At 34.5% G+C, this 72,089-nt stretch overlaps 2 protein-coding genes across 3 annotated transcripts; one reads left to right on the top strand and one right to left on the bottom strand.

The window, feature by feature from the left end:
* Window positions 1–374: 374 nt before the first annotated feature.
* Window positions 375–26,525, bottom strand: LOC120090879 (serine carboxypeptidase-like 45). 2 transcript variants are annotated; one of them, XM_090307335.1, is made up of 9 exons: window positions 26,271–26,525; window positions 25,227–25,328; window positions 25,022–25,117; window positions 5,714–5,880; window positions 4,521–4,874; window positions 3,641–3,768; window positions 3,012–3,104; window positions 2,512–2,629; window positions 375–589 (listed from the first exon to the last, which is right to left on the bottom strand). In XM_090307335.1, the coding sequence occupies exons 1-9, from the start codon at window positions 26,494–26,496 to the stop codon at window positions 446–448; spliced, it is 1,428 nt and encodes a 475-aa protein (XP_090163461.1). In that variant the 5' UTR covers window positions 26,497–26,525; the 3' UTR covers window positions 375–445. The 2 variants fall into 2 exon arrangements, with proteins under 2 accessions (XP_090163461.1, XP_090163462.1); XM_090307336.1 differs by lacking the exon at window positions 3,012–3,104.
* A 29,833-nt stretch (window positions 26,526–56,358) lies between these two features.
* LOC120090878 (uncharacterized) lies at window positions 56,359–60,994 on the top strand. The gene is made up of 9 exons (XM_039048577.2): window positions 56,359–56,665; window positions 56,867–56,953; window positions 57,145–57,621; window positions 58,480–58,615; window positions 58,721–58,886; window positions 59,003–59,131; window positions 59,873–60,067; window positions 60,639–60,761; window positions 60,875–60,994. The coding sequence occupies exons 1-9, from the start codon at window positions 56,359–56,361 to the stop codon at window positions 60,992–60,994; spliced, it is 1,740 nt and encodes a 579-aa protein (XP_038904505.2).
* The last annotated feature ends 11,095 nt before the right edge of the window (window positions 60,995–72,089 follow it).

A 72,089-nucleotide genomic window follows, 5' to 3' on the forward strand; every position in this document is an offset into this window, starting at 1 on the left:
ATTTCTATAAATAGTTTGACATGTTTTATATTGCAAAAATTTCATAATTTTATAACTAATTATTTGTTATACCAGAAGATTTAAGCAATTTTAAGTTCAAATAACCATTAAAATGAAAAAAAATTAGTGAAAATTTAACTAAGTTGTAGAAAAAAGTCATGCAATCTTGTTATATAAAAAAGCTATGTATTCTCAATATAAATACCACAACGAATAGAGAGAATATCACAATTCAAACGAGATAAAACTAAAGATCCAAACATAACCTTTATAAAAAAAAAGGTCTTGAAAGTCTTATTTAATTGAAAAATTTTACGATCGATATTTAATTATGCTCAGATTGACATATATAGAGTCGTAAATTAAAGCATAAGTGTGATTTAATTCTTAAGTTATTGAAACACACACCAAATGTGTAGTTTAGTAGGTAATTTTGGGATGAAGCTCATGGGTTGTTTCCTTGTAGAAAAGCAGTAATGAGAGCCAAAGATCTTCCTGGGGCTGTATAGGGAGCTTGATGAGCACCTTCTCTAACTGTTGCAAATGATAGAATGTTCTTTTTTCCATATGTTTCTACCCATCCTCCAACCTATAACACACCATCACAAATCCTTTTTATTTTATTTTTTTAAGAATTTAGAAAAATATCCATTTATATGACGACCCTAAACTTTAAGAGTCATATCAATTAAAACTTTGAACTTAAATATATCAACTTATATATATCCCATCCGTTATGTTTCGTTCAGATTATAAACATCTATAAGCCTTATGCCTCGTTTGATTTGACTTGATTTTTTTTTTTTTTCTTTTTTTCTTTTTTCTTTTTGAAAAAATCCATTTATATTTAAACACTTTTAATACAAACGGATTAAAATACATTTAAAAAGTTATTTTAAATGGTTATCAAAACTCAAGTTTCTTCCAAATGACTTATTTTTTAAATTCAACACACCCTTATAATTGTATCAATAAATCTCCGTTCATATTAGCAATCAAATCGAACTTTTAGTTAGGATTTAATTTGAAAATCATCCATTATCAATTATTTATAGTTCATTTTGTTAATATGATATTTGAAAAAAGACTACACACGTGTAAAATTTGATCGATGCTTTGATATGATTTTCGGAAATAATCTTGTCTAAATTGGTTCACTAAAGATAATTTAAGAATTTAATTAAAACAATTATAAGTCTCGCATTATATTTTTAATCTCAAAGAAGGTATAAATTGATACACTTAAGGATGTTGAGAATGTTTAAATTGATCTGACTATTAATTCAAAATTTAGAGGGTGTAAATTGATAATTTGGCACTTACACTTTTATATAAACAACAATTTAGTTTGTAATGATTTTCTCCTTGTAATTAAGTTTTTTAACTTGGCATGTAAGAATTTAGTCCCAACTATGATATATTTTATCAAAGTTAGTGCCAATTTTTATTAATCGATTTATTCTTTATAGTCTATAAATAAATTTATTTTTTTAATTAATTTACGATCAATCTACATATAGTGTAAGATTTTTTTTAATCTTAATAATACTTTTCACAATAAAGATTAAATCGTTGTAAATTATGTAAAATATAAAGATTAGATTGTTATTGATTAAAGTATAGACTATAAATTGTAATTGATTTCAAACTATAGGAACACTTATTAAATTGATATAAACTAAAGTTCATGGATTAACCTATTTTTTAAATTAAAAAATTATTTACTTTTTAATAGTGAATTTATCATTTGACCATAAAATTCTATTAGTAGACAATAAAACTTGTTGCAAGTATGCAGCTTCAAAACAGTTATTCATGGAAATGATGAATAAAATATATCTGTTGTTGATTTTAAGAATTGGTTAAATGTGTCTTGTATTTTTCTTAGAAAAGTATTGGTTAAATAATTAAATAAGAAAAAGAGAAAAGTTTTTGGATCAGTTTTGGGTTTAGTTTATCCATTTGTCCTTAATTTTAAAATTTTATACTTTTAGTCAAAATCAATCCCTCTCCGTTAAAATGTTACATTTTTTAAATTTGGTTTCAATTTAGTTCTTACGTTTTGGATTTTACACATTTAGCCTCTTTTTTTTCCTAAAAACTTACTTGAGTGTCTTTGGCTTTAATGTCTATTAATTAATTTAAAATAAATATGAAATAAAATTTTAAAATTAATTTTAATAGTGATGAAAAATAATGAAACTTAATTAATTATAATTTTTTTAAAATAATTAATCGGCATTAACACTAAAGATTGAAAGTGAGTGATTAGTAAAAAAAATGGAAGTTATTAAAAGTATAAATCTTGAAACTTAAGGACTAAATTAAAATAAAACTCACATCTAAGAGTAAAATTACAATATTTTGTAACTTAGAAACTAAAGTGGAATAAAATTTAAAATTAGAGGACTAAAAGTGTAATATTTTGAAAGCTATGTAGATTCGAGATCTAGGGACAAAAAAGTAATTTTATTCGTAAATAAATGAAGAAAAACAGTTATATAAATTTACCTGATGGTTGTAAAACCAAGGTGAGTAAGGTAGGGTTGTGTTCAAGCTTAAAGTGGTTGCTAATTTATTGACCAGACTTCGACTCCCAAATAATGGGATAACTGCATCTTCATCTCCACTGCCAATTCATCACCATATAAGACTTATAGTATGCTTGGAATAATTTTATAAAAAAAATAATATTTTTCAAACAAGATGATCATTAAATTTATATATATGTACCTCTTTATTTATAACACATGATTATATTTTCATTTTCTCCTTCTAAAAATACTACGTCAACAAAACTCAAAAACTAAAAACGAATCGAAGAATTTTGAAGAAGGTTCGAGAGAATGACCATAAAAATGTTAATAGTCAAAGGACCAAAAAAACAAGATTATCTCAAAACTCAGGAGAAAAAATGTCGAATTTGAAACTCAGAAACTTAAAAATGCAATCCAAATTAAATAATTTCGGTGTAATTTTACCAAAAATTAAAATAAAGATATTCAAAATACCTATACACGAGAACCCTAATTCCTGACTGCACAAGAGAACCCAAGGTGTAAATGGTAGGTATCATTAAGTTCTTCTTATCATACTTTAAAACACTGCAACAAATAATAACACAAAATCATTTGTATCTTAAATGGCAATATTATTAAAACTTTACAAAACTCATTGCCATGTTAAATGAAATTACCATACAATCTAATAATTAATATATTATGAACAAAATTAATGAAATTATTACAACACAAATAGAAGTTTGAATATTGTATGGTTGAAATGTCTTCCTATCTACACTTCAAACGATTAAGTATGGGAGTTCGTTGGTTTATTTAGAAACTTAAGTTGAATTTTTATTTGACATATTTAACTATTTATGGTTTATTTACAATTATGACTCTAGAGTTTAGAGAAGTACACTATATAAACTCTCTAATCTTAGAGGTGTCATTCATTCTGTATTCTATAAAAACTGTTTTCTCTTTATTCCTTGGACGTAGTTAGCACGTGGTTAATGAACTTCGTAAATCTATATGTCGATTTTATTTTGTTTTACATTTTATATAGTCTTTATTTATCGATTTCGTAACCTATAATGTTAAAACAAGTGGGACTTAAGGAGGAAATTAATACTTACAAGCTGCAAAAGCTCCAATTGGAAGCCCCTCCAAGTAGTTGAGCATGAAGAGCCTTTTGGACATCCAATCTGTTTAAGTAACTATCCACTTCATCTGCTATACATACATCTATCTTCCCACTATCTCCCTATTTTAGTCAAGTATTAATCCAACTTCATGTACTTCCATAAAAAAAAATTAAAAGGTTAAAAACACTTTTCACCCCTAACATTTCATAAAATTATAATTTAGTCCTTCAAATACAAACAAATTTGTAACAATTTATTTTAATAACAATTTAATCTCTATATTTTGAAATTTATAAAATTTTAATCCCTATCATAAAAAATCTCGTCAAATTAAATGTCGAACTTTTATTACGAAAATGACTAATTCTTTATAGTTTATAAAAGACTTAGGTTCCCGAATAGTTTATCAACAAGCACGTGTAATACATTTCATTAAATCTTAATAATAATTTTTACAATAAAGATGAAATCGTTACGTATAGAGAAAAATTGATAAAATTTGAAATTTTGGCCGAATGATTTTGAAAATTCAAGTAATTATTTAAGAAATATGAACATCATAGTTAAATAATTAGAAGGAAAAACAAGCATAAATATCATAGACTAAAAACTTAAAAAAAAATTTATTATCAAATAGAATCGTTGTAAAATATTATACTATATATATATATATATATATATTTTTTTTTTTTTTCATAATTTATAAATTTATTTTGAATTTTAGATTTAAAATTTCAACAATACCCTTGACGTTATTGAGTATAGTTTTTCAAACTAAAATGTAAATAGACATATCGAGAGGTTTAAATCCTCATATCCCACATCTATTACTTACGTTAAACTCGAAAAGAAAAGAAAAAGAAAATCATACCGAGTATTGCGGAAGGGTTATTTTGTGAGGAGTTGGTTTCGAGGAAAGAGAAGAGGAAGAAGAATGGAGTATTCCATAGTTATTTGGAGCTGCTTGTGAAAGGGTTGAGGATGTACAAACGTGTAGGTTGACAGAATATAAGTTGATGAACTCTGAAAGTTCTTTGGATACCAAATTATTGACCATTGAACAAGAAGTAGAAACGTTATGGAGAATGGATTGTCTTGTGATTTCAGAAATATTACAAACTTTGTTCAGAAGTTGATATGTAGAGTCTGAAATCAATCCATGAGACCACAAATATTCTCCTCTTGCATTGAAATCTGTGTCGAATTCCAACAATGGATTCCCTACCTACAATGATACATTTCTCCATAAATGATAGGGTCAACGTTGAACTCATGTAAATGTAAAAGTATCAATAGAAATCTTGGAATGCGTCCTGAATTTGTTATTTTAGTTTTTACTGTTTATAGAAGTATACTATATAAATTCTCTAATCTTCAAAGGCGTCTCTTGATTTGTAATATGATGTTTTCTCTGTAATAATAAACTACTCTCTTCCTGTACTTGTAGACTTAGTTAATAGAGTTTAGTGAACCACGTAAATCTCTATGCCGATCCTCTGTTGTTTAGATTTTCTATTTATTGTTTATTATTGATTTCTTAATAAGAAATATCGACACGTTGATGAAAATTTGATACATGTTTTAGTTAATAATATTTGAGTTCTTTTTTCAATTTGTTTTTAAGTTTTCAATGTAATCCTTCACTATGAGTTAATGTTTCGCTTGCTATAAATTTACATGACATGATACTTAGTGAATTTGCAAAAATTTAGAAAAGGTTAAAAGAGTCATTTAAGGGAGTAAAGTTGCTATGTTACCTAATTTCTCCCTATTTCTTGAAATTTTGATAAAATCACTTTTATCAAATTCAAAGTCACTTCGAAACACGTCTTTAATCACTCAAAATTAATTTAAGATCTGTTTTTACACTTTTAAATGTAGTTTTCATAAATCAAAAAATTGATTTTGAATGATTAAAACTATATTTCGAAGAGATTTTGAAAATGTCTAAAGTGATTTTACTCTTTTTAGAATTACTTTCAAACATGTCTTAAAAATATGTTTTAGTATGTTTTTTAAAATGAGAAAAATATTATTTTAACCACTTAAAAATTAGAAACTTACAGCTATAGCCTTGAGGTTAAAAATGTTGAGTTCGGATTGGAGAATGAGTGTTGCAAGCTGTGGAACATAATGACCAGCGTAGCTCTCACCGCTGATGAAGAAATCTCGATTTTTGTATTTAGGAAACTTCTCGAACCATCGTTCGAGGAAAACCAAGTTGTCTTGTGCTGAAATTTATAACCATAAAAATACCAAAAACCTTAGCTTGTTATATTTCTTAGGAAGTACAGATATTTTTTATTGTGCAAAATATTAGATATGGATACGATATGAATACATCTAGATATGTGTTTGATATGTTATTTTGAATTATCTTATTAAATTTTTTTTTTCAAATATGCAAAGTAGATATATGAAGGGAACACGTGGGTCAATTTTTTTTTTTTTTTCAAATTTAAATCCAACCACTTAAAATACCCAACCCATAACCCATTTTATTTTAGTGCATGTTTAAGAGTGATTTTAAAATCATCAAAAATCATTTTTTTTTTCATTTTTAAAATAACTCAAAAACACACTTTTAATTACTCAAAATTAATTTAGTTTTCAATTTTACACTTTTAAATACAATTTTCATATTATCAAAATTAGTTTTGAAGAAGTAAACATATTTCATGGTGATTTTGAAAATGAAAAAAGTGATTTTAACCATTTTAAAATCATTTCCAAACATAAAAGTCCACTTAAATTGAGCAATCCAAAACAAAAGAAATTAAAAATGATAAAAATATAATTTTTTTAAAAAAAAACTCGAAACGTAATTAAATCTTTATTCTTACATTCTCTCTCACTATTTGAATCGTGATTCACACCTCCTTCATCCTTAACTTCATTCTTCAATCTTCATCTTCTACTTCTTTCCTACCGTCTACTCTAGTCGTTCAACAATCACTCGACGTTACTAGATTTTTTTTCAAGTTTTCACTTTCTTCTTGAATCTATTTTAATCTAACTTAAAATAAGTGTTATAGCAATTAATTGGACATTATATATATAATGTATCTTCGACGTATCCATATCTTAGTTTTTAAAAATTAACGTATCGTTGTATCATATCGTATCCATAACTATGTCTTTGCTTCTTAATCTATCACTATATGCTTTCAAGGAAGTTCAAATTTTATTTTGTTTTTATAGTGTGGTTTTTAGTATGTCATTTAAATTATGTTTTACGTTTCGTTTTCAGATTTGTCTAGTCAATGATCCATTTGAGTAAAAACTATTAAAAACATTTTTTTTTAGTGTATCTAGATTTTGAAATAGAAAATTTAAAAGGTAGAACTACGTTAAACCAGATAAATACTATGTTCATTATTTTTTTTTTCAGGTAATAAATTCATTTAATTTTTGTTAAATTAAATTAAGTATAATGTAATACAAAATAAATTGTATAATACTATAATTAAATTTAAAATTTTTATTATACAAAATTTATAAAAGAAATCATGTTCATAATTAGTTGACAATAAATGAAATTTACTTGGAATTAGTAGCTAGCCACCACTACTTTTTATGGTTAATATATTATCAAATCTTTTTTGATCCACTTTATAGATTCTTCTTCTTAATTCTAGGTTGTCACTATATTTTATTGTGTTTATTTAGTGTTTTTGTAGGTTTCGAGCACCTAAGAGATAGAATCAACCGTTACGGACTGTTCAGGATTAATTTGGAGCAATTAGAAGCCAAAAAGAGCATCGGGGCTTCACAGGAGGCAAAATGACGAAAATGTCCCTAGAGGCGCAACCCTCAGTGCTAGGGCACCAATGTGCAGTGCTTTATCCGAAAGCACCAGATTTTGGTGCAATGCTGCGATGCTACGTACTTTGACGGACACACGCACACTTTAGCGCCACGACACTAGCCATCGCGACTTCTATATAAACAGTTCTTCGTTTTTAGGGCAGAGGATTAACCCCCCAATCGATCTCCAGCACATTTCTTCATCTTCTCACCTACGTCGCTTGCAATTTTCACTAATTTCTTCCTTCCTCTCATGTAATTAGTGGAGATGGAGCCTAGATTTGTCTTTTTCATCCCATAGGAAGGTAAGTTCTAGGGTTTTCTCTAGTTTAGAGGATTTTGGATTGATCTCTATATAATCTTTGAAGTTTTATTTAAATGTAATCTTTATATCTTGATTATTAGTTTCCTTTCTGATTGAGTCGCTTTGTAATCATATTTTTTCTTGATTGTCTAAAAAAACCATTTGGGATTTTATGATTCAGTACTTAAGAGATTGGCTTGTAATATGTGACATAAAACTATAAATTGGTTTCTAAGAAGCAAAAGGTTAGATAGGCTTGCAATTTGTTGTCTATAACAAATAGTATTGTTCCTATTGACTTAAGAGAAACTATATTAAATGTTTGGTCAGACGATGGAAACTAAATATTCACCCTAGCGTAAGCCGTAGAGCGTAATGTGGTTATGTAAATGTGTTTAGTATGATTCATCTAGCATGTTTAACTAATTAGGTAATTAGGACGAATTGGGCTTGGCATAATCAAGAACCACAAGATTGCATTCAAATAATTCAATGAATAAGATTACATTGAGTCATTCCAATATTCGTCCTCTAAGTTAGAACGTCTCTCCTTAATTGCATTTCTATTCTTTACTTTACTTGCACTTTATTTTCTATGCATTTCGACTTATCCAATCCACACTAAACCCCTCGTTTAACACTATAACCAAAAATGAGCTTCAAGGAACTAATCTTTTGCGCTTCCCTATGGTTCGACCCCGGACTTGTCACTTGTACTACTAGTTAGTATAAGTAGTTTGTTAAGTGATTTATAAATCTTATTTGATTTGCGAAGAGAGATTTGCGACACCCACTCTTCAGACATGATCAAATTGGTGTTATTGTTGAGGAAGCCAATTAGTTCTTCTTAGTTAGTTTTTAGTTAAAGTTTCGTTTGCTTTGATTTTTTTTTCTTTCTTGTATCAGTTAAGCATGACAGGATTTTCAAATCAATCTTGATGTCCAAAAGCCGAGTTGCAGATCTTGATGTTGAGGTAGGTAGCCTTGACTGCCACATTGTCGAGTTGATCGCCCTGTTTGGCCACGTGATGGAGTGGAACTAGCAGCAAGCTCAGGCAGCAGGCCCAAGGTTACAGTGGAGTCTAGTACCACATGGTCATTTAGAGGAGGGGTATTATGGTCATTTGGACAATGAGCCTCATCATTCTTAGTGGGAGGAGTCTTTTGACAATGGATACTTAGAATGGGGAGCTTGGATAGCTGAGATTTCACAATACCCCACAAGTTGACTCATGCTCAGTCTTCAGGGTAAGGTAAGTCTTTAGAAGTTTTGGTTTTGGAGTTCGAGTGCTTTCAACAAGAGAGTCTTTGCCCCAAGGCAGAGGCTGAAACTAATTTGCAAAGCCTGAGTGACCTTGTTGCTCAACTTGCAACATTAGTTGTGTTGGGATTGATGTCTTAATTCTCCCGGAGTCTCGTTGTTTTATAAAGATACATATTGTTCAATGAATAAAATAAGTGTTATTTAATTCTGGCATTTACTCATATCCAATAAACAAAGCTCCTTGGTTATCTTATGTGAACTTAAACATATATATGTGATATACAAGTGGATCATGCCTTAAGTGATAACCTAAATCGGTCTGTAGTATAAGGATTAAGGTGGGATACCTAATCCTGGTGACACTACGGATATGGCCCGCTTTGTAGAGATTTGCAAGTGTTGTAAACTACTATAGATGGTATATCCTGACCATTCATGTGGAGACGTATAATGGGGATGTCCTATATAAAGAGTTTGTATAAGACCTGGACCACGAGATGACTAGACTCTGTATAACGCTAGAGGGAAGATTTCGGGAGATTCTGCTTGGAAAACGGGTCGATTATTCAGGACATTCTGTGATTGTTGTAGGTCCCTCACTTTCATTACATCGATTCTACGAGCCTACAAGCTTAGCTTTGGTTTAGCTTCCAATTAAGGCTCAGGGAGTTCTTTGCCCGGGATTGAGTGAACGAAGCCCTCCACCCGTAGCCCCACACTTCCTTTTTTTTTAGTAATTTTAAAATATTATGATGGTTCCGTTGCTTTATTATTTCGTTTGTAACAAAGCCCTCGGATTTCTGCAACGGATTACAACAAGGGCAGCTCTTACCCTACCAATAGTTCTTTAGTTTTTCGATCGGGAACAAAGCCCCTGGATTTCAAAGTGAAGCCTAGTTAGAAGGAAATCCGTTGACTTCGTTTATGCCCTTATACAGTAAAGAAAGAAAATGAGGCGGGCTAAGCTTCCATTCGAAGTAAGAGAAAGGTTTCCCATTCCTTAGCCAGAAAAATATGTGGCCATGAAATAGGGATTAAGTGGAACTGAATTTACTGGGTGATAGAGTCGTGAAAACACCAGTTTCTTCCAACACATGCAAGTCGAGCTGTGATTCACTAATAGACACGCGTCAAAACCAAATGACTCAGGGCATCCAATCGGCCAGGAACCGAAATGGAAGGGGGTGTAAAAAAACTTGCAGGGCTTACTAAAATAGAGGGCAAAGCAACTCAAACTGAAACTTCAGTTCTTCGTGACTTGGTATTGAGGATATCAGCGATATTAGAAAAGAGAAAGAGATTCTCACAATTTACTTCCACAACTTCTCGCGATTCGATGGAATTTTATTGCTTAAGCACCTAGCATGTCATCACAAATGAAAATCGAGTGAAAACATGAGTTGGCTTTTTTACACAGTATCTATAGAATGAGCACTGTGAACTATCTGGCCGGATCCAGGCAGAATTAGGATGTAAACTTCAGGGTGCTTCTCTCTTCTACTAATATTAGCGGATGAATAGAAGAAAGGTGGACTATATCATCAACTTATTCCATTTGTCTAGGAAAGCTAGCCATGCTTTATGGTGAAGACTGTCAGGTGTCAACCTCTTTCAGATATGAATCTATCTGATTCAGAGGGGAAGAACTTGCATCAGTATCTCAATTTCAATTCAAACATGGGATAATGAAATTCCGGGAGAAGTCGGTAGTTAGGCACTGGATGCCTTCGGACCTGAAGAACGTGGGACGCTGGGTCGGGGTTTGGTGAACCAACTGGTCGCTCTTTTAAAAGCAAGCATCTCTTATCAATCGGATAGGAGCCTCCCTAAATTCAAAAAAGAGATCTGCCTCGACCAGGGAAAATGGGATAGAAAATCTCATAAGTAAGGTAATAGAGTAAGTCGGGTTCTATTTTTGAAAGTCCCACGGAGGATTCCACTGAATCCTGGTAATCTGACCTGGTATGCCTAGATTGACTAAACGAATAGGAGTAGGAGCTAGTTGTTGACCAATCATTCCCGAATAAGCTCTCGGCTAGGCATTCGGGAAGCGACTAGTCGCTTCTGGCCAAGCTTCTATCAGGCCGACCACTACATAAATAAAGAGATCTGAAAGTGAGAGTTCCAGTATAAGAACTAGCACGAATGGAAGTGATTTAACTAGAACAGAAAGTTCTAATGATCGCTGTCAAATCTGACTTTTCTGTTTTCCTTCCGAATTGAATGAGATTTTTTCATACTTCTATAGACGTAAAAGCTTACTTTGCTCCACTGGCACCGAAGCAAGAGAATGGACCTGAATTGTCCCTCATTGAACTAATAAAAGGAATGAATAAAACAACCATAGAGAGTTTGCTTAGCTTGTAATAAAGAAAACCTAGTTCCGTTGATGAAAACAAGAGGAAAAGTTCTGGGTAATTTTTCTAAGCCAGGCTACAATCCATATTCCATTATTTAATTAGCGAGTTCTTTTTGTAGGAAAATCCTTCTATCTGCTATTCCGTTAGGAACCGCAGATTTTTTGGTACATCATATTCATGCATTTACAATTCATGTAACGGTATTGATACTCCTGAAAGGTGTTCTAGACTCATTATTAGAGATCAATCCTGAACCTGACGGATCATTCCTTTTTCTGATATACGAACCAACAGTTATCCTTAAACTTTCGTGCTTGGTGGAGAAGAAGCGAACAAAGGTACGCTCGCTTCCTGTCTTGTTCTCTGCTGCGAACTAGGATCGCTCGCCAGCTAGGTCAGATTGGAGCTCATATTTAGGATTCCTGGCTTCTCGGACTCGTAACAGACGGCTAGGAACAAGAAGAGAGTCAGTAGTCTCTGCTGTTGCAGGTCCTTCTCCTTCCGCTGAGATGGCCATTTTTTTTTTTACCGCGGCACGAAATCATGAAGAAGCTGGAATAACTCAGAAAGAGAGTGGTGCCTAACCGTTGAAAGCGTCTGTTGTCTTTGTAGAGCAACAGTACGTGTTCCTTTTCCATTTGCTTCCAATAGTTCAACCTATCCAAAAAAATTGTCGGCCTATGAATGTGGTTTCGATCCTTCCGGTGATGCCAGTTTAGGAATTTTCAATTTGGGTGACAGTATTCTGCCTAAAGAGTGGTATAGCCCGTTGCAGAAGCCCCCCCTTTTTTGATCCATTTCTTTAGTCTTTAGTTTTTCGATCCTTAAAGACTAGTTAAAAGACTAAAGGGTCTCTGGCAACAGTACGTGTCACCTAACGATCTCAGATGCGGGATTACCTGTAAAAAGATCCCAACTAAACAGATATGGAAGCTATAATTGTAAACCGAAATCAAATCTATGGAAGCATTGGTTTATACATTCCTCTTAGTCTCGACTCTAGGAATAATTTTTTTCACTATCTTTTTTCGCGAACCGCCTAAAGTTCCAACTAAAAAGGCGAAATGATTCGTCACTATCATCAATAAGAAAACCCGTAGGCTTGTTATCCAGGAACTTGTTCAGAAATACTATAATGAAAGAAAGATAGGAGTTTGTCGCTAGGTATTTGACTAAATAGGATCGTCCAGTTCCTATAGAACCTATCACTAAAATACCCCTAGAGGAGGATAGGGCTAAGCGGAGCGAAAAGGGTTTTCCATGGACCCACCATACATATTCCTATAGGCCGATGGATCTGATAGCAGCTCACCATCGCCCACTTTTCTGTAGGTTATATATTTACTTATACGGCTTTCTTAATTGCCTCTACATCAGGCAAATTTGGTTAATATTGTATGTGTTGTATCCGTGAAAATAGGAATGGCTCAGCCCACATGCATCATTTGATGAAAGCACTTCAGTCCAGTCGCCTCCTCGAAGTGGCTTGTCAACCCCATCTTCCTTGTCGCCGTCCTTTGGCTTGGCTTATAAACTTTCAACGTTGGATGCTTCGGTGGGTTCAGATGAAACTGAAAAATTGACGAGCTTGCTCTTCCGTGGAATTCCTATAGTAGGAAAAGCACCTCCAACAGGCTAGGGCTTCCCATTCACTGATTTGTGGTTGACGACGCCCTCTCTTCGAGTGGAACGCTTCCGCCGCCTGAATCTTGATCTCTTCTTTCTTTTGAGAGGGAGAAAAAGTCCAACATTTACCTTCCTGCCGAGTTGCTGCTTTGCTCCTTTTCAGTAGGGGAGCGAAAGGTTAGACCTTAGAAAGTCAACGAACAGCGAAAAACTAAAGTGCACACTTGAAAGTGCTTCGAAAGGTGTCAGCAGATGCGCGGAGCCGGAGCCCACCATGTTCGCCCGCTGGGCCGAGTGTTCGCCCACTCTATATTGTTTCTGCAGATCAAATCCCGAATCTATTTATAGTACCCAATCGGATTGGAATATCAGCTGTGGCGGGGCGACTTTTTTGTTTCACAATAAGAGACCTGGACGATTATCCCTACCCTCCGTAGCTTACGAGTTTACGTCCATCCCTAGTCGGGTACAGGCAAAGGCAAATAGAGCTTTTGCACATTTTCGTTAATCCATGAACAGGATATAGACACATAGGCCTATGGATCCATACATCTCGATCCATCTTTTTCGCGATCGTATCGGTCGATACTTTCAAACAAAGCGAAAAAAAAAAAGAAAGAGAGAATCACTTGATTCCCTCTTTCTAGATGGCATTCAATGTGTATTCCTGAATAATCTCATTTTTCAATTATTCAACCATTTCATTTTACCAAGTTCAATGTTAGTCAGATTAGTCAACATTTCTATGTTTCGATGCAACAACATTGGAAATTGGTAAAGCATGACTGACGTCCTCAATCCGTCAATCCAATCAATACCGCTTCCCCTCTTTTATTCCTTTATCTGCCTGAAGTCATGTAAACCAGAAATGAATTAACAAATATGAAGCAAGACCTACTCCCTCCCATCCCAGGAATAAGTGAAGAAAGTTATCTCCAGTCACCAACATTGGCATAAAAAAAGATTAGTAATGAGGATTCGGAATATCACACATTGATCAATCAAAGAGAGATTCAACAACTAAAAGAAAGATCATACCTATGGGCCGAAGCATTTCATAAAGCAGTGCATATTAATTACTGATTGCCATTGTCGACTATTGCTGGTGACTCCCCTCATCAAAAGCTTTTTCAAAAGAATCCAGACTATTCCTATTTCAAAGTCGAGCCTGAGCCCACGCTCATGCAAGATCCTGTGGGCTCAGCGTACCATGGTCGCCTCCTCATTCTCGCAGAATTGAACTGCCAAATCGGAAAAATGGAGTGCTATCGGCTGGATTCGTTTAGTTGTTGACTAAGACAGATATTCCCTAAACAAGGAAAGCTATGAATGCTGGAAAGCTTGTCCCGGGTCACTTCTGGTGATAGCCATTGGGCTAAGTCTCCAAAAAGAGCCACTCACATATATAGATAGGCATTATGAAGGAGCTTCGCTTTTTGCTTTAGTTGGCGCGTTGCAGTAATGACGAAAAGTCAAAATGGAAGCGGATCAGTTTCGAGTTAATGGATACTCTAAGATAGAACGAGAAAAATTGAATTTGATTAATTCAACTTCTAAAAGTTTGGAACACGACTTGGAGGGAGATATTTCATATCTTTCGAGATCCACCCTACAATATGGGCTTCCAGGTGGTATGAAAGAAAGATTCACACAAGAAAAGTGATCACAACAATCTCCCTTGCAGTTGGTATCAGACATGGTTGAAGCTTGGCCACTAGGATTATGAGAATCTACTGTGTGTAAAAGGACCAACGATGATTTATAGGGTATCTTTCCCTATTCGGATGAGAAGCAGAAGAAGTTCTTTGGGAAGTTTGATCAATAGGCCCGCGCGAAAGATGCCTCTTTCTTCTTTTAAGCGGAATAAGATGAGAAGCTATGCTATATTAAGCGGAATTGTTTAAGATTCCGGATTTGGAACTACAGCCTTAGCCCGGGAGGAGACTTAAGACTTTGGATTTGAACAAAAAAACTACGTCCCCATTGGCTTTAGGAAGGGCCTTAGCCTTAGCTTCAAGATCTGAGCTTGAACACGCCTTCTTACTAGCCCATAGAGAGTGATTCCAGGAAAGGGCGGAGCTGCTCTAACCTTAGCATCAGCAGAAGATAGAGAAGTGCCTCATTGGTAAGTGCTACAAGATCTCGTACATTGGAACCCATGGTTATGGAACCGAATCCATTAGTATGGAACATTTTCTTTTCCAAGTGAAATCCCCTAATCCGGTTACCTTTTTCCTGACTCCCTCGCAGCACTATTTCACTTATTCGATTTTTGAATAAAAGAGATGCTGGTTTTCCGGTGTTAGCCCCTGCCAATATCGGAAGTGATAATAAAAGTGGGAATGCTGTCACTAGAACGAACCACACAAAGAGGGGTGATCTATGCATAGTCATTCTAGGTGCTGGGACAGTCTTGAGACTGACTTCTCACATAATCACATAGTAGAGAAGAATGCTGCGATTTGGAGAATCTTGCAAGCGTACTTCAATCTCTCGCTGGTGGCGGTGAATTCGTTCCCGGGCCTTGTACACACTGCCCATCACACTATGGGAGCTGGCCAGGCCCGAAGTCGTTACCTTAACCACAAGGAGAGGGATGCCGAAGGCAGGGCTAGTGACTGGAGTGGAATGCTGGATCTTTGCACAAATAAGCTATGGGGAGAGTTCTTTGAACTCGATTCGCCCTCTGAAAGAAATAGAACTTAAAACAAATTATTTTGATTCGACTGTCTTTTTTTCGACTTGTCTTGAGTTGTCTAGTTTTTGAAAAAGTCTTAACAATACTTCAATTTATTTAAACCCATATTTTATTGTAAAACGCAAGAAGCCGAGCGACAAGAAAAATTCCCGCTGCTACCATCGTAGCAGCATGTATAAGAGCCAAAATGGTCAACTCCATTCTTTTTGAAAGCATAACTTGGGCTGTTGTCGAGCTATCCCTCACCCATAAATTTTTCATTGTAAATGGGAAATACTTATACAAATAAAAATAAAAAAATGGGGGGGGGGGGGGGGGGGGGGAGGGGAGATAAAAAAGATGCAGGGTCATTTGTCTTCCAACAGTTCTGAGCCCGAGGTAAATGCTTTGTTTGTGAGCCGGCAATTCGAAGATTAGTGAGCAGGAGTCTTTGACTGTGAGTGCGGGTGTGGACCAGGAAATAAGGATGATTTTTCAATCCAGCAGAACGAAAAGCGCCAGCCTAGAACGGAGCACATGCTACTTCTTCGAAATGGCGAACAACTTACCTTTCTTCTTAGTCTGATCCGTTTTAGGTTCTTGGCTTTGATCCAATTCCGAAGCTCGTTTGCTCACTAGGCCCAGTTGGAGTCTGCATCGTGTTCGTCTGTGTTTATTGAGCTTTCTTCACTGAAGCACCATGCGGCTTTGCTTCGCGCAGCAGGAAGAGGGCTGTTGTCATTTGAAAGGAAAAGCCCCTTGTATAGGGTTCCAAACCAGCGCACCCCTAAACAAAAAGCTTTGAAGCCCCAAATTTATCACTGCTTATATACCTGGTATTGGCCATAATTTACAAGAACATTCTGTAGTCTTAGGAAGAAGAGGAAGGGTTAAGGATTTACCCGGTGTGAGATATCACATTGTTCGAGGAACCCTATCTTCCTTCTTATATTTCTACATCTAGGATCCGACTTGTATCATTGATACTACTAGGAATTGAATCATTATGGCAAGGAAAATTTTAATTTAGATCCTGGTTCTCCTGTAGCTGGATTCTCCAGAACCACAAGAATCCTTAGTTAGAATGGAATTCCAACCCCATGATACAATCTTCTTATATGTCGATTTAGCAAACCAATGCCTTTAGCCACTCAGCCATACCTTTAACTTGTTGATAGGAATTTGAGCCGGCTCACTTTTTTTTGCTAATGTGCAGCGGCGAGGAGCCCACATGTTGTTGGACTAACCTATGGTGTGTTCCGGCGAAGCGCCGGGTTGTTGGTAAGGAGCGTGAGCGGGCGGGGGGCGCGGGACATTCGCAGAGTCCGTGCCTTACGTACCACCACGGGACTGGTCGTTCTTGGGCAGATCCCACTCCTAAACATAAGAGACTTTCAACATTTTGATAATAGACGAGATTGAGAAATCCTAATCGTAGACGAGTAAGCGCTTTCATCGATTTAGGGAACTACTCCCGGGTGGTAAGAAGATGCCTTGGGTCCTATAGTTTTTTTCTGCCCCCTAGGATCGAGAACCCTTTTGGATCTTATTAACCAAAGAAATAAGGCTTTGCACTATAGTTAGTTCAGCACCAATAAAAAATCCATCCATGAAGTTTTGAAAAATCCAAACATTTCAGAGATAGATAGAGAGGTAGGAATTTATCGAACGAACTGCACTCCTTCGTATACGTCATGAGTCCATTGATGAGAAAGGGCTAGGGAAAGCTTGAACCCAATTCCTACAGTGATAAATATAAGCGCACATCAACATCCTCCTCCCACTCTCCTTATAGGGCGTCTTCAAACCTTTTATAAAAGAAATTATCTGCCTTACTATTGGTGGTAAATCAGTGTGGTTTGCCTGTGAATCTAGCTTCTGAGAAATATTTACCATCTGAAAAAAGGAAAAAACGGAGTCTTTGTCTAAAGAAATGCCTTGAGAAAGGGCAGATGTATAAAACCTTTCAACGAGATAGTACCCGGTTCTACATGACTAAGCCCCGTGCTCGTCCAAGGAGGGAGTTTGCTTTACCAGGTACTAGAGACTTACATCTCACCTAAACGACCATAAGTGACACGACCTCAATCCTGAGTGTTTTGGGAACTTCTGCCTTTGAGGGCAGTCATTTGATTAGTCTGGGTGAAAGTGGCCAGATTGCCAACTCAACATGCCTACCTTTTTGGGGACTTGTCTGATTTGAGAGCTGGGAACTCAATCCACAAGATGGAATTCACTTCTTTTCCGAAACAGGGATAAGTAGAGAGATTGCTCCCTTAAGGGATGATTCCGGGACTAGAACATAGTGGCCACAACTTCTCTTTGGAAGAAAAGACTTAGTCATAGTAGGACTATGACTTATGTTCATTAGAGGGATCGGTGGTACTTAGGGAGACAAATGTAACTTCAGGGGCATAACGGTTATTGGCCCAGCTGTACTTACGAACGATCTGTGAAGGGTTGTCGCACTGCCGATTGGTTAAGATGGACACATAATATATCTGTTGTAAAGCGAGTTCAACTGTCAGTCTTTAGTGGAGTGCCTAGTAGTTAACGAATGGTGGATCCCGTGACTAAAGAGTTTAGTCAATTATTCACGTATCGTTGGAGCTTCAAGCTACAGGTCCATGAGGTCCCCTTGGTAGCTTAATGGATTCAGTTGATTTGAAATGTTCAAATTGACAATAGGCATTTTGATTATATATGATATAATCGATTTGATGTATGAGATACATCTAGTGGAGGATTGATGTAAATGAGATTTACATTAAGTACCATAGAATAGAAAAAGAAATATGGTTTATATGTTTCATGAGATGAAATATTAAAACAATAGGTTATAAATATAGTATAATAAGTTGGTTATCATTTATATTTATAATTATATTAAATATTGGATGATTAATTCTTTTTCTTTTAAATAACCAAAGTAGTGGGTGGTTATTGAATCATGGTAACCGTGAGTTTAAAAGAAAAATGGTTTTCCTATTTTTTAAAAAGAAGTTTTACAAAAGATTGAAAAAGTTTTGAGTTTTCTCTCCGCACAAAAGAAACTCACGAAGTCGTCAAATAAATTCGGATTTACTAAACGACGGTTGGGCGAGCTAAACGATCGTGCAGGTGCGAGCTAAACGATCGTGCAGGTGTATTTATTAAATGATCGCATAGTTTTACTAGACGATCGCTGGCCCAAAGTAAACGATCGTGTAGTGTCTGTAGGTGATAGACTGAGCTAAACGATAGACTAAACGACCATATAGCTTTTGCTATACGATCGCATAGCTTTATCAAGACGATTGGGCATCGACCTTTACGATAGGTCTCCGCCATCTCCCACTTGCCCAGTCGTGTAGGTGATCGTTATTTCCTCCGTTCGTCTGCCTCATACCAAGTCCGAACAGAGCTCACCCTCTGAATTCTCACACCGAGAATACCAAGGTCGCCTTGTTGGTGGTGTCAGTCTCAACTCGACATCGTCGAGGTTTTTTGGAGGCCATTTGTGGTGCTGTGGAGGTCGTTCGTGTGACTGAGGAGTTTGTGGCCGAGGCGATCATTAAGGACGAGTGCGAAGAGTTCGTGCCGAGGAGATTGTTGAGGACGAGAGTGAAGTGTTCATGCTGTGTTCGTGCAGTGTTGCAGTCGTGTAGATTAAGCGTTCGAGATTGCTGTTGTTCAAGCGTTCGTGTGCAACGGAGCGTGGAGACATTTCTACCATTGTGCGTAGAGTTTGATCTTTTTATGCATTTGTATTGTTCATTCTGTAATTTCTGCATTTCAATTGTATAACTGTTTGTATTGAAGTTGACTATAAATATATGTTCATTCATGATTGTAATTTGGAATAGTCTTGTTCCGCTGCTCATGGAAACCTTAGTTTTGATTTCCTTCAAGTTGGGAAGCTGGATGGTTCGTTGTCAGACCATTTCCTTGACTTCCTAGATGCTCACAGGCATGAGGTAGTCCACGTCGACGTGGTGGAGGAGGAGGAACCACTTCCTCGAGATTCGCCCCAAGATATGACTTTGGAGTTCTTAATTTCTGAACTTGCTAACATCTCCATTCAGTTTTAGCAGAACACTCAAGCTCATTTGTAAAACATGGCTGACCATGTTGCCCAGCTGACTGATGCCCTGCAGAGATTGGATAGCCAACCAGAGCAACCCATCGCCTGTACCTCGGAGGCAAAGTTTCTTAGGGAATGCTACTTCTCCAGTGATAATGAGGACATCATTCTATGCTCGCCAATTTATGAGGCTAAGGAGGATCCAGAGCCTAAACTCGATGACATCCAGGTGATAGAGTTAGAGGTCGAAAGACCTCGCCTTATTCTAACTCCTAGTATTTTGTATATTTTTTTAAAATTTTTCTCCCCTAGTCTTCAAGAGTCTGTTGAGTCTTTTCTTTATATCGACTCTTTTGAGTCATTTGATTCTTTCGATTCTTTTTTGTCATATTCCAAAAATCATAAATTCGATTTGTCTGGTTCTCTTCAAAAGATGAAGAGCCTTATAGCCTTATCGGGCTATATTGACTCATTTAAGAAGGGATTAGAGAAATATGAAAATTTCTTTATACTATGAGAGGTGACAAGTTATGTCGACCAACCAACGTTAAAAATTTGTCCATCCTAGAGGGAGTCAGGTGGAAAATTTTACTACTTTCCTTTACTGTTTTCCTAGCTTAGCTTCTTCTTTTTCTTTTGTAGGTTCTCTTTCTTTGCCCTAAAAAAAGAAGAAGATCAATTTAAGCGCAAGTCCTCATACCACCATCCCGTGCATGTAAACGTCATCAGATGAGGTTTTCTGATCCCTTAACTCTTTTTATTTTTTAGTTTAGATTAGAGATACATTGGGGACAATGTATCATTTTAAGTTGGGGGTGGGGTATGTTTATTGGGGTTGATGCCCTAAATCTCGTGGGTCCTATAGTTTGTAATTGTAAAGTACAAAAAATTTATTTATTTAATAAAATATGAGGTAGTTTATTCGACATTTAGTAGCATTGACCCACAAAACCAGTAAACTAATATCCAAGGTTATCATATGGATCATGTTTAAGTGATAACCTAAATGATCTATAGTAGATGGATAAGGTTGGGTACCTTATCCTGGTAACACTACGAATACGACCCACTTTGTAGAAGTTACAATTGTTGTAAAGTTCTACAAATGATCTGATCCTGATCATTCATATACGGACATGTGAGTGAGGGTGTTCTATACAAAAGAGTTTGTATAAGACTGGACCACAAAATATATAGTATCATTATATAATGTCATTAATATTAGAGACTTACATTTCACCCGGATGACCATAGGTGACATGACCTGAATCTTGAGTGAGTTATGAACTCCTGCCTATGAAGGCGGTCCTTTGATTTGCATAGGTGAGAGTGGCCAGATCGCTGACTCAATATGTCTACCATTTTGGGGATTCGTCTGATTGGGGAGCTGGAACACAACTATACAAGACGACATTCACTCATTCCTTGATGTCGGGGTAAGTAGATAAATTGCTCCTTTAAGGGCTGATTTCAGGGCTTGAACAATGTGGCGTCACACTCTTTCTTGGTTGAATAGGGGTTTGGTCATAGTTGGACTATGATTTATTGTTCATTAGAGGGATTAGTGGTACTTAAAAGTTAGATGTACTTATAGGGTTTTTAGAGGGCTCTGTGTGATTCGGTTATTGTCCATCTTCTTCACAGAAGTTTTCACAGACGGTCTCTGTGTGAGATTCTCCCAATGTAATTCTCCCAGAAAATTCTCATCTCAGAAAATTTTTTCCTCTCTCATCCAAAATTCACAGAACCCATAACTCTTGTAATTATCAACCCCTACTCACTGGTGGTGGTATCCAACCAAATAGTGATTTGATTTTGCCGTGGTTTTTTATTTTGTTCGTTTTTTAAGAGTTCATGATCAGATCAAGGAGAATTATCGTGAAAAATTGGTTTTTCAAAGGTAAGAAGTAAATCTAAACCCTAATCTCGCTTCTATTTAATTCAAAAGCATACTATAAAATTTCTGTGATATACAATAATTAGTTATCTATAATTTTAATTCTCTGTAAAATTGAAATTGGGACACGATCCATGCTTCTGCATCGGACCTCATAGTCCTTCAATGTTGTGATAGCTTGAGGTCCTTGAGCGTTGTGCTCAGACAATGTTAATGTGCTTGAATTGCTTGTTTGCTCTTTTACGTTGTTTATTATGATGAGTAGTTAATGACGCACCCTCTTTGTGATTAGGTCGACATGAAATTATGTTGGAAGAGCATGATTATGATCTTTATCCAATTTTAAAATTTTTTCTTATCTCTCATGCACACCTAAGTCCTTTGTCTAACGAAATTAGGTCTTGCATGATTAGAGTTATATTATTGGACTTATATTTTTGTTGTCACCCCGAAAAACCTAGGTGATAGGTGTTAAGTGACTGAAAGCTCAATTTAATAATGCATGTTTAAGTTTTTGCCAAACACTTATTTTGTATTGTAGAAGCCAAGCATGTTGTAAAGTAAAAGAAAATTTGTAAAAGGCAAAACATGTTGTAAAGTAAAAGCAAGTTTGTATGTTATTTTTTAAAGGGATTAATCCTGTTTCTTAGGGTTATAATTAACCTAGGGCGGTTATGACACTCGTAGTTTCCCTCTGAGTTAAAGTATCCCCGAGGAATGAGTAAGCTTTGGCACCTGGTTAGGAGAAGTTGCTCATAGTTGGATGTCTTTCACATAACCCATGTGGGCAGGGCAAAATGAAGTTGATGTGTCTAGATAAGGTTTCCTCTTCTATGTAAAATTAAGAAAATGAAAAAAAGACAAAAATAGAATAAAAGTTTGGTTCCCTTAAATGTGTCATTGCATCGTTGAGCCTAAGAAACTTAACTCTTAAGCCTTCGAGCCAAAGTAGGGGAAAAATGAACTGAGAGCCTTATAAAATCATTCTGGATTGTATAGACTTAACTAGTAGGGCTTTGGAGACATCCATGCATGAACAAGTTTAGAATTATTTTTAAACGTGCTTTATTGATTAATCGTAATCAAATTTCATCTTTGATTGCAAATATTATTTTAAGAGACTGTTGAGACTAGAATAACGACCCTTGTGATTGAGCAAGCATATTTTTGTGTGAATATGTGATTCTACCATGCTTGAGGACGATCAAGAATTAAGTTGGGGGGTGTTTGATAACATCGAAAATGTATTATCTTCCTCTTCTTAATTCTAGATTGTTACTATGTTTTAATGTGTTTATTTAGTGTTTTTGTAGGTTTCGGGCACCTAGAGGTAGAATGAACAATTACAGATTGTTCGGGATTAATTCAGAGTAATTAGGAGCTAAAAAGAGTATCTAGGCTTCAAAGGAGGCAAAATGACGAAAACACCCTTAGAAGCACAACCCTCAACGTCACGGTAACAATGCACAACGCTTTTTCCAGAACACCAGATTTTGGTGCAAAGCTGCGGTGCTACATACTTTGACGGACACATGCGCGCCTTAGCACTGCGACACCACCATGACTGCTATATGAGCAGTTCTTTGTTTTTAGGGTAGAGGATTGACCCCCAATCAGCCTCCAGTTGATTTCTTCATCTTCTCATCTTTCTCACTTGCAATTTTATCTAATTTCTTCCTTCCTCTCACGTAATTAGTGGAGATAGAGCCCGAATTTGTCTTCTTCATCCCATGGGAGGTAAGTTCTAGTGTTTTCTTTAGTTTAGAGACTTTTGGATTGAACTCTATGTAACCTTTGGAGTTTTATTTAAATATAATCTTTATGTCTTGATTATGAGTTTCCTTTCTAATTGAATCACTTTGTAATCATATTTTCTCTTGATTGTCTGACAAACTACTTGGGATTTTATGATTCAATGCTTAAGAGATTGGCTTGTAACATGTGACATAAAATTATAAGTTGATTTCTAAAAAACAAAAGGTTAGATAGGCTTGCGATTTGTTGTTTATAACGAATAGTATTGTTCCTATTGACCTAGGGAAAACTATATTAAGTGTTTGGTTAGACGATGGAAACTAAATATTCATCATAGCGTAAGCCCTAGAGCGTAATGTGGTTATGTAAATGTGTTTAGTATTGATTCATCTAGCATGTTTAATTAATTAGGTAATTAGGACCATTGATTGGATGTCCAATCAATTGGGCTAGGCATAATGAAGAACCACAATATTGCAATTCGAATAATTTGATGAACAACATACACGGAGTCATTCTAATATTCGTCCCTCTAAGCTAGAACGTCTCCTTTAATTGCATTTCTATTCTTTACTTTACTTGCACTTTATTTTCAATGCATTTCGACTTATCCAATCCACACCAACCTCCCATTTTACCACTTTAACTAAAAATGAGTTTTGAGGAACTAATCTTCCTCACTTCCCTGTGGTTTGATCCCGAACTTGCCGCTTGTACTACTAGTTAGTATAAGTAGTTTGTTTGGTGATTTATAAATATTATTTGATTGGTGGAAAGAGATTTGTGACACCCACTCTTCGGGCATGATCACACATATTTAAGACCATATAATAATTTTTTTTTGAATTTCTTGTTTTAAAATTTTTATTTTCATTTCATTAATCAAGTAGCGTACCCTTAATTTTTGTACTCACTCATCTCTCTCAATACACAAAAGGAGTAGGTCCCCTATTAGTTATGTGTTAAACACTTTATTAAAACATTACTTTAGAAAAAAACTAGAATAGTCTAAATTAATTACAAGTTGTTAGAAAAACAATACTCAATTGCTCATACTTCTATAAATTTTTAAATTTTGAAAACTACTTTTTAAGACAATTATGAAAAGTAGGAAAAAGCATGAAAATCAAATGTTTTTTTTTTCTTGTCAAGATACTTTAACTTATTATTTAGAATAATTATTTTAAATGATAAAATCGTTGAAAATACTTTCAAATATAATAAAATGTTATCATCTATTAATAATAGAAAATGATAGACACTAATAGACATCTATTAGTGTCTATCCGTATTAAATGTCAGATGTCTACCTATGTCTATCATTGATAGACCGTAACATTTTGTCATATTTGAAAATAAGTGGGCTGATTTTCTTATATTCAACCCTATTATTGATCTAATATGCTAATATCATTATTGAAAGATTCCAGACATATTGTAAGAGTAATTAAGTTTGTGTTTATTGTATGAATATTCTAATTATTATAATAATGAAAAAGTGATTACATAGGAGAAAGACAATATAAATTCTACACATATAGTTTGTATTAATAGTAAAATGGATGAACATATTATGTATGAATATGAGAGTAATTAATTAATTAATTAAGAAGATGAACCTGTAATAGTATCATTAACTGTGGTATAGAATGTGGTGTTTTCAGAAAATGAGAAGCCAACTCCAGCTGGAGATTCAAGATATAGTATGTTTGCCACTGTCAAAATTAATTAACCAATTATTAATTTAGGATTAATTAAGAAATAAAATTAAGAGAAAAACAAATAAAGAAATGAAATTAGATTTATATGAAGAAGAAATTAAACCATTGTTCCAGCTGAAGTGATTATGAATCAAAACATCTCCTTTTGGTCTGAAAGGGCCATGCTCAACAAAAGCTCCAACACCAAGGGATGAACACCCTGGACCTAATTTATACAAAAACACGTACTTTTAATAGCCACTCACCTGGTATTAGGTTTTAAAAACATATGTTATTATTTTTTAAATTTGATTTGCAATTCTATGTATTTTAATTTTAATATAAATATAAAAGTCAGTAAAACTTAAAACTTCTTTTGGAAATAATCTTATTAAAGAAGCTACCGAGTAATGTGTTCCTTTGTTTTGTTATCTTCTAGTGGAAATCGATTTTAACAAAAATACTAGTTTTTGAAATAGGAGTACTTCGTTTTTTAGACATTAAAAAGAGTAACTTAGGTGCAACTTAGTTGCACACCCATCTCCATGCATTCACATTCACAGATTCAATAACAAAGAAAATTAGGAAAACAAGATTATATTTTAAAAACAAGAAAATGTTTACCACATAGTAACTATTTGTGATTAGGTACTTGAGTGTGGATTGCACAAATGTGTGTAGCTTGAGATTCACCCCATTATTTTTCTTTTTAAAATAACATGTTGCTCTTATTGAAATTTAATTTAAAATTCAATTTCTTTATTAGTGAATTTATATCGACATAGAAATTCAAATTTAATAATAATATAGAGAAAACAATAAAACTCAAAACTAAAGATAAGAAGACAAAAAAGAAAAGTGTTGGGAGAGGAAGTTGAGAATAAATGTATAAACTAACATCATAGCAACCGTCATCATATACTTACGATGACACTAGATTTAATGTTAGTTATAAACCAACATCATAGCTAACTGTCATCAAACATGTATAAAGATAGGTATTTTTATGACAGTTTTAAACTCTCATTACAACACAACCATCATCGTACACTACCCTAACATCGAGAAAGATGATTGTTTCAAAACTATCGTGATACATATACGATGTGAATTCAAAGCTAATTAAGATTATCGTAGCAAAAGTAAAAATCGAAAAAAGGAAGATTACCTCCATCAAGCCAAAGAAGAAGAGGCTTGGAACTAGGATCCGTGTGAGCCTCTACAAAATAGTAGAAAAGAGCTCTATTTTGATAATCATCAATGATAATATAACCTGAAAATTGTTGAAAGCTAACACTTGGTTGCCCCGGCAGCCTCACGATCCTATCCTTTTCTTTTGAACACTCTCCTCTTAGACACAAAATTGCCCACAAAAGACCTCCCACCATTGACATTATCCATGGCTTACACTTAGTACAACGCATTTTTTTGTCCTCAATAACATCAAATTCTTTCTTTTTGATTTGCTTGCCTTATCTATTTGTATTTACCAAACCCTACTTTTATATAATGATAATGGTTTTTATTTTTGTTTTTCGCTTTTGACTTGAGCTTATAAGGAATAATCCACGTCTCCTTACAATTTGAATGTTACGTAATCGTTGAAGTCCCACTTGATGGTCGTTTGATTTTTCACGTTTTTTATTTGTATAAATGGAGTTTGATTATAATAAAACTATCTTGTTAAGCAAATGGAAGCAAAAGAGAGAAAATAAAAAAAAAATAGTATGAGAGTGATTAAGCATTAGGCTATATGTGTTTGTGTTTGTTTGTTTTCTTCATTTCTCTTCTTTCTTGTTGTATACTTTGGACGGTTAGACTGATATATAATTATAATTGAAGGCCTGCACTACTAATTTCCCTTTATTTATAATATAAGAGTTCGATTTGTTTTAATACAATTAGAGTCGGGAGAATTGAACCATAGACATCTTAGTTGCTAATACATATGTATGTCAATTGAGCAGTACTCACATTGGCATAAGAGTTTGTGTCACCTGAATTATTTAAGATTCTAGAATTAAAAATTTTTTGAGCATCAATTTCTACTCTGAACTTTGAGAGTTGTATCAATTTAAACCCAAACTAATAATTTTATTAATTTAAACCCTGAACTATCATAAATATATCAATTTAAACCATAAACTTTACGAATTTTCACAAGTGTATCCAAATAAAACATAATGGAGGGTTTAAATCGAGACATTTATGAAAGTTTAGGGTGTTAATTGATACAATTATTAGTTTGAGATTAAAATTTATACAACTCCCATAGTTCAGGATTTAAACTCATAAAATTATTAGTTTATGGTTTAAATTAATACAATTCATAATATTCTGGAGTATAAATTAATATTTACCCTAATTTTAATTACATCATAAAAATTTTCTTTTCTAGTTTAACTTTATGTTATATCAATAAAACAAACCTTATGTTATATCAATAACACATAACCTATAGTTTATATTATATCACGTATAATACATAACCTATAGTTTATATTATATCACGTATAATATAACTTATAGTTTATTAATCTCTTATATAATCTATAGTTTATATATGAATCATATTCATATAATTAATATTTGAATCTTATTTAAATACTTATTTCCTCTCAAATAAAACTTTATATTATAATGTCTCATATACATTATCTTAATTATATTTCATATAATTGATTTTCTTAATTATATTTCAAATAATTAATTCCTTTTGTTAATTTAAACAATTCAAATTAATCCAAAATTAATTCGATTCTCATTAATCCCAATTTAGCTAACGAGGGGACCTTATGGACCTATAGATTGAAGATCCAATGGTACTTGATTAATTAATTAAACTATGTAATTAAATTAACTGATTTTCATTAACTACCAGTCACTCCACTAAATACCAATAGTTGTACTCTTTGCACTACAGATATATTTCTGTGTCAATTGAATATAACCAATCAACGATGCGTTGACCCTTCACAAATTGCTTGTAAGTACAAGTGGGCCAAAATTACCATTTTGCAACAAATAGTTACATCTAACTTCTTAAGTACCACCGATCCTTCCAATGAATAATAACTTAAAGTCCAACTATGATTGAACCCCTTTCGGGCCAAGAGAGGGTGTGATGCCACATTGTTCAAGCCCCCGAATTAGCCCTTAAGGAAGCAATTTCTCTACTTACTCTAACTATAGAGAATGAGTGAATTCCTTCTTGTATAGTTGCATTCCCAGCTCCCCAATCAGACAAATCTCCAAAATGGTAAGCATATTGAGCCGACGAAACTTGCCACTCTCACCCATGCAGGTCAAAAGACTGCCATCATAGGCAGAAGTTCACAACTCACTTAAAATTCAGGTCAAGTCACCTATGGTCATCCTGGTGAAATGCAAGTCTCTTCTATCGACGGTGTTATATAAAGATACTATTCATTTCATAGTTTGATCTTATACAAATTCTTTGTATCATCTCGCTCACATTCTCTACATGAATAATCAGGATCAGATCATTTGTAACACTTTACAACAATTGTAATAACTACAAAGCAGGCCGTATTCGTAGTATCACCAGGATAAGGTACCCAACCTTATCCATCTACTACAGATCGTTTAGGTTATCACTTAACCATGATCCATTTGTATGTCTCCACATACAAGTTTAAGTTACAGAGAGAACCTTGGATCTTAGTTTATTAGTTTTATGGGTTAATGCTATTAAATGTCAAATTAAATACCTCTTATTTTATTAGATAAATAAATTGTTTGTATATTACAATTGCAAACTACATGACCAACAAGATTTAAGAGATCAACCCCAACAATCTTCCACTTGTTCTAAAGCTAGTGGGGTGTACATCACAAAAGTCAAAATTATTACAACAGTACACAAAAGCAAGAAATTAAGGTATACAATATGTGCCTAGTACAAAATCTCTCACTTGCCCTAGACTACATGCGGCTTGTGTCATAGACCCAGACTCTTCAGGTGACCCTCAAATACCATAGCAGTGAAGGCCTTTGTAAACGAATTAGCAAAGTTGTGCATCGAAGCTATCTGCGTGATCTGGTCCACTTTTGCTCCATTTATGTGAATCGCTCACGTCCCCTTGATGCACAATGTCTCATATTAGGTGATACTTGCGTTCAATATACTTCCCACGTTTATGGCTTCTAGGCTCCTTGATATTAGCCACAACACCATTATTATCAAAATAAAGGGTGATGGGCCTTGACATGTCTAAAATTAATTCCATATTAGTCAAAAATTTCTTGAGCCAGACAACCTTCTTGGCAGCTTCACAAGCCGCTACAAATTCTGCCTTTATGGTGTTGTCAACAATGCACCCTTATTTGATACTTATCCAGACTACAACTCCTCCATTAAAAGTAAACACTAATCCTAAAGTGGATTTCATAGACTCCCTATCAGTCTGAAAATCAGAGTCAATGTATCTTGTAAGGATCAAATCCTTAGACTCATACACAAGCATGTAGTCCCTTGTTCTCTAAAAATACTTGAGGACATGATGACGAAAATTTAGTTTACCAAATCGTCAAGGACTTGATAACTAAAATTAAGTGAACGCAATATGCGATGCATGTTCTTAGTGTATGCGTTGATTATCATGCGTCGGTGGTCATGCATTGGAATGAACTATGCGTTACGAATGTATGCGATGACCATGCGTTTCCATCACAAATTTTCTTGCGCTCACGCAAAGTATAACGTGAATGCAAGTTTCTCGGGTGATCCGAGGTCGAACTCAAGGACTTGTAGCTAGACATATGCGGTAATGTGTATGCGGCGGTTGAATAAAAGAATGATGGAGGGGTTTCTATGCTAACACTACTCCTGCTCCTAACTAACAGACAATGCAATGAGAAGTATGAATGAGAGGTAGAGACACGACAACTGTCGACGTGAAATAAATGGATGGGAAAATAGATAAAATGTGAAGATGTCTTCATCGCAATCCTTAAGAGTGACTACAAGGGCAACCTCAGCCAACACAAGCTATGCAATCATGCTACACACACTGAAAGCCTAAATCTAGGATGTATGCGATGTGTATGCAAAAGTTTCAAGATAACCGCATACAGCCACCATATCCTACTTCCTGGACGCATACAATATCCTCTCCGTAGGGTGCATAGCTGTGTGATAGAAAACGGAGCTTATTCCTAAGTTCCCCATTCTTGCTTATGGGTTCCAATCCACTATCTCGAGTCTTAGATGGATTTTAGACTACTCTTCCAAGTATGCCTAAATGATGAATGATGCGCTTATAAGACAAGGTAACCGCATGAACTTAGCTGACACAAGATTATTCCTATCTCTAGTGAACAATAGCTTACATTGCTTGATGCGTCCAACCACTTACCCTCCCGAGCAGTTAGTTGTTGCTGTCTTTACTCATAGATAAGCGTTGTGTTCGCCTATATACAGGCGTTGCTATGGCTTCACACTAAGCAAATAAGGTTTTCTCACATACTCACGCAACGCACACCTCTCGGTGGTTTGCTACATGCTTCATATCTCTAATCCAAATGACTAAGTATGTGATACTCTAGCAATCTCACTAATTGATGCAATGAAAGTTAAGGATGCTAGGTAAAGAAAGATGGAGATGGAATCAAAGGAAACACAAAAATGCATTGAACATATAATGTATTAATTCCTTAATCCCAAAATGTAATACAATACAATATAAGAAAATAAGAGAAAATGAAAGGACCAGTTGGAAACAATGTCTTACTTCCAGCGGATGTGTGTCAAGGTAGGGTGGTGCCATGGATGGGTGGTCGAACTGACTCTCTCGAAATCTAGCTCTGGTGAAGGCTTCGGTCGTCATTCGAAATGAATGAAGGAGATGAAGAACTCTCAAGCTTCTTTCTCACGCGTTAGTCTGGATCACAGGGGTCCGCCCTAAGGCGAGCCTCAGGCGAAAAACCCTGGATGATCTGAAATTCTGCTCATCGACTTCTATATATAGAGCTTGGATTGCTGACAACATTTATGAACTGCTCTAATTCTGACATTCACGGCGTGTTAGTCCTTTTCTAAATCTCTACTGCTAACGGCGTGGTAGGTGAAATGTCAACATCATCTTTTGATTTTTTCGAGAGATGCGTTGATGCGTCCATTCCACCAACCTTGTGTTGATCCCTCTATTATGTGTTATCGTGCAGCCACAATCCTATAGTGATCGCATTCGCTTAATACCGCAACTCTACACGATGACCGCAATTGCTTGACGATCGTAACTTCTATGTGATGGACACATGCGGCTGATCACTGCAACACCCATGCATTGATTGTATGCGTTCGCCTTTGCGATGGAGAGTTTCTCTGCATGCGGTCATCTATGCAGTAGCCCGACTTCCACGTTTGCATCCACTTCCTGCGTTAGCTACAAAAATAGACAATTGAACACATAATAACGCATAATAATGGGTTAGCCGAGATTCTCAATGTTGAACGCCGTAAACTCTTTTTCTCATGAATTCCTAACATAATTTCCACATATTCTGCTTAACAGCCTTCATAATTCTAAATAAAAGGCCTAAGATGGCATGCATTTCTGCATGTCATCAGGACATTTTTAACAGCAGTCTAGTGATCTAATCCTGGATCAGATTGATATCTACTGACTATCTCCACTGCTTAGTAGATGTCAAGTGTAGTACATAACATCGCATACATGAGGCTACCAACAGTCGATACATAAGTTATCCATCTCATCTCTTTAACTTTTTTAGGTGTCTTAGGATACTATTCCTTAGACATACCTAAAAAGAAGCAAACCTCTCTTGGAGTTTTACATTGAATACTTGACAAGCATCTTGTTAATGTATAATGCCTAAGACAAGGTTAGTGATTTATTCTTGCGTCTCTCCTAAATCTTTCATTTGGAATTGGGCCGCCAGCCACTGTTTTATGTCAGTCAGTAAACCTACATCATTTCCAATGAGTAGGATATCGCCTATGTACAACACTGAGAAAACTACTAAATTGTTGATGATTTTCTTGTAAACACATGACTCATCAACATTATAATCAAGGCCATAAGATTTGATCGTAGTATCAAACCTTATATTCCGAAATGGATAAGCTTATTTCAGTCCATAAATGGACCGATTAAGCTTGCAAACCTTTTACTTTTGACCTTGGGTTATGAATCCCTTTGGTTGCTACATATAGATGGTCTCCTCAAGATTTCCATTCAGAAAAGTAGTCTTGATGTTTATTTTTCAAATCTCATAGTCATAATATGTAGCAATAAACAGGAGTATCCATATAGACTTTAACATGACAACAGGTAAGAAGGTCTCCTCATAGTCAACTCATTCAACTTGAGTATAACCCTTTGCCACCAGTCTAGCCTTAAAGGTTTACACCTTACCATCTGCACCCCTTTTTCTCTTGCAGATCCATTTACAACCTATAGGTTTTACCCCATCAAGTTGATCTACAAGATCCCATACCAAATTGAAGTACATAGTGTAGGGATCGAATCCTGCAGTGGAGGCATTCTCGTACGAGATCACTTTGCATCCTGCGATTCGATTTTTATAATAAAAAAATGGTTATACTAGACGAAATAGATAAACACGTAAATTAGCATACTATTGGCGAAAAGATTAGAATGATTATTACCTTTGTAGATTCCTCAAGTGCCACGAACAATCCTCTCCAAGATTTCAATAAACGGATCTCCAAACGGTCTTGATCACAAACTCCTTGAACAATCTCGAACACTATCATGAGAGTTATCTTGTTATTCTCTGGGATTCCAACAGAGGAATAGGTGGTATCCAACTATTGGGAGAGGAAGATGAGAATAAGGTTTTGGAGAGTAGAGAGGATTTAGGGCTTAGAGAAATTTTTGCACAGTAACACTAAGGAGTTATGTATTGTCAGAGTTCTTTTACAATGAGACTTGTGTATTCAGTGTCTTCCCAACGGGCTGTTGGGTTGTACATCCTAAAACTTGCATTTTGTAATTTTAAACATATTATATATTGTAGATGATATTGTCAGTTATTCAATAAAATTATTGTTGAATATGTAAATTGCACTTGTATAGACTAAATCTAATAAACTAAGATCCATGGCTATAAGGGTGGATCAAGTTCGAGTAGATAGCCAAAATTTATTTTAAATTAAAATTTGATTTTAATTTTAATTTAAAATTGATTTTATGTAGTGGGTTTATCCCACATTTCACATGCAATCCATTTGAAATTCCACTTACATGTTTAAGTAGGTGGTGTCACCTTGTAATGCAATGAGATTGCATGAAAACTTGAACAAAAGAGGGAGATTTCAGCCCTCAATTTCGACCATGCAACTAGTTTTTTGAAGTTGTATTGTGGAAGAAGAGTTTTTCATTCACTTGCCGCAAAATCACAAAATTTCTCCTAAAATTTCCTCTATTCAGCTCATTTTGATTCCCACAAATCAATCTAAGATTCAAGACAATAGTAGGGAAGATCAAGTGGTGGTCTACAACTCATTTAGATTGAAGATTGAAGTTGAATTTGTGGCTCGAAGAAAATCTTTAAAGGTATGTTGTTGAAACCCTCTTGATATTCTATGAACATGCTTTATTTCATGTTAAAATTGATGAACTAGAGTGCTTAATAATCCTTAATTCTTCCGTTGATTGCTTGTTACTTCCAACAAGGGTCATGTGGAGGTCTTTATATAAGAAGGGCCAAACCCTTTCCCAATATATTTTCCTTTTCTATAATTAATTAAATAACATTTCTTTAATTAAGTAGCCCAATTAAATAATACTTATTTAATTTTAATTTGAACAATAACTAAATAATACTAAACCTAATTTAATGTATATATCTAGTTATCATATACATCCCATGTATATGTGCAAAAACTCTCTATTATTTAATTCTTTGTGAATCTAATTCACTTGGATTAATTTGAATCTTATTCAAACATTACTCTCCAATTTAATTATACATCATATCTATAAATAATTATATATTAATCACATTAATATATAGTTTTCTCAAATTTAAAAAATTCAAATTATTTCTTTTAAGTATCCTCTAGTGAACTAACAAAGAAACCTAGTGGACCTATAGATCAAGCTTCAACAATATGAGATTAATTGGTTAAACTCATTAACCAAGTTAATCAATATTCGTTAACCGTGGGTACACTCCACTAAAGACCCACAATTGCACTCTTCTCACTACAGATATATTTCTATGTCTATGAATATGGACCAATACTAGCAAGTCAGTCCTTCACAAGTGTTCGTAACTCCAATTGGGTCAAATTACTGTTTTACCCTTGGGTTACCTTTGGCTTCTTAAGTACCAGTGCTCATGAGCAACATGTCTATGGTCCAACCAATAAACAGAAACCCCTCTTGGGCCAATGAGAGAGTAAGACCCTTTGTTCAAGTCCTGGAGATGCCACTTAAAGGAACACTCATCTACTTACCCTTAAGGAGGGAAATAGTGAATTCCATCTTGTATTATTATGTTCCCAACTCCCCCTTCATTCTTGTCCCCAAAATGGTAGGCATATTGGGTCGACGAACTGGTCATCTTCACCTATGCAAATCAAAGGAAAATCCCTTTTGAACATGAGTTCATAATATACTCATGATTAAGACTAAGTCGCCTAGGTCATCTTATTCAAATAGAAACCTGATTAGTCAACGGTGTTACATCTACTGGTTATTATTTCGCGGTCCAATCTTATGCAAACTCATTGTATAAGATACCTCCACTCGCGTGTCACCTACATGAATGCGTTGGATCATTACGTTTGTATCAAATATAAAGTGAGCCATATCCATAGTGTTACCAAGATAAGGTACCAACCTTATCCCTATAATATAGACCTTTTAGGTTGTATCTTGAACATTGATCCCTATAAGTCTCCACATACAATTCAAGACTCATAAAACAACCTTGGATGTTAGTTATTGATTTAGGGTTATTTATACAAAATAGACAACAATAAAAAATATAGCATTTATTGACTTAACATATATAACTCTTTATTGATGACGGTTAATCAATAACATTTACTATCTATGAGTTTTAGGGCATAAATCCCAACAAACTCCCACTTGAACTAAAACTCTAGTTAATGGGTCATACACAATCCGAAAGACGGGATTATTGTAAATAAATACAATAAATTAGGGCATCCATATACCCATTACACATCTTCTACTTACCCTAGATTATACAATGTACATGTCTTGTAGACGTATACTTTCTAGATGACCCTTAAACACTTTAGCTGAGAGAGAGCCTTCATAAATTGATCACCAATGGCTACTGCCCCACTGTTGTCACTATTGGATTGTATGTCCTAAAACTTGTAGTTTGTAAAATTAAACATATTCTATTTGCAATAAAGAAGTTATTGAGGTTTATTCAACAAAATTTTTTATTGAATATGTAAATTGCACCTATAAAAACTAAATCCAATAAACTAAGATCCATAGCTATTACATGAGTACTTGGACTTTATGTGGAGACATAAAAGTGGATCAAGTTTGAATAGATAGCCAAAATGGTTTATAGTATACGGATAAGGTTGGGTACCTTATTATGGAAATACTAGCGGATGCGGCCCACTTTGTATTTAGTATAAACAATGTGATACTGAATCATTTATGTGGAGACATGCAAGTGGAAGCGTTCTATACAAAGAGTTTGTATAAGATCGGGTCAAGAAATAAATCATTCTTACTTCATAACACTGTTTACTGTTTAAGACTGACTATTTCAAAGTGATAACCTAGGTAACTTGACCTTAATCCTGAGCTAACTATGAACTCCTGTTTATTAGAAATTATCAATAGATTTGCATAGGAGAGGGTTGGCTCAACAGCGTTGGCTCAGTAAGCCTCCCATTTCAGGGTTAAGACCAGGTAGATAACTATGGACATAGGGTGCAAGATGAAATTTACTCCTACCCGCTTTTAAAAATAGTAGAGAGGTTGTTCCCTTAAGTACTGACCCTGAGTTTTGAACAAGGGACCCTACCCTCTCATTGACCCGAGAGGGAGGGACTCGGTTTGGTGATTGGATCAAAAATCAATTGTACATTAGATGAGCAGTGGGACTTCAAGAGCAAGATATAATCTTGGGGGTTGATGACATGTAGAAATGCATGTCATCTTAGGCCTTTTACTTATAATTATGAAGGTTTGTAGGCAGAATATGCGGCAATCATGATAGGAATTCATGAGAAAATGAGCTTGCGTCGATCAGCATGTTGAATCTCAACTAACCTGTTATTTTACGTTAATTATGCGTTTAATGTTCTATTTTTGTAGCTAATGCAGGAAATGAATGCAAACGCGAAAACCGGACCACTACATAGACAACCGCATATAGAGAAACTCTCCATCACAAAGGCAAACGCATCGATCAACGCATGGATGTTACGATAATCAGCCGTATGCGTCCATCACATGGGAGTTGCGCTCGTCAAGCGATTGTGGTCATCATGTAGAGTTGCGGTATTAAGCGAATGCGGTCATTGAATGATTGCGGCTGTGTTACAGCGCATACTAATGGGATCAATGCAAGGTAGTTGGAATGGACGCATCAACACATCTACCTCGAGAAAATCCAAAGTTGATGCTGACATTTTATCTACCACGCCGTTAGTGGCAGAGGTTCAGAAAAGGACTAACGCGCCGAACGTCAGACTCAGAGTAGTCCAATTAATGTTGTCGACAATCCAAGCTCTATAAATAGAAGCCGACGAACTGAAATTCAAGTTATCTGGGGATGATCCTTGTGATCCGGGGATTTTCCCCATGATCTAGGAAAAATGCGTGAGAAGATGCCTGAGAGTTCTTCACCTCCTTCATCCATCCTGAGTGACGACCAGAGCCTTCGACCGGAGCTAGATCTCGAGAGAGTCAGGTCCTCCGCCCACACCAGTAGCCTTGACGCACATCCGCTGGAAGCAAGTCTTTTCTTCCAACCGGTCATTCCATTTCCCTTTCTTTTCTTATATTGTATTGTATGACATTTTGTGATTAAGGAATTAATACAATTTGTTTTCAATGAATTTCTCTGTCTCCTTCGACTCCATCTCCATCTTCTTTGCTTAGCATCTTTACTTTCATTGCAACATTTAATGGGATTTCTTGGGTATTGCATACTTAGTCATGTGAATTAGGGATATGAAGCATGTAGCAACCCATCGAGAGGTGTGCATTGTGTGAGTGTGTGAGTAACATTATTTGCTTAGTGTGATGGCCACAAGACCTATCTATGGGCTAACGCATTGCTTGTCTATGAGTAAAGTCAGCAACAACCAACTGCCCGGGAGGGTAAGTGGTTGGTCGTATTAAGCAATGTATGCATTGTTCACTAGGGATAGTAACAATTTTAGTTCAGCAAAGTTCATGTGGTTACCTTGTCCTATGAGCGCTTCATTCATCATTTAGGCATACTTGAGAGAGTAGTCTAAAACACAAATCTAAGACTCGGAAGTGCGGATTGGAACGCATAAGCAAGAATGGGGATCTTAGAGATAAACTTTGTTTGTCAACACTGCATCGCATACACCCTAGAAATAGGTATGATATTATGTGGTCTCCTTATTTCTGTGTATGTCACTTTGTCATCACATAAATGAGAATAGAGGCTTACGTGTAGGTCCTATAGACTTATCGTATATATCGCATGCGTTCTAGCATTAGAAGCCGTAGCATTCGCACCGAGAGGTGGTGTTGCATGATCGCATGGCTTGCATTGACTAAGGTTGCTCTTGCTGTCACTCTTGAGGGTTGTAATGAAATCATCTCCGCATTTTATCTATTTTTCGATACATTTATTTCATGTCAAGTATTGTCGTGTCTCTAACTCTCATGCATATTCTCATTGCGTTGTTTGTTAGATAGGAGTAGGAGTAGGATTAACTTAGAAACATCCCTTCTATTCTTTTATTTAAACCGCCGCATGCACATCACCGCATACATATAACTACAAGTTCCTGTGTTCGACCTCGAATTACCCGAGAAACTTGCGTTCGCGTTATACTTGGCGTGAATGCAAGAAAACTTGTGATAGGACGCATGGTCATCGCATACATTCGTTACGCATTATCATTCCAACACATGACCATCGACGCATGACTATCAACGCATATCTTAGGAACATACATCGCATACCGTGTCCAAGGGATTTTAGTTGTCGAGTGAAATTGAACTTCTAATTTCCTGCCACCAGAGATAAAACAACTTTTGACCCAACTGTTATTGCGAACAACCTGTGAAGGGTCGACTTACTGATTATGGTTAAAACAAGTGGACAGAAATATATCTACAGTGAGGGAGTGTAACTACTGGGCTTTAGTGGAGTGACCCGATAGTTAACGAATGTTGATTAATTCAGTTTAAAAAGTTCAGCAAATTGATCTCAGATCGTTAGAGCTCATGATCTGTAGGTCCATTAGGTCCTCCTACTAGCTCACAAATGGATTAAACCTTAGAATAACGTGATGAGTAAATTTGAAACGTTCAAATTTAAATTAACGGAAACAGTAATTATATGCGATATAATTACACATTTAATTACCGAATTAAATAAAATTGGAGAATTAAATAATATTTAAATTTTATTTAAATATTAATTGCATAAATATGAATTCATGATGGGAAAATTCGAGTTTTGATTATTTAATATTTGATATTAAATTATTTTTTAATTAATTATTAAAAATTTATTTTACTTAAAATTAATTATAGAATTAATTTTTTGTAAAATTAAAGAATATTAATTACTGAATGAAAATTATATAAAATTATTTTCCATTTAATTTTGAAATTTGATTTCAAAATTTTCATATACAAATGGAAAAAAAATACCCATAATGGGTTTATCCAACCTTTGACACCAATTTTTCCACTTTCTTTAAAAGGGATTTGGTGCCAAATTCTCATAAAAAGGGAAAGGCATGCTGATGTTAAAAAAGAATATATAGAATTGTTTTTTTTTTTTTGCTAGAGATGCCTTTTTGCATTTTTGGAAATTGGAAGAGAAAATGAGTTCTCTCTAGCTATAGACACCAAATCAGAAAATACTCTCCAATCCCTTTAATTCAACTTCATTTTGGATCCCATAATCCAATCTAAGGTCCTAGAGAATAGTAAAGAAGATCAAGTGGTGGTCTACTGGTTGCAGGAGAAGATATTCAAGCTGGATTTGAAGATTTGAGGAATCCTTCAAAGGTATATCTTCAAAACCCTATTTCTAGTTTATGAACTTACATGTTTCTTTGCTAAAATTGATAGAATTAGAGTGTTTAAGATCCTAATTGCTTTTGCTAATTGAATGTTAACTCCAACAGTCACAGTATATGGTGATAGACAAGTCCATATTTGGAATCACTTCCAAATAACTTAGGAACTTCCTTAGTCAAACTTCTTCCTTTTCTGTTACACAAGCAGCTACATACTCAGATTCCATGATGGAATTTACAATGCATTCTTGCTTGGTGCTACACCACACTAATCCTGACGTGGATTTCCCTAGATCCTTGTCAGTTTGAAATCAGAGTTGGTGTATCTTGTAAGGATCATATCCTTAGCTCTATACAGTAGCTTGTAGTCCTTAGTTCTCCAAAGATATTTGGGGACGTTCTTAGTCAATGTCTAGTGGTCTAACCCTAAATTGGACTAGTACCTACCGACAATTACCAATGCAGAACAAATGTCTGGCCTAGTGCTGATAGGTCTTGAAAAGAGCTATATTCTCTATATTAAATCCATCAATTCTATGTTAGTTGTTTGCTTAAAACGTCCATTTTGTAGGTAAAATCCAATTCCAATACTTTTGGAGTCATCAAGAGCTAAATGGAATCAAATTAGACAAAAGAATCAACTAAAAAGAAGAGGCAATGACAAATTACCATTCTACCTCTCAAATGAACCAAATCTGCACGCCTCAAGAAACACTTGGAGCGTCGCAACGCTCCCAACAAAACTAAGTCCAACGCTACCTCAATGCTGGAAGACAGTAGCTGCAAAAATAGGGCAGCATCGCAATGCTATACACAGCGTTGCCATACTCCGAAAGTTGACGAAAAAAAATAAAACGTGTGTGCGCCTTTGCGCAACCGAGCATCGGAACCAGCATCGAGCTAGGGTCACAGCATCAGATATATGCTTTAGATTTCCCAGATTTCAGGAGGGAGATTGTATTTTTTTGATAGACAGACAAATTTCATATCGAAATTAGAGAAAGAAAAACCACAAATTTACTTTTGTCTCGAGAGATTTCTCGTAAATTCACAAGCCTTTTGTGAATTTCTTCATGTATTTCATCAATTCTTCAATGAATTCCTTCAAGACATCTCCAATTTATGGTTAGGTAAGTAAATTTCTTGGGGAATTTTTAGTCTAGGTTTAATTTCTTGAGATCTTTTGTATATTTTCTTGAATTTTTTGCATTCTTGAATGTTCTTGTGTTGAATTTGAATAGAAATTAATGGAAAATAGTTGATGCCTTGCTTCTACTAATTTCTTGTATGCAAATCTTGCTTGGCACGGTTGCATAATAGTAAGATAGGTTGCAAAAAGTAAGATTTCTTGCTTTAATTAGGACTTTCTTTCCAAAATTAATTCTTGAAGTTCTTAATGTGGAGCATTCAAATAACCGTTCTTGAAATTTACTCTAATGTATTTCTTGAATGTCATAATCATGAGAACCCTAGTTTCTAAAGAAATCTAAGAAAAGAACATGAATTTGTTGAATTGAAGTGTTTGTGACTTAAATTAGGGCTAATTGGTATGGTACTTGTTAATTAGCTAATTGGGTCATTAGGGTTTTTACCCTATTGGATTATGGGATGTTTAATTTTCATGTATTTGCTCAAGATTAATGATAGAATTAACCTAGTTAATAAATTTTTCAAGAATCTCTCTCTATCAATTCTTTACTAAAAAAAAAAAAAAAAAAAAAAAGGAGAAAGTTTTTGTTACAATTGCTTTTAATTTGATTGTATTTAGTTTCTCTAAAACAAACAAACCCCTCATTTATTACATTCATTCAATAACCAAAATCTTGCGAATTAATAGAAGTTCCTTGTGGATTGACCTCTTACTCCACTATAACTACGTGTTAGTTTTAGTTGTTGTTTGAGCATCATAAATTTCATTTGTTTTGGGTTAAATTGAATTAACGACACTAATTTTATCCCGAACAAAGCGCAGAGCCTAGCATATATTAAGCTACCCACAATTGAGGCATAGAAAATTTGTCTCATATCCTCAACTTCTTGAGGTGTCTTAGGATACTGTTTCTTTGGACTCAGTAAAGTATCCTATAACATTCCCAATAAGTAGGATATCATCCACATAAAGTATTATAAAGTCTACTTTATCTTTGATTATTTTCTTGTAGATACAAGGTTCATCAACGTTTTGATCAAAACCAAAAAATTTGATCGCTATATGAAATCTAATGTTCCAAGATCTAGATACTTGTTTCAATCTATAAATGGTTCGATTCAGCTTGCAAAATTTTTGCTCCTGACCTTGGGCTATGAACCCCTCGGGCTGAGATATAAAGATATTCTCCTCAAGATTGCCATTTAGAAAAGTAGTCTTAACATCGATTTGCCATATCTCATAGTCATAATATGTGGTTATGGACAAGAGAATTCTTATAGACTTAAGCATAACAATAGGAAAAAAAGTTTCCTCATAGTCAACCCGTTCCCTTTGGGTATAACCCTTTGCTACAAATTTAGCTTTGAAGGTCTGTACTTTCCAGCTACATCTCATTCGATTCTCATTAATCCCAATTGAGTTAATAAGGATACCTTATGAACCTATAGATTCATGCTCCAATGGTACTTGATTAATTAATTAAACTCTTTAATTACATTAATTAACTTTCATCAATTTTCGATCACTCCACTAAATACCGATAATTGCACTTTTCACACTACAGATACATTTTTGTGTCCATTAGATATAACCAGTCAACAAAACCAATCAATAGTGTGTCGACCCTTCAAAAATTTCTTGTAAGTACAGCTGGACCAAAATTACCGGTTTGCCTATGTAGTTACATCTAACTTCTGAAGTAATACTGATCCCTCCAATAATAGACTATAACCTAAACCCTCTCGAGTTAAGAGAGGGTATGGTGTCACATTGTTCAAGCCCTGAAATCAGCCCTAAAGGGAGCAATTTCTTTACTTACCCTAAAGGAATGGAAGAAGTGAATTCCTTCTTATGTAGCTACGTTCCCAACTTCCCAATCAGACGAATCTCTAAAATGGTAGGCATATTGAGTTGGCGAAACTTGTCATTCCCACTCATACAAATCAAAGGACCACCTTCATAGGCAGAAGTTCACAACTCACTCGGGATTTAAGTCAAGTCACCTATGATCATCTTGAATAAATGTAAGACTCTTCTAGCAACAGTGTTATATAGAGAGACTATTCATTTCGTTGTCCGATCTTATACAAACTCTTTGTATAAAATACCCCCGCTCACATGTCTTCACATGAATGATCAGGATCATATCGTTTATAGCATTTTACAACAATTACAACAACTACAAAGTGGCCTCCATTCGTAGTGTCTCAAGGATAAGGTACCCAGCCTTATCCATCTACTACAAACCGTTTAGGTTATCACTTAAACATGATCTATTTTTATGTCTCCACATACATGTTTAATTTATAGAAGATAACCTTGGATCTTTGTTGATTGGTTTTTGTGGGTTAATGCAACTAAATGTCAAATAAAATACCTCTTATTTTATTAGATAAATAAATTATTTGTACAATACAATTACAAACTATAAGATCATGAGATTTAGAGCATCAACCCCAACACCTTGAAGAATGAGCAAAGAGTTTTGTTGAAATTCGAAGGCGATTGAATCCAAATAAGAAGAAGGTCATGTGTAAAGAGATCATCAAATGGTTAGATGTTAGAGTAATCTGTCCTATTGTCGACAGCTCATGAGTGTGTCGAGTCTAGAGCATGCCCAAGAAAGGGGCAAGATTGTGGTAACTAATGAGAAAAACGAACTGATCCCGACAATAACAGTGATTGGGTGGCACGTTTGAATGGATTATCGAAAGCTCAATAAAGTTATGAAGAAGGATCATTTCCCCTTATTGTTTATTGATAAGATGTTGGACAGGTTAGCAAAAAGGGAGTATTACTGCTTCTTAGATGGATACTCGAGTTATAACTAGATCACTATTATACTAGAAGATCAAAACAAAACAACATTCACATGCCCCTATGGTACCTTCAATTTTAGGTGAATACCATTTGGGTTATGCAATGCTCCAGCCACATTTCAAAGGTGTATGATGGCAATATTCTCTGTGGAGCAAAGCGTTGAAGTTTTCATGGACGACTTCTCTGTGTATAGAGAAAATTTTCAAATTTTTCTGAAAAATTTAAAGCAAGTATTGGAACGTTGTGAAAAACGAATCTGGTAATTAATTGGGAAAGATGCCACTTCATGGTGATAGAAAGCGTCGTCTTAGGGCACAAGATATTGGAATGAGGATTGAAAGTGGATAAAGCTAAGGTTGAGCTTATCTCAAAGCTTCATGCTCCCACTTTAATTAAAGATGGAAGAAGCTTTTTAAGCCATGCAGGTTTTTACAAAAGATTCACCAATAACTTTTCTTACATCTCAAGACCCTTGGAAGTTGATAGTCATTTGTGTTTGACCAAGAATGTGAAGAAGCATTTGAAAAGCTTAAAGAAGCACTGGCAACCACACCCATCATGGCAGAGCCCCATTGGTCATTAGCATTTGAGCTAATGTGTGATGTCAGTGACTTTGCAATCGAAGCAGTGCTAGCCCAGAAGAAGGACATAGTCATTCACCCGATTTATTATGAAAGCAAAATGATGAATGAAACCCAGGAAAACTATACAATGACAGAGGAGGAACTACTCGCAGTAATGTTTGGTTTTAAGAAGTTTAAGACCTATCTATTAGGGACCAAAGTCATTGTTCACACTGATCACTCGACATTAAAGTATTTGCTCACAAAGAAGGATGCAAAGCCAAAACTAATCAAATGGATTCTACTCTTACAAAAATTCAACTTGGAAATTATGGACAAAAAAGGAACAGAAAATCAAGTAGTCGAACACTTATCGTGCTTAAAAGGAAAAATGGAAGAATCGAATGAAGTAAGAGACACATTTATTGATGAGTAGTTGTTGGCTATTGACCACATTCTGTGGTATGTTGATTTCACCAACTACCTAGCAGCTGAAGTTATGCCACCAGAAGCCACTACTAAAAAATTGAAAGAGTTTTTCCACGATCTATAGCATTATTACTGGGATGACCTTTACTTGTTCAAATTTGACCGGACTAGATCTGGAGATGTTGTGTTGTATAAGAAGTAGCTGCTATTCTTGAAGCATATCACAAGGCTCCATACGAAGGCCACTTCATAGGAACGAAAACAGTGGCAAAGGTGTTACAAAGTGGATATTTTTTTACCGACATTGTTTAAAGATACCCGAAAATTCGCTCAAGAATGAGACAAGTGCCAGAGAATAGAAAATCTAATAGCTCACAACGAGATGTAGATGAATTATATCCTCGAGGTTAAGATCTTTGACATATAGGGACTTAAATTATGAGGCCATTTCCACCCTTGTTCAGTATTCCTATATCCTACTAGTAGTAGATTATGTATTGAAGTGGATGGAGGCGATGAAAACTATTTCTAATGATGTTAAAGTCGTGAAGAAGTTCCTCCTAAAGAACATCTTTTGCTGATATGAAGCATCAAGAGCTCTAATCAGTGATGAAGGAACCCACTTCATCAACAGAATTATGGCAAGGTTTCTATAAAAGTACAACGTGAAGCATTGAGTTGTCACCGTATATCACCCGCAAACTAACGATCTAATTGAGCTCTCAAACTGGGAGATCAAGAGTATTCCTGAGAAGACAGTAGATCCATCAAGTAAAGACTAGTCATTGAAGCTAGATGAGGTGCTTTGGGCTCACAGAACCGCTTTTAAGGCTCCGTTAGGAATGTCACCATATCGAATAATATTCAATAAAGCATGTCACCTGCCATAGATTTAGAGCATATGGCATACTAGGGGATTAAGAAGTTAAATCTAAATTTGAGGCAAGCTAAGGACAAAAGAATGTTATAGTTCAATGAGTTAAAAGAACTTTTCTATCACGCCTATGAGAATGCGAAACTGAGTAAAGAGAAAATGAAGGTACCATGCTCAGAGGATTAGATCATCTAAGTTCAAGGAAGGGCGGTAGATGTTGTTATTTAACTTCAGAATCAAGATGGTTAAGACCATTTGTAATTCACAAGATCTACCCACATGGTGCCATGGAACGAAAAGACAAAAAATAACAACGTCTTCAAAGTCAATGGACATAGAGTGAAAGTTTACTGTGGCGAGTCTGTGGACAAGGGAAAAACCTTCAATTTTCCTTATTGAGTTGGAGTAAGTATAGGCCCCGATGTATAAATACCTTACGTATATATATATATATATATATATATATATATATATATATATATATATATATATATATATATATTGATAATTTAGGATTGGATTTGTTTTATTTTATTTATTAAGGATGGATGGGGCTGTTCATGAATTAATGCGTTAGACATGGCTCATGCGTTTGCACCCATGTGTCTGAGGTCATGCGTCGGAATGAAGATGCGTTAGATTAATATGCAATGACCGTGAGTTCCTATCACAAGTTTTCTTACGCTCGCGCCAAGTATAATGCAAACACAAGTTTCTCGGATAATCCGAGGTCGAACACAGGGACTTGTCACTCAATAATTCTTGTGAAGCAATGTGTTTGAGGCGATGAACAGATTGAGCAATAGAAGACTTGCAATGAGAATAAGTAAAGACACAACAGCCATTAACGCATAGTAATGTTTATTATCTTAAATCGCCTGAGTAATCCCAGCTCATTGCACTAACACGTCGCAAATCTCTCGATGGTCAGCCGCATGACTATATCTCTATATTGCATGTTGCGTCGAGCATAAGATTATGCCTATCTCTAGGGAAAATGCAAACTTTGGCATAGAATAACACATAATATTGGGTCAGTGAAAATTTAGGTGCTAATCGGTGCAAAACTCAATTTTTCACAAATTCTAAGTATTGTCACTACGTTTTCTACCTGTTAGCCCTCATAATTCTAAATAAAAGGCTTATAATAACTGGCATTTCTACCAGTTATCACCCTTCCCAAACTTAGAATCATGTTTGTCCTCAAGCATGCGTTACACTCAAGAAATTCTTAACTCACATTCCGGCGTTCCTTTGCGATGACTAGATTTTCATAATATAATTAACTCATACCTCTAACCATGGCTGCAATGCTCTCCTCTACTTTGGCTACTTCTTCAAAGAAATCTTTTCTAAATTGAAATTTGGCAAGCCCTTGCTAAAAATTTTTTTATTCATTCTCTGCAATTTTGGGTTCAGCTCATGAGAATGCGTTCGTTCAAAACAATTCAAGCTTATTCGTTTACTTATTCGAATGTGGCGTTGAACTTGGTTCCGCTCTTCGTTTTGGTTTACCCCCATTTGTGTCATGCGGGCATCCAACTTCGGTTGCGTTCCATATTCAACTCAACTCATGTCTTGCTTAATTTGGCTTACGCCACAGAGGAGTTGCGCTGATGTGTCGATCCTGGCGATTTATCTTCGTTTAGGCTTGCCCCCACCGATGTCATGAGGGCATCCAACTACAGGTAAATGCCTTTCACAACTTAACTCTTATCAACATGGATTTCCTCATTGCGTTGATAGTGGAGTTGTTATTTTCAAATTTTTTTTTGAAGGAATGACCGCAATGTGATTAACGCAATTCTCCAAGACCGCTGCCACCTCTCCCCTCCCCCAGCGTTCTCACTGCAAGCTGAAAACAAACTTAATAGGAATGTGAAAACAAATGTTTGAGCAAGGGTTTGCACACAATACAACTATAGACTTTCACAATTTAAAGAAACTATTAAAAGTATGGGGTGCCTTGCAATACTAGTTAGAGGACTCGGTGAATTATTTGTACCATTATAGATACATCGCAAGGAACCCAATCAGACAAGGAGAATTCCAAAAGGATAATGCATAAAAGATAACAAGAAAATAACCTTAAGTAGAATAATGCATGCGACAATGCGCTGGAATTCATGCAATTGAAGCCATGCATTTGAAGGATGTGGAGGATTCTTCCGTTGTAACTGCGCACCGAGGAGAGTTATTATAGCCTACAAGGAGAAAACACACCACAACCAAGGAAGCAGCCGTATATCCAAAATAAAAATAAATAAAAAAAATAAACTAAACTAAGAAAGCAATGTAAAAGATAAAGTAAAAGACGTCCCTGGAGAAATTGGAGTGTTGTCATCGCAAAGAGTCTCCCATGCAGGAGATGGTTCTCAACTGCTTGGGTCAAGGAGGCTCGCCCTGACCATTGGATCTTACAGCAATTGTTGGACGCATGATGGTTGACATGCATCTAAGACTGCTTCCAGCTCATGTGACAGATAGCCTTTCTATCTCGGGGTCAATATTTGACTTTTGACGCATCGCCTATACTTCAAATATTGTTTGCAGATTAGTCGCACAATCTATAATACACCTAAGATTGAAAGGGTGCCTGCGAAAACACAAAAACTTCACAAAACATTAGCTGCCAAGTCCCCGGCAATGGCGTAAAAAACTTGTTGATAATTTAGGAATAACTTTGTTTTGTTTTATTTATTAAGGACGAATGGGGCTGTTCATGAATTAATGCGTTAGACATGGCTCATGCGTTTGCACCCACGTGTCTGAGGTCATGCGTCGGAATGAAGATGCGTTAGATTAATATGCAATGACCACGCGTTCCTATCACAAGTTTTCTTATGCTCGCGCCAAGTATAACGCAAACGCAAGTTTCTCGGGTAATTCGAGGTCGAACACAGGAACTTGTCACTCAATAATTCTTGTGAAGCAATGCGTTTGAGGTGATGAAAAGAAAAATAAAAAGAAGTTAAATGGATGTATACACTATTCTTACTCCTAACTAAACAGATTGAGCAATAGAAGACTTGCAATGAGAATAAGTAGAGACACAACAACCATTAACGCATAGTAATGTTTATTATCTTAAATTTCCTAAGTAATCCCAACTTATTGCACTAACGCGCTGCACACCTCTCTATATCTCTATAGTGCATGGTTGCGTCGAGCATAAGATTGTGCCTAAGAACAATGCGAACTTTGCTTTAGTGCGTTCCATCTCTTACCTTCTCAGGCAGTTAGACGCTGCTATTTAACTTATAAACAAGCAATGCAACATCCCATAGATAGGCGTTGCTACAGCCTTTCACCAAGCAAAGAGGATTAACTCACTATACTTGCACAACGCACACCTTTCGGTGGGTTGCTTCATGCATCCTATCTCTAGGCTACACAATTAAGCATGCGATTGTCTTTGATAAATAAACGCTGAAGATAAACTATGATAGAGATGAAGATGATGAAGAAGACGACAATGAAGAAGTTAAGATTTTCATTGATCACAAAATATCTTAATAACTTAAGCTAAAATGTGATACAACACAAAGATTAGAAGAGAAAGGAAGGACTCTGCGTCAAGGCTGCCGGTGGTGCCATGGTTGAGTGGTGGAGATGTCTCTCTCGAATTCTATCTCCGGCGAATGCTCCGATCGTCACTCGGTTTGGGTTGTGGAGATGAAGAATTCTCACTGAAAATCTCTTTCAAGCTCTCATCTGTGATCACAAACCTCTGCCTTGAGGCAGAAGCTTGGATGTCTTAAAATGAAGGTCTCAAGGGCTATTTATAGAGTTGGACGCCGACAGCTGTAATGATGAAGGTATGGCTCACTGCTGCTTTTGTCGCGGTATGGGTATTGTCACATCGCCTTATCTTGTTGATACTCCCAAGGTATGCATCCGAGCTGAATTCAGCTGAAGTTATCAATGCGTTCTACCCATCTTAAGATCTTCTATTATGGCTGTCAATTCGTGGCCGCATTCTCTATTTGTTCACCGCTTTCTCCATGCGTTAGACACATGTGTTTACCGCAACTTCCATGCGTTAGACGCATGTGTTTGTTGTCTGCGTCGTCTTTGTGGTAGACTAGCTTCAGCACCTACGTTTATCTGTGATTGTTAGCTTCAAACGCATGCGTTTGATTCCTGCAATAGCTACAAATATAGACACTTTGGCACAGGATAACGCATAATATTGGGTCAGTGAAAATTTAGGTGCTAATCGGTGTAAAACTCAATTTTTCACAAATTCTAAGTATTATCATGCGTTTTCTACCTGTTAGCCCTCATAATTCTAAATAAAAGGCTTATAATAACTGACATTTCTGCCAGTTATCTATATATATTATATATATAATAGTTTTGAGTTTTTTTTTTTATTTTATTTGCTCGATTAATAAACTCTGTCTAGGCTAGTTTTGTCTAAGGAAAAGGTATTAAAGATAATTGTAGAGAACATCTCAACCTAAAAACCTACTTGAGAGTTTGTTCACTTGGATGAACGTTTTAATTTTTTCACTTAAGTGTGCAGATAAAAACCAGAGAAAGAGAAGGGCAATGCACCCACATCATAGGAGATTTTTGGAAGGGGCTGACGTCATTTAAAATGGGTGGGCCAGACCTCCCTATAAATAGGTTGACCTACCTCTCACTGAATTCATGCCTCCCTTTTGACCTACCCAAGTGAATTCCATTCTCACTCTCCTCATTGCTGGCGATTTTCTCTCAACTTAACCCAAGTTCTTTTTCGATTCTTCATCTTCTCTGATTCATTTCTTTCATTCCTTGGGGTTATGAAGACTCCATCGAGCTCATCAAATAAGGGTCATTCGACATTGGTTGAACAAACCTACATCTGCAAGAGACCCACCGGGTTTCAAGAATCGGGTCTGATGTCTGAAGTTTCACGGCGAGCAGCTCAACAAATGTCACCTCCTCCAACCTCTTCAACTATCTTTGAACGATCCACACAACCTTCTAAGGCAAGGGAACCTAATCGGTGCCGAGAACAAGAGTTTAATGGGAAGACTCAACTTACCATTCAGCCATGCACGAGCCCAACAAACCACGGGTCCGTTCTAGGGCTTGGTGGAAAGATATCAAGTGAATAGGGTCGAGAGAAGATGAGCCCTTGATTAGGAGGATGTTGATAGAGCGCAACCGGAGGCCACTATTTCGGTTGAGAAAGGTAACACTTCAAATATCTCCCATCCTTCATCTTCTTCTGCCCACTAACATGCAGGAGCAAAAAGAAGACCCTCCTAGAACACCTTTATCAGAATATGTATGAAAGGAGGTGATGATGCAAGCGGTTGACATAGCAAGAGAGTGAAGGAAACAATACAATATTGGGAAAATCGTTGTTATAAGGAGGCGGAGAAAGCCTTGAAGCAGGCTCTAGCTGAAAACAAATAAGAGGAAAGAAGAAGAAAAGCGGAGGCCAAAAAGAAAGAACAAGAAGATGTAGAAAAAAAGATACAAAAAGATATGAAACAGGCTGCTATTGAGTGGGAAGAAAATCAAAACACGGAGTCGAAGGATTTCGAAGCAAGAAAAGAGTTGAAGAAGAAAAGAGAAAGAAGCAACAGTAGGATGATGTAGCCGCATCACCCTTGCTGCAACAGACACTCGAGGCTGCGACCTATAAGTAGCCTAACAAAGATGATGCAGCCGCTAAGGCCTTCCAGCAGAGGGAGGGCAAGGCCCATGTTTTTTAAGAAAATAGGAGTTTGATGACCTCTTCACGTATGAGGAAGAAGTCCAAAAAGAGAAAGCTAGACAACTTGTGCCTGAGCAAGTGCCTGCCGAGAGAGTCACAAGATCGGTTAGTAAGAGAAAAGCTGAAGAGAGAAAGGAGAAATTTGAGGCAAGGAGGCTAAGAATGAAGAATGGTTCTAGGATTGTGATCTTGTTATCCAATGACGAGGAAGAGGAAGAATTGGCTTGGAGAATGAAAATTTTGAGGATAAGGGAGATCTTTGAAGAGCATGGCTTTTCGGATCGGGCTCGTGAGCTACCACCATTCAATCACATATGTAGTGGCTTACTATGAATGGGAGAATCTGACCAAACAACCCTTACCCACCAGCATTGCCCTTGTGTGAGAGTTTTTTTTTGGTATGCAACTAGAGAGAAGCATTTCCACTGTGAGAGGAGTGGAAGTGGATTTCTTTCCAAACGCCATCAATTCGGAAGATCCTCCCTATCAACTTGTGAGGGATTATTAATCAAGGGATGATCAAGTGTGACCTAAGACAAGAGGGCGTCTGTTTTCCCCTCCTTATTAGCAAGTTGTGTGCCTAGGTTGGGATAGTAGTTGATCCGGCCGAGAAATGTTGTAAGCTGAAACCAGTTATTGATCTCGGCTTGATCAGAAGATTGTAAGACAACATGGCCACAAGAAAGAGCAAGGCCACCAAATCTCCATCTGTGACTTCTTCTTCCTCCAAGATAACTCCATCAAGAACTCGATGCATATTCCTCTTGATGATGCCATGCTTGAAAAAGACCATGGGACTTCAATATCAAATCATCAGTAGGAGCCACTTTTTACCTTTGCCCCTACTAGTCAAGTGCCTCCTCCCCCCATTGCCACTCTTGACTTTATGGCTGGCGATATGCCCGCAACATCTCTTCAGCAGCCATATGGTGCCAATGCCCCCTTTGTTCATGTCACCCTTGGCGAACATGACACCCGTGCTTTCTTTTGTAGTAAAACAGTTAGTGAAAGAAGTGAATGGCGCCTAAAGTGTGAGCTTTGCTCGTAGTCAGATGCTTTGCATGAAATCCATGTTGGCAATCTAGAACGAAGGTAGGAATGACACAACGAGTTTTTCTTAGACAAGAAAAGGAAAATAATCAACAGTGAGTAAAGGCCTAGCAAAACTCTAAGTTGGAGGGGGGGTGAAAAATTTGTACATTCATGCGAGACTTGGTGATTGGCAAAGTTGTAGTATGTTGAGGATCTCACTAGGTTCATTGATTAGTAACTATGTTGGTTGGACATGTTTAGATAGATAGTTAAGGGATGTCAAGCCTCTGGTCAAGTGAAACTCTTGTGCAGATCCTTTAGGAGTGTGTAAATATGCAAAGTACTTTGATTGGAGACCCCTTCTGAAAGTTGTTATCTTTGCATTTATCAAACTAAGCATGCATGTTTTAGACTATGGGAACTATTTTTTATGATGCTTTCTCGAGGACAAAAAAAAGATTTAAGTTTGGGGTTGTAATACATGTCATGAAATGCATGTTTTTGGGCCTTTATTTGTGCATTTTTACTTGGAAAATTGGACTTTTGCATGTGTTTTCCTCTGCATTTTGTCTTAATTAGTTAAAATTGGCTTATGAGGATTTGATTGGATTTAAAAGATGTTATTTACTAATTTGGAGTTGATTTTGTTGATTTTTTTCAGGTAACTTAGGCCATATTGTAAACTTTTGGCTAATGTAGACATATCACCAAATTCATTACGGTCGCATTAGTGAGCCCTAACTTTTTAGAACTCGACCCAGTTAAAGATGGTTGTGATTTTCATGCATCAAACTTTTTGGTAGCCCCGATTTCGACTGGTAAACCCTTAGAGCATGGATTTTGACCCTTCTCAAATGATTGGGGTCTATATAAAGAGGAGAAGCTCTTCATTTGGAGACACAACTCTTCACCATTGAATGCATCACTCAGTTTCCATAGTTTCTGCCATTTTTATCAGTCCCCTTGGACATCTTCTCAACTTCTCAAGTCAATTGCCTCAAGAACAAAAGTTCCTCTAAGACGTAGCAGCTCTAGGTCATCTCATCTTGTGAAAGCGTGTGGTGAGGAACAATTCTTCCTTGAAAAAAGGGGGAATCGACCTAGGGAAAGACTAAGGAATTGAGGACTTGTCCCAAGACCCTTTGAGTTGTATTTCCCAACATTTCTGTTAATTTATTCTTGTATTTTTTTTCTTCAAACATTGAACTCCATATTGTAGGTATTATTTATTATCTAATAAAGTTTATTATTCTATCATTTTTTCATGAGCTAAATCTTCCTATGGGTCCAGCAATGTGGATACGGGTTGTTATGGCTTAAGTTATGTTGCACTTCTTACCACTTTGTTTTAACATTCTCTTTGTTGAGTTTAAAGATAAAATTGGTGAGTTAAATTGACCATTTAATTTAACAATCTAGAGGAGCTCTAATGCTGTGAAGGTTATGGTGTAAACAAATGTCAAAAAGAGATATGGAACTTAGAACCTAGAAATAGAACTGACACGACACCTTAGAAATAAGGGGCACCATAGAATAAAGAAACTAAACTTGAGATCCAGCTAACAATGGAAACATTAGGCATTAGCTGCTTAGACCACCTAAAGGAACATGATACAAGACCGAATAGATGTAGTTTTCTGTTCATGTATAATTCACTGTTAAGGTATGATGCGGCTTTATCACTTAAGGCACAACACCCGAAAGGTTGAAACATTGTTTGCCTCTGTTTGATTAACATTGTTTATTGTTCTTAAAGTTTTCTCTCATTCATTACAATACAGACTCTTCCTTGGCTACCTCGGTTTCATTGGTTCATAGTCATAGTTGAATCACAACCTAGACTTGTGGGATTCACACTTGGAATACTCCAATTTTATTACTTCATCGATAGTGTATGCTTGTCCTGAGACCTCACTTATCCATAATATTTTGTTGCTCATACATCCGATCGATCACCCCCTCTCGGTTACCTTGGGTTGTAAATCGTTTAATTTGAAAAATTCTTCAGTTCCCTAAATTCGACCCGTGTTACCACTACTATAATCTTTGGTAGGAACGAAAAATTATTTGGTCCGAAATTAGGCGACAAATTTCACCGACGAGTGACTTTTCTTTAACTTTAGTTATTAAAAAAATGTAATCAAATTTCTTTCTTAAATTATAGTATAAAAATTATAATTACAAATAAATTTAAAAAGTCTCAACTTTGACCCTTTTTTGTTTCAGTATAGTTATAAAAAAAATGACCCTAAAAATTGTAAAATTCCATTTTTAAATTAAAGTAATAAAAAATTTAATTACAAAAATAATTTTAAAAAAATAGGAAAGAAATCTAAACGCACTAACTAAAATAACTTGAATCTAAAATATAGACTAAAATAGTTTGCACCCCAAATAAAAACTATTATAACCCATGTCACTAAAATATAGTGTACACCCTAAACATAGACTAGACTATTATATGACTATAATAACCAACTCAATGCCTCAAACAACCTTCAGGATTTAAAATCCGGATTCGACATTCCCCTACATCCCCTGACCTAGTAACATCATCCTCAATCATTAGATAACATGGGATTCCATGGTTTTTTCAATGTGAGATTCTTAACAATTCTTATTTATCTTGAATGTTTCCAAGAGTGAAAACTATCCTCACAAATCAACACAGGTCCTTTTAGCATGCTTTATACTCACTCACATGCTCCTAGGAAAATTCTCAAAAAGTCATCCAACATAGAATTACTCCAAGTTAAACACACCTAACAATGAAGTTCCTATAATTGAGTCACTAAAAATGAAGGTGCACCTTGTTGATATAGATAGTAAATATCAATTCTTTTAAACGTTTCTTAAACATACTTGCATACCGTTAGGATCTCTCTCATTTAGATATGATCTCGGTTGATTCATGTCCCCCTCCTAAACTCAAGGCATTATATATTTAATAATACAAAATCCAAAATACAAACCTACAATACTCTAATATAGTTAAGACTTCAAGTCTAATTCTTTGAACAAGTTCAAAAGGGATCTTAAATTAAACCAAACCCTAGGAACAAGGAAATTAGCTACACATGTTCATAAAATAACAAAAGGAAAAGGAAGAGCATAGAATATAATACAAGAATATTTCTAAATTTAACTTTTGTATGTGATTTAGAAAGACAAGAACAGGGGAAGCCAGTGCATGAAGAAAGCTATTTTGTGAGAGGTGGTCGTGGTTGGTTGATAAACGTTTTCATGCATAGGCTGTATATATATATATATATATATATATATATATATATATATATATATGTGGAAATTTAAAAAGGAAAAGAAAATAAAAAGAAAAAAGAAATCACAATCCTTATTGTCAATCTTGATCGCCATTTTCGTCGCAGTAATTTTCTCTGAGAGCCTTTATTTATTTGGCTTCCATTCTCTTACAAAGGGAAGTTGCAGCTTTCGATCGGGCATTGCATGCAATTTGGATCCGACTGTTTTTAATTATTAATTTTCTGGTCGGCTTCAACTTGCCCTTTCGTATGTGACGTCTTCTGTTTCTTGTCGCACAACAACAAGGCCACTTTTCTCCCCATATTCCTTGTTGGGTATCTTCTCTTCTTCTTCTTCATCCCTTCTCTTTTTCGTCTTTTTTTTTTCCTATAGCATTTCAATCTGTTTTTATGTGATTTCTCATCGTTGAAACAAAAGTTATATTACTCAACATGTGTTAGATGATATAATCTTAAATTTACCTACATCTATTAGCTTAAATTTTTTGTTTAATCGATGATTTAATATGATATTAAGGCATGTTGTTTGATTTTTAAAAATATTATTTCCTCTCCAATTAATATTGGTTTTCATTTGTTTTTCTTTTTCCAATTTCTCAAAGATCCATGGAGGATATGAAACATAAATGTAGCCTAGCTGCCTCTCAATGAATACATAGTTTTTAACCTAAAAAACAAAATCTTCATAGATGTCTCGTGCTTCACACGGTTTATGGATATTATTTCTAATAAAATATATATATATAAATACAAATTTTTTAAAAATATTTTAACTGAACAAAAATAACCATTTCACCATTTTTAAATGATATTTAATTTATTAATATAAGGTGTACATTTTTGTTTATATCTTTGCTATATTTTACGTATTTCTATATAATGTGATGGGTATTTCTTTGATTTTTATGTATTACATCAATATCAAATCTATGAACATGAAAAATATAGGAATAGAAATATGAACATGAAAATATATGACAAAAGAATTTAAATGCAAATTGTAATGGAAAATAATGGATCGTTTTGAAATTTTGGTGGTTGCAGGCCTATAAAATAAAAATTTGGCGTTGACTTTGACAAGTTTGAAAGTGGGCTTGTTGTTGTAAAATCAAAATTTAAAAAAAAAAAAAAATTAAAAAAATGGGGAGTTGTGTGTCAACTCATGCAAAAATAGTACCAACAAAAAAGAAATTACATCATCATCGTAGACAATCGAGAAAGTCAAAAGGGATGAGAAAGTCAAAGGGAAATTCAATGGTTGAAGGCGTAAAGAAACGACATAGCAATGCAGGAGGTGGTAGTGTCGTCACAGATTATGCTGTCAGTGAATTTGTTCATATGGATTTTGAACATGGAGCCACAACGAAATGTCGTAGATCTGAGGTTTCTAATTCTACTTTCCATCTCACCCAATTGCAATGGCAACACAGCCAATATGATGCCAATGGTATGCACCCCCACCCCCATGCATTATTCTTAATTAACCATTTCCATCGTCGATGGTTCAATCTTATTAAATCAACATTGAGTTTCATCTTGAAACCAATTGACAATGAGATGAGTAACTCATATATGATACGTCAATCTCTCACCAAATCCTTTAGCCTCCTAATTGTTGAACTAAAAATGTTATTAATATGTTTTATAGGGATTTGCCAAGAGGAGTTGTGGTATGATTCTGTGAGTTTAGTGGATCAGTCTGATTCTGATGAAGAGTTCAGTAGTGTATATGGAGGTAATTAACCTTAATTTATTCATTTTCTAGTATCAAAACAAAGATTTAACTAAAATAAATATATTAAAACAAATTACTAACATAGTATATGAAAATCATTAAAAAAAATCGATTACGTGTTAAACACGTACAACGTACGTAGTGATGTAGTAGTATGTTATGTTAAAAAAAAGGTAGTGTGAGATTTGCAGATGGGTTTCCAATAGTGGGAAATGCAATAGGAAACATTCCAACAAGTGGGCAAGTAGTTCAATATGAAAGATCAGCAATGTTTGTGGACAACAATTGCAAATATGAAGAGTTTTGTGAGAGTTACTTGAAAATAGATGGAGGAAAGGCCAAAAAGTTGATAGGAAAGGAAAACTATGAAGAATCAAGCACTTATGCAATTGTGAGTGCTCCTGGTTATGGCCTTTCTTGTTTGGCTAAGGCTGAAGCTTGTGGCAAGAAGAAGAAATTGTTGGAACATTCTTATGGAAGTTTCAAAGGCCTCAAGGTTGATAGGCATAGCCATGAAGATAACAACACTAGCTTCAGAAAATTGGTGTCAGCTGCCAGCTTTAATGAGAAGATTTTGAATTCTCAACCTCCTCAGAAAATGCAATCTGCTGTTTTTCGCCTCTCGTTTAGGCATCGATCCTGCGATGTTGGTGAAACCAACGAACATTGTACGTATAACAACACACCCTAGTTATATTTTGTTTTGGACATGTTTGGATTGACTTTCTATATTGATTGAATAAGTGTTTTTAGCCCTTCAAAAGTCAATCCATGCAAATTTGCTATTTATATATAGGATTTAGATTTGCTTGGTAACCATTTGATTTTTTTTGTTTTTGAAAATTGTATATGTTTTCTCACAAATTTTTATTCATGATTTTCGTTTTTCTTATGTAGAGACATTAGAGTTCTTAGCCAATTTCCAAAACAAAAAGAAAATTTTTAAAACTACTTTTTGTAAGCTTAAATTTGAAAAACAAAAATTCCAAAAACCTAGGTCTCTTTAATAACCATTTGGTTTTTAGTTTGTGTTTTTTGAAAATTAAGCTTACAAACACCACTTCCTCCTCTAAGTTTCTTGTTTTGTTGACTACTTTTTACCTATTTTTTCAAAAATCAAACCAAAATTTGAAGACTAAAAAAAGTAATTTTTAAAAATTTGTTTTTATTTGTTAAATTTGGCTAAAAATTCAACTCATATACTTAAGAAAGATGCAAAACCAAAGAAAATAAAAAAAAATAAACTTAATTTTTTAAAAAAAATAATAAATGGTTATTAAATTATTACCAAGGCCTTAATTTTTTATTTTTTATTTTTAAAAATCTTTCTTATTTCGCCTAATTTCTTAGTCATGGTTCTAAAATTTAATGTAAACATTTCAATTCTAGAAAAACAAATTTTAGAAAAAATTGTGAACAATGATTTAAGAAACCTTTTCAATGTGATTTTGGATAACTATCATTAGAAATTAATATACAAAATTCATAGTAATAAATAAAAATACTTTTGTGGTTAAAAACTTTAGGTGAGTTCAAGAAGTACTTATATCGTCCACGAGCTGGGCATATAATTCCACGGTTCAAAGGAGAGAAACCAATTCCTGGTTGTTGGTGTGAGATTCCACCTTCAACTTTTAAACTTCGTGGTCCTAATTATTTCAAGTATGTTTCCCTATATTACTCGGGTCGATTTGCATTGACTTTTTAAGTATTTAAAAAATCAATCTACGATACATATGTTTCCTTTTTTGAAAATTTCTAATACAGAGATAGAGTAAAATCCCCCGCTTCAAACTTTAGTCCATACGTCCCAATTGGTGTCGATTTATTCATATGCCCTAGAAAGATAAACCACATTGCACAACATCTCGAGCTTCCAAACATTGAAGCTAACACTACCGACGTTCCTCCGTTGCTTATTGTAAATATTCAGGTACACTCATTTTTACCTTACTAATTTCACGAGAGTTGAAAGATTAAAAATGTTTTTTAATCAATAGATTCACAAAAGTTTTTTTTTTTTTTTTTTTTTTTTTTTTTTTTTTGTAGTTACCTACTTATCCAGCTGCAATGTTCCTTGGTGATAGTGATGGGGAAGGGATGAGTCTAGTTTTGTACTTCAAAGTTTCTGATAATTTCAACAAGGACATCTCAAGTCATTATAAGGAAAACATCAAGGTACCTTCTCCCTTTTTTAATTCCGATGTGCGTCATTGAAAATGTGTTTGATAACTGTTTCTTATTTCCGATTATTTTATTACTATATTCTACTCAATTCTACCTCATTGTGTCATCATATCCCATTTCTTTTGAGTTATATTCTTGTCCAAATGTTATGTACTCATTCTTTCCAACCCCAAAAGGACAACCTATAAAAAATTAGTACCTTAATATGCTCTTTCTAGGTTTAAGAAATGTTTAATGTCATTTTTCTATCTTCTCTGGTACCTATTTTATTCCATTCTTTTGATAACTATTTCACTTTTAATTTTTTTAAAAATCATGTTTATTTTCTTCCTATTTCTTTTCCTGATTTTCACATCTTTCCCGGTGCTTTAAATTTTTAAACAAATTTTCAAAACGAAGACAAGCTTTTAAAAACTTTTTTTTTCCCGAAAACATTCCTTAGAAATAAATTCATAGTTAGGTACAACAACTCTTTAAATATCTCTACAAAAATATGAGATTATTCACTTTAAATATAAATCCTCACAGTTATGCTCAGTCACTTATATACTCCTGGTGTTCTCCTTATGTTGGAATACTTTGAATTATGGTTATTCATGATTATGACCATAGGATTTAGACGAATGTACTATATATATAAACTCTCTAACCTTCTGGCATCTACTATTCTGTATTGTGTATGGTTATTATCAAACCGAGCGTCTTGATATTTACAAAAATTGATATTGGTAGAAATTTATCGACGACGAGATGGAAAGGAGCAAGGGATTTGCAAAAGAGTCAGTTTTTCCGTTTAGAGAAAGACTAAAGATCATGGCAGGAGTTGTTAACCCAGAGGACCTCCAACTAAGTTCAACAGAAAAGAAGCTTGTAAATGCCTACAACGAAAAACCCGTCCTCTCACGCCCTCAACACAATTTTTTCACGGTAAAATATCTACCACTCTTTCCTTTGAATTTTCAAGTCTAATAACTCTCTTAAACTTTTATTTCGTGTTTAATAATACTGAAGATCTCGCATCCAAAAGATGAAGAGACTTCTTAGTCGTTATAAGACACATAAATTCATGGTATATTTAATATATTTTAAAATTAATGGATGTTTATATATATTAGCCATAAAGGTTGAATTTTGTGGCTTATTAGACTTTCACCTTATAATTTGGGTATTTAATGAATGTGTGATTATTATGAAATACGGAATAAGTGATGTACTTATTAAACACTTAAAAGTTAAAAGTTTAAATATGTATTAGACACGTTTTAAAAAATTTAACAACCTGTTAGACACAAACATAAAAGTTTAGGAATCGAGTAGACCCAAATATGTCGGACTATGCTTGTAATTTAACGAAAAGTATCTTAAGTAGCAAAATAGAGATTTTTAGTTCCTAACAAGTAGTTTTCTATTGGGCTTTGTTTGTATTTTTCCATTCATTATTCACAAGGACAAATTGGCTAATGTCATTTTTTTCTTCATATTGTTTCCTTGATGGCAGGGTTCAAATTACTTCGAGATCGATTTAGATATTCATCGCTTTAGCTACATATCAAGAAAGGGGCTCGATTCATTTCGAGACCGTCTAAGGAACGGAATAATCGATCTTGGTTTAACGATCCAGGTAAAATAATCTAATGTTGTAACAAAGTAAAACAACCATGCATACAAATATTGAATATGCTTATTTTTTTTAATTTGTTTGTGTTGTGAACAATAATTAATAATGATGAACAGGCACAAAAGCCAGAGGAATTGCCTGAGCAAGTGTTGTGCTGTTTAAGGTTGAACAAAGTTGATTTTGTTGATCAAGGGCAGCTCCCAACTTTAGTTACTCTTGAGGAGGAGGAGGATTGATTGAGATTGATGAACCAAATTGCCAAAGTTTATCATTTTGTAAATTTATGGGGAAATATATAATCAAATCTCTTCTTTGTTTCAATTTCATTCCCCAAATAATAATGGGATGTTCTTCCTTTTGTAATTCCTTTTCCTCTTGCTTTCTCTTCATTCTCATTCTATTCATTCTCATTCGTTCTTGTGTGGTTTCCTAAATACGTCAATTATATAACTCATTTATTTTTATAAATATTTAAAACTAAATTCGAACACGTGATGTATGTGTGCATATGTATATTGATTTTTTTTAAATAAAAGTTGACGATATTCTATTAAATGTATGATTCAAGAATTTTGTAAGTGTAAAGTGTAATTTATAATTATCCATCTTTCAATCACTTAACTAAACCTAACAACTAACTATGGAGAATTAATCCTTGCCCAAAATTACCGTAGTACCTATCAATGGTTGAGCCAATTGGATGTAGCACAATACATTCTTTCATTCAAAAAATAAATAAATAAAGGATCGATCCGAGAATAGCGAACTCAAAGAAACACATATCGACTTTATTTTCTAAACGCCTAGATTATTTAGTTTATTTAATTTTGAAAACGGACAAATGTACCCCTCCTAAAAATCTACTATCTTACAAGTATTTAAATCTAATTTTTAAAAATCAAAAAAAAAAAAAAAAAGACACTCAAATCTTGTAATCTAACAAAATAAAAAAAAAACAATCATACAAACATTAAAAGAGAAACTAAAAGCTAATTATTTTGTTGGAAAAAAAATAAAGATAGAGAGATTGGACTTTATTTTCAAAAATACATCAATATCAAAAACTAAAATTTAAACCATAAGCACAAATACATAGTATGCATGTACTAAAACAAAACCATGTTTTCACGACTCTAAAAAATTGTCATAAACATATTTCTTGACTATTTTATTCCGTCCTTAAATCCACTACAAGAAAAGTGAAACATTGACACATCTAAAATCTGTAAACTATTATCATGTCACATTTATAGTATCGATAATGCTTCAATCACGACACTTTTTGGATGTAATTGAATTATATGCATTACGCTTGTTTATGATCATTGAATTTCAATTGATGATAGTTTTCCAATGTCAAATACATGCATCTCATGACATTTATGAAACCTCAAAAAAGCTTAAAATTATGGATAGTTATTTGTCTATAACTATTGTCAACTTACACTTATGTTTCCTCCAATTTTGACTCAAAATATACACAAACATAAATATGAACTTTCATATATAACAGTGAGGTTGGTAACGTTTATACATAGAAACTATATACAAGAAAATTAGTAACCAAACTTTAATTAAGTTATTTACAAAGAAACTAAATACAACACATGTTGCAAAAAAAATGTTGACACTATCCCCAAAAAAACACATAAATTACTTGCTTGACGCAGTTGACTCACTCCAATCGATTTGTGCAAGACCTAATAAAAAAATAACATATTAAAATTCAACCCAATACATCAATGTCAAAGTAAGAAAACAATAACAATATTCATAGGGTATGCATACATTCTTAATGTTCATAATCTCTCTTAACATACACTCATTATCTCTACACTCCAAACAATCAAAACTACACTTTAATCATATAAATTCAAATGCAACTTCGAATACAAGACTCATAATATCATAATAGAATCACATAAATAGACTTCAAATAATATTATAAGCTTCAAATCAAACTTTAATCATATAAAATAACCTCCAAATTTAAACCCACACTATAAGAATTCTGGGCTTTAATGTCGGAATCGACATTAAAGTCCATAATTATTGTCCATTTTTTTCAATTATTGTTCGTTTTTTGTAAATACCATGTCTGTTTTTTTCGATTATTGTCCGTGTATTCGATATAATTATTGTCCAATCCAATTTTAATGTCGGTCACGATATGTCCCTAAAACCAAGGTAATCAACCTTTGCACAAAATAAATTCTTAATTGCATTCACAAATCCATAATAATAAGTTACAAAAGAGGAATTGGAGATGATAATTGAACTCTAAAACCAAGGTAATCAACAAATTACCAAAACCCATAAGCGTTACATAGCAACATTAAAATTTTGATCCAAATAAGAGCGAGAACTAGCAACATTAAAATTTTGATCCAAATAAGAGCGAGAACTTACTTTAAACTATAAAATACAAACTAAAACTTGTAAATCCCCCCCCCCCCCCAAAAAAAAAAAAAAAACAAAACAAAAAACAAAAAATAAAAGTGCACATGCACTTGTTGTCATTATATAGTGTTTTCCAATTAGTTTTTTAATTGCTCCTTCGTTATGTTCTCTCCATCATCCACCAAAAATTTGATCCAAATAAAAAACATGACTTCCTGCAAGCAGAGAAAAATGGACAAACAACATATAATAAGAACTTATAAAAACATTAAAGAATGTTGCACATCACGAAAATATGTCATCTATTCTTTAATATTGCACATCTTCACAAACTTAATATACAATTCACTAGGCTGCAGAGATTAGCTATTGCTTGGGGAAGCTTGAACATCTTCACAAACATATTAAATGCTTGGGGAAGCCTGCAATCCAACTATTCATTAGCTTTTGCTCCATATTTGTGTGGGATTTCTTAAAAACAAGAAATGAAGAAGGCTGGCAAACTTGTAAGAATAGACTACCTCAAAAATCTTTTTTTGCAACTTATGGACGACATCTTGTTCTGTAGACTGGGTCTCCACATTTACAAAGGACACCATCACCTTCTAAGGGGTTGTTGGACCATTCCGAAGTCTGAACATCATTTTTCTCTGTAAACTAGTTCTCCACATTAATCAAGAGGTTAACAAACTTGTCAAGAACGATGATAAAGGTCAAACAACAGTAATTAGATTCAAACAAATTGCAAAATAAGGAGCATTAAACAACGAGCATAATTGAACCCTCACAATTAGGTAAATGACCGAACTCCTGCTGGAAAAAAAAGACTTAAGTACATTCTCATATGAAAATATAGAAACAAATATTAGATATGAAAAGTGAAACAAGTTTAGGGCATACCACATCGCTACTCATAAACTTGAACACAGCCAAAAGCACGTCTAGCAAAACTAAATTCAAATCTAAGTGTCTTAACTCAAAGAATTAGAAAATTGAACTTAGAGATATTGTCTTCAGTAACCCATTCCATGATAATAAGATTTGATCTCCGAATCCTGATGATAGTTGTCTTACCTTCTTGTGCAAGTTACCAATCTTAATAATATCATGTTGCATTTCATCAATTTTTTCCTACCAAATATGCAAAATACACACACAATCAATACAAAGTCATAATGGTCAAAATCCAACACACAACAACAAAGAATTCCAAAGTTTATATCATAATTAAATAAGATTGACCAATGGATCAAACAAGCAGAAACGAGCAAACAAGTTTTCAGAATCACAAAGTCACCACAAAACTATAAACATGTCGCACCCATAAACTATACATCCAAGTGTCTTTGAAAGAAGCCAAAACAAATAATATAGCCTCAAAACTTACAAATAAGTAACATATCATATTTATCTTAACTACCTCATCATTGAAAGTAGCACAACTATAAATGTTACATTGTATAAATATGGGGAGGAACTCATACCTTGTCTTTTATCCAACATTTCATATTAAATAATGCTCTTTGACTTGTTTACATTACCAAAGTGACTGGGAATTAAAACATGTCATGTTTAATTCTTAAGTTGATAAAAAAAACGAACTTTCATAATCACAATGTTACGACAAAACTATAAACTTGTCACACCGACAAATCATATATTCAACTGTCTATGTGACACTTTAACATATGGGTTGTAGGGTAAAACTTCCATTCCAAACACTAACCTTCATAGGTCAAGTGCTACTTGCGAGTAATGGGAAAAAAAAAAAACCTCTAGGAAGAAAGATTGAAATGAAAATAAAAAGTTGTCTATCTAATTGAAAAGGAAACTAAAACTTCTAAGCAGTTTTTCCTTTTGTTTTTTCTCTCAACAACAAAAATAAACTCTAAAGAAAAAATTAGAATGCCATCAAGAAATATTAAGCGATCTTAGAAAATAGAGACATCTAACCTTAGTCTCTTCCTTTAGCGTAGATATTGTCGCTGGTAGACCATTCTTCTCGTCCAAACATCCAACCACCACCATAGAACACAAACAATGTTAAAAACCCATTTGACGAACTTCAAATTATTTTCGCTAAAGAATATGAAATTTTGATTATTTTTTCCTTTAAAAACTTCAACAACGCTACCACAATTTGTAAGCAAGAACTAGCAAAGCAAACAACAATGTTTCTAAACAATTAAAAGACACCTCATTGACTTAGTAACGAGAGACAATTTCATGTTCATGACCTGATAGAGAATCAATTTAGAGCTGACGATGTAAATAAAGATACTAGAAGACATGTCATTCACTAAGCACAAGCAGCCCTAAAAATTATCTAGGACAAACTTGGCCACGACATGATCATATACAAATACTTAGAAGCCAAAAGAACGTGGATACAATGCTTTCATACACAAAAACAAGCAGTTTCACATTTAATCATACAAGATTTTCATATGAAAGATGTAAAGCAATTATACTGAAAAGGGGAAAAGAGCAAATTTATAAATAATGAAAGAAATGAACTCAACCCATAAACAACTATCATAGCTGCACAATAGTCATTGTAATGATCCCAAGTTTCAATGCTAAACTAAGGAACATTACCATATTTTAACCTACAAATAACTTTATAACTCTTATGTTTTAGAAAAATTTTGGCAACATGACAGCACTACCACAACAATACAAATAATTTTTACTTTAACACCTGTTCAAAAAAATGCACTTCCAACAATATTCAAACAACAATCTTCTCTCGACAGAACAAACAACATAAACAACAATAATTTACAAAAACCCAAATCTGATTATTCACTTGACTTCAAATCTCAAAAGTTGTCACATGGGCATTCGATCTTATACCTCCAAATTCATGGACTCAGTTCCTATCAATGAAATGAAAAGCCAAAAAACAAAAACTCAGCAAAAGTTCAAAATTCCATCAATCTAAACAAATATCACAATAAACCACAAAAACTATAAAAAGAAATGATTTCAAAAGCCAACAAACACAAGTAGTTAGCATAAGAAAGGAGAAGCAAGCAAGCATTGGAACAATAAATACCAAACAGTAAGCTAAATGAATGATAAAAGGAGATAAGAAAAGAAAAGTAAAAACGAGAGAAAGAGAGAGAGAGATAGACCTTGCCGAATGTTACAATTAAGAAGTTTGGAAAATGAATGAGAGAAAGTGTGGTATTGACACAAAAATTCCATTACCATATATCTTCTCCATTGACAAAAAAAAATCCATTACCATAAAGAGAACAAGACTTGAATAGCTTAAGTTCCACAAATCTATTTCTCAAAAATTACGAAATGACTCAACAAATTCCTACACTACCCTACGTGAAGAATGTCTGAAGAAACCTATAAGGAGAGTTTTGGAACAAAAAAATCCAAAAACAAACCCAAATACCCATTGTGTTTCTTTCTTCTTCCACTTGTTCAAACATCCAAAAACATGTCATATCACAAGCACACACTCTTAACGAAGGGACATTCAAGCAAAAAAGCAAATGGTCCTATCAACACTAAATATCCAATATAATGAATATAAACTATTTTGCTGATGGCATAATGGATAACCAAATTATCTTCTTTTGAATTCAATAGATCATGAAGATGACATAATGGATAACCAAACTACCTTCTTTTGAATTCCAAAATCAACCTACAAGGAGAGTTTCAATAATCATGTTATGGTAGAGGCAAGACAGCCTAATTATAAATAAAACTCATTGGCACAACACCAGTAAATAAATAGCCTCAGAATTAGAAGCAACCATTGGATTGATGTGAGTAAGAACAATATTCTTGTCCAGCAATCTAATTATAGGATGGTTTCCATTTTCATTTTAGTAAGATTTTGAACAAGTAACCCAGTCGATAGAAGATTTTAAAGCTTACTTGGATCAATAAGCAAACCCATTTTTGGGCCCTAACGACAAAAGAACAGACATTTTCAAGGACATCATCTGCAAGTGAAGCATAGACACGAGAAAATAACTTTGTCATGACATACTTCTCCAATCCATGTATTTAATAGACGGGGGCGCATTAGAAAATAGAATAAATGTTAAAAATAATAAATATCTCTAAAGCAACAAATGCTTTGGACGTAAAGCCTGTCACCTGTGTATTGCCAAATTTACACAATAATTATTGCAAGTTTTCTCAAAAATATGCACCAAGATAAAAGATCTTGGTTTTTCCTTACTCATTTTCAGGTTCGTTTGTTTTACTTCTATATTTAACAATATCAAATGTACTATACATTATATTTTAAAACTAAAGTCTCCTCGTCCAGATATTCTACCCACTGAAAATTACTTATTTGCCTCATCTTCAATATTGAGGTGATAAACAGATCATTATCAATTAGAAAGATGTAAACATGCTCAAAAGTAGTGAACTTACTTCACCAGCACTTTCCAGCTCCTCTTCCATTTTGGCAAAGAATTTTTGGACAGAAACACTATCCCTTTCAGGGTCGGGGGCATTATTCGAAAATGACACAATAAAGTTGCCAATGTTCAGTCAAAACTTTATGCATATGTTTATTACTATTCAAACTCAACAATCGATGTCCTTTAACATGCTAAAGACTTGTCTCTAAAGAGAGAATAATAAAACTTTTTCAATACATAGTAAACAAGACAATATCAATCTAAAACTCGAAAAATTGAAGCACACTCATAGATATATACGCACATCCATGCATGTATTGAAAATGTCCAAACTCTATCACCAACTATATGTCAAGATTTGGTTGCCATTGCCATCGTCAGAGCTGCCGCTATAACTGGCCAAATGTATCTAAGTTTGTCTTGTGGCTCCCCCACTACTTAATTATATTCTGCCCCATCCGAAAGTACATCCTTACTCAGATATCATGTTGCTCAACACCTATATCCACAAGAGCCTAGAATAAAATAACTTGACATTCTTATTTTAATCAATTAAAAGGAGATCTTTAGTTTTCAAATCTGTTAAAAATATATATATACATATATACCTAACGGAATATTGGAGTAGATATTTGTTTCAAATTCCAAAAAAAAAAAAAAAGTTGATTTGCAGATTGCTTACAAGGTATGTGAATGGTAAAAGTGGCAAATACATTAAATTTTTTGCCTCACTTCACCATTAGTCATTTTTCAGTAAAATATAAAATTAGACATTTTTCAAATCATACCACCATTTGTAGCTATTTGTTGCAAATTTCTCTCTCTCTCTTGATTGGTTTTTAAGACGGAATCCATGTTTTATCCAATATAGTGTCATAGTCCCATGAAAACCATGGATATTCAATTTAGAAAAAAGAATTGGGGATATTTATAATGCATAGTAGAGTAAGAGAAAAAATCTAAAAATATATTACATTTTTAAAATATTTACAAATATGGATAAATTGACTAGTCAATCTTTAAATTTTTTTTTTTTAATTTTCAATTTTGCCCTCTCTTGTCTTATTTTGTTGTACAACTTTTTTTAGTCTTTTTATTTTATTTTTCTTCTTTGATTTTTGCTTCTTCCCTCCCTATTTTTATTTTTTCATTTTATTTTCTTTCTTAGTTTTTGCTTCTTCTCTTTTTTTTATTTTATTTTATTTTATTCTTTTCTTTATCCGATTTTTGCTTCTTTCCTTTATTTTTTTATTTTCTGTCGTTTCCTTCTTTTTTCCTTTCTTTTTAATTTTCTTTTCTTTCTTCAGTTTTTTATTATTCCTTTTTTTTTATTTCTTTCTTCAGCTCTTACTTATTCCTTTTTTTAATTTTTATTTTCTTCCATTTCTCCAATTTTTGCTTCTTCCATTTTTTTTATTATTTTATTTTCTTATCTTTCTCTTTCTTTTTTAGTTTTTCTTTCATTTTTCCAGTTTTTGCTTCCCTTTTTCTATTTAATTTTCTTTCTTTTTCTTCCGTTTTTACTTCTTCTCTCTCTCTTATTTTAAAAATTTTTCTTTCCTTTATTTTAATTTTTTCTTCTTTCCTTTTTTTCACAAGAATTATGAGGCTGAGTTCCATACGCATGACTTGAAAGTATTCAATTCATAAGTGACCTAACACCAACAAGCCAATCATCAAGTTTGATTATTATAACAAATAATAAATATAAATAGCAAATGAAAGTCTATCAGTGATAGCCACTAATATTTTTGGACCTTTAATATTAATATAGTTGTTTTCAAAACTAATTAGAGAAATATTATTGTTTTGAAACTTATTAAAGAAAATTGTTGTTTTGGGAGTTCGAGGCTGGAGGTCGAACGTTGAGAAATCGACGAACAAATAAAAACTTGGAAACAATACATAGGCCGAAACTTCAACCCTCGACAAGGGAAATCTCGCGAATATCGCTTAGGTTGTCGAAGGTTGAAGTTTCGATACACTTCCACCCTCGAGATTGCAGGTTTATTACTTTTTTTTTCCCTCATAGAGGAAATAAAGTAATGAAATGGTATACTATATGTATCTGTGTACTCGAGCTACTTCTAACAACCTATACATTTTGTTATCATTACGAATTAGATGGAGGCTTGTGGGATTGACGTGAGGGGGTGGGGATGGCTATATTTCTGGGAGCGAACTCCAAGCGAATATGAAGCACATGGATACAAGTTATGCCTTGGAATGAAAAACAATTCCGAATTAGCTTTGTCTACGAACAAAATTTTGTATATTAGGTTGTCGAAGGTTACACACATGTCGAAACTTCAAAGCGATTAAGGAGATAAGTGGGCTAAAGAAGATTAAGGAGAGAGCGAGATAGTAGGAGAGAGCGAGATGTTGAACGAGATTTTAAGAGAGAGCAAGATTCAAAGGGAGATTTTATGAGAGAGCGAGATTCAAAGCGAGAATGTTGGAGAGAGCGAGATTTAGTTTATATTGACTAATCTAACTAACATTGAACTTGGTAAAATGAAATGGTTGAATAATTGAAAAATGAGATTATTCAAGAATACACATTGAATAATAAGATTACGCATTGAGTTTCTGGTAGTAGATCCATAATCAAAAAAGTGTTTGTGATTGTTCCAGAAGAAATGAAAGCTAGTAATCATTAATGGAAAAATAACAACAATAACAGAGAGAGCGAGATATTGAGAGAGAGCGAGATCTTAGGAGAGAGCGAGAGTGAGAGTGAGATCTTACGAGATCTTAGGAGAGAGTGATAATGAGAGAGCGAGATTGAGAGAGCAAGATCTTAGCAGAGAGCGGGATTGAGAGAGCGAGAGTCTTCACTTTATTTGAACTTTCCATAGAAATATATAAAAAAAAAAAAAGAGAAAAAAGAGCTAATAATCATACTATAATTGAATAATCATTAGACTATAATTGAATATATTAGATTATTATACTATAATTGAATAATCATTAGACAATAAATTGAATATATTAGATTATTATACTATAATTGAATAATCATTAGACAACAAATTGAATATATTAGATTATTATACTATAATTGAACAACCATTAGACAATAAATTGACTAGATTGAATATATTAGATTATTATACTATAAATTGAATATATTAGATTATTATAATGTAAAACTTTATTGATTACAAAAAAAAATTGAATATACAGTAGATTATTATAAAAAAAATTGAATATACAATAAATTATAATAAAAAAATTGAATATACAATAAAATGAATATATAATAAAAAAAAATTATTCATTATTCAATCCCTAACTATCTGGAGCCCGTCTTAGTAATGAAGGACACTTTCTTCGATTATGTCCAAACTGGTCACAAAATCCACATCGTTGTCGAGTGGCTGGTTCTATCCAATCCATCTCGTTGTGATAACGTGAACTTTTTGGTCTACTAGGTCTTCTTAACAACGATGGATCAGGATGTAAGACGGGCATATTAGGGTGTGTGATCCAATAATCTTCATGCGGTACAGGTTAAAATTGAGGAGAGTAACATTCAGCATACGTTGACAATTTGTAGTAGTCCTAGATAAAATCTTCGTAGTTCATGTTAAAATGTGAGCAAACGGCCATAAAATGCGAGCATGGAATGCCGAATGCATCCCACTTGTTACATGAACAGTACCACTCGGTATGATGGCTTCTTCAAGATCACTAATTATGAAACACCCGAGAGAAATTGTAACACACGAAGAGGTACAAGAACAGTACCGCTCGGTATGACGGGCTCCAGATAGTTAGAGATTGAATAATAAATAATTTTTTTATTATATATTCATTTTATTGTATATTCAATTTTTTTATTATAATTTATTGTATATTCAATTTTTTTATAATAATCTATTGTATATTCAATTTTTTTTATAATAATCTATTGTATATTCAATTTTTTTTTTATTGTAATCAATAAAGTTTTACATTATTCTTTACCCTCACACTTTTCTCTACTATTCAATTATAGTCAATTTTAATATTTTTTTTTTTTTCAAATCATGGCTTTAAACCCAAGACCTATTGATCTCAATGTTTTGTACGACCAGTCCATTCATCGATTATATGTTGTATGGCGAGATCGTACTATTGGAGAAATATCTTGCAGACGTCGAGAGTCAGTTCTCCAGCACACTATCCCGCTCCACCCTCGAATACTACCGCTACTGTGCACATCTGGATTCTATAGGATTGCCAGATTAGGATTTATTCAGTTGGACTGGCATCTGATCACAGCCTTGGTCGAGAGATGGAGGCCCGAGACGCATACATTTCATATGTCTGTTGGAGAGTGCATTATCACTCTACAAGACATAGCAGTGTTGTTGGGGTTACCTGTTGACGTGAGCCGGTCACCGGAGTGATGTACGATGACTGGTTAGAAGTTTTTCAACTGTACCTCGGTGCGACCCCACCTGCCGACAAGATTAAAGGATCGAGGTTAAGTTTAATATGGTTAGGAACACAATTTCGTGAGCTCATAGATGATGTAGACGAG

This window comes from Benincasa hispida, chromosome 11 (assembly GCF_027475165.1).
Source record: "Benincasa hispida cultivar pf3 chromosome 11, pf3_genome.v1.1, whole genome shotgun sequence".
Lineage (NCBI taxonomy): Eukaryota > Viridiplantae > Streptophyta > Magnoliopsida > Cucurbitales > Cucurbitaceae > Benincasa > Benincasa hispida.

Coding starts and splice junctions, on each gene's coding strand:
- LOC120090879 (XM_090307335.1), bottom strand. CDS start 26,496: ATGTCAATGGTGGGAGGTCTTTTGTGGGCAATTTTGTGTCTAAGAGGA. Junction 3,105..3,640: donor AATTGGAGCTTTTGCAGCTT/GTAAGTATTAAT, acceptor TATTTGTTGCAG/TGTTTTAAAGTATGATAAGA. Junction 590..2,511: donor CTTGGTTTTACAACCATCAG/GTAAATTTATAT, acceptor GGTGTGTTATAG/GTTGGAGGATGGGTAGAAAC.
- LOC120090878 (XM_039048577.2), top strand. CDS start 56,359: ATGGGGAGTTGTGTGTCAACTCATGCAAAAATAGTACCAACAAAAAAG. Junction 56,666..56,866: donor CAGCCAATATGATGCCAATG/GTATGCACCCCC, acceptor TATGTTTTATAG/GGATTTGCCAAGAGGAGTTG. Junction 59,132..59,872: donor ATTATAAGGAAAACATCAAG/GTACCTTCTCCC, acceptor TGATATTGGTAG/AAATTTATCGACGACGAGAT.